We start from the raw sequence: 72,089 nt of genomic DNA, 5'->3' as shown, positions 1-72,089 counted from the left end.
CTGAACAATCTACACTCACACAGGTGTTCACTAAATCCAATTACCAACAGACAAGAAGAGGTTTTTCTTCTTAACAATCACATTGGTGAACCTCTATTTTATAAAAAGAAATTATAACGTAAATGCAATTTTCCAAGCAGGACATTTACATTTCAGACTTTTATCATGTACACACTTTAGTTGATGTTTTGTAGAATAAGGTCAAAGGCTACACCTACATATAGGTTATAAATAAGAATGAATGATACTATGGTGGACTCTCTCTGTGTATGTGTACAAAAACGAGAGAGCATAATATATACATTATATTTCAAAGGGTGTGCATTTATGTTGGGAGAGCTTTTTCTCTTAGAAATGGTAATTGAGCTTTGGCTCAGATCACAGCTAATTACCTTTGTAAGACGGTCTCTGCTGCGTCTTTTGTGTTCCTGTGTGTGTCGTTTCAATATGTAAGTCCAGATATTGTGTACAGTAGATCCAGAGTGTGTCACTGTGGTATTTTGCAGACCTGATCCTCTGATCCTCTGTATGGTTTAGCACACCACAGAGCTCTGACGAGGCTTTTTTGCAGCTTATTCAAATCAGTGCATGCACTATTACATGCAAGCTCATGTTAGTTTAGCATCTACTGGCTTGTAACAGAAGATCCGTTCAGATACGAGACGAGGATCAAAGGTGGTCGCTCCGTGCTTGTGTTCACCTGAAGTGAAAACACGTGGCCTTAAAGGTGCATTAAGTAAGGAATTTGCTGCAGGAAGAGGAGATGAATGACCATGACGTGTCGTCGGAGATTAAGGAAACATGTTAAACTGGAATACTGGCTTCAGTGACAAACAGTTATTCTCATCTACACCCCACAACACTGTTGATGTTTTGATTTGGTGTTTTTCTGTTTTGTTCTTGCGCCACCCACCCAAAAATGCAGCAGGAGAGTCAAACACATGCAAACTGCAGCTGTGAGTTAGAAATGCTTTAAGAAAAACATCTCAGTGGAGAATTAAACAACAAATAACAAATAAACGTTCAATGCAGTACAATTTACAATCTGGTTAAGGTTAAGAGGTAGAAATGACAAAAGTTATCTGAAATACAGAAAACGTGAATACAGCACACACACAATTCCACATTGCTGCTATATTGGATATTGGATATTGAACATATTGAACATTGTGCATTTGATCCATTTTATCCGTATTTTATTGCATCTTACTGCTTTTATTTTTTATTCTTGTGTATTGTAAATATTTTTGTATTTATCTGGAAATTATTCTAAATTTAAATTGTATTTTATTTTTATTTTATTTTATTTTATTTTATTTTATTTTATTTTATTTTATTTTATTTTATTTTATTTTGTTTTATTTTATTTTTATTATATTTTTACTCTACTTTACTTTATCTTATTTGATTTTATTTTATTAGTGCTTCACAGTTGCACAGAGGGGCTTGTTTTGCAATGTCATTTCACTGGGGTGTACTTGTACATCCACATGTGACAAATAAAAAATCTTGAATCTTGAATCTTGAATCTTGAAATGATTGTGTTGAACGCAAGTGTTGTCTTAGTTATGCTGATTAGTCACAACATAACTAAGAAACTGAGGATGGCACGATACCCCTCCACTTATTTGTGTCTGATAAAAACTCTAAAATTCTGATACCAATCTGTGTCTGCTGATATCAGTCCGATATAATATTTCAAGCAATTTCAACGACATAATTCTCTGTGTAACAAATATTCTTCTCCCATAAAGAAGAAATGAACAGTCCAGAACATGACTCCGCTAAAATGCTGTTACAGATTTTTATTTACATTTTTACACGCATAGTGATGTATGAAATGTATATAGAGTTTTTGAAAAAACTCAGAATAAACTTTTGAACAACGATCTGCTTCAGTATTAAACCTGATGCAGAAGAACACTCTTCCTTTACTGAGTTCTCCCTCTAAAGATGTATTACCTCATATTCTAATTGACAGGAATTTGCTTTGTATCCATGTCTCTAAATGTGTTGTGGGTGCTACAGAGGACATGCACACCATTTAAACTGAAGGAAAACAACTGCAACTTTCATGCATCTGTTAAACTGTTCAAACTTTGGATAATAAAAAAAAACTAGGATTAAAAATAAACTTGACAACGACTACGATTTCAGTGTTTTATAAAAGTTGGATCAAAGTGTGGTGTTGGGGAAAAAAAACTGTTTGTGGGTTTTGTATTTTTATCATTCTGATTCTGGAACTGCATGTTACAACATCACTGAGATACTTGGGGCATATTACACACTGTTCCAAAGTTAATAGGCTTTTGCAGAGGATGGAGGAGCAGAGGGAAGGTGAAGGGAGACACCCTGAAGTGGGTAAAAAAAGAGGAGAGAAGTGGAAGAAGAAGAAGAAGACTCAGAAACTCTTGCTTCATTCCCTCACAAACTTGTAATGTGAGGTTTGATTTGCAAGCATGTAATGTACTTTACCCCCACGGCTGGAGACAGAGGGGGAGGAAGAGGAGGCGGTTGGTTGAAAAGAGGCGAGGGATGGAGGGAGAGGTATAGCAGGAAGGAGTAGGCTGCCCTCTCAGCAGGTCTCCTCATCTCCCCTCCTCCCTCCACCTCCTTCAGAGCAGGACACATGCCCCCCCCCCCCCAACTCTAAAAACTTCACCTCCTCTGCCGACACACTGACTCTCACTAAAGCTTAACGCCATCTCCTCAGCACCACCTCCCCCCTATATAGCTGCACCATGCTGTGCATGCGGTGGGTGTGGGTGGGATAAACTGGGGTTGGAGGTCAAAAGCAGGAAGAGTTTCAGTTTTTTTTTTTTTTTTTTTTCTTTTTTGTTTGCCTACCCCCGGTTAACAAGCTGAATGTCTGCATTGCAGGAAGTTGTTTGTGCACAGACACAATGCACGTTTATTTGGATCCAACAGGGAAATGTCGACGGCTGGTTTTTAGGGTTAAAAGCTAAAGAAAGTGTTGAAGTTTGCATCCGTCACTGTGTTGCTTTCACCGGCGTAAAAAAAGTCAACAGAAATGGCTCGGTGACAGGAACGTCTGTATGCCATAATTCACCTTTTATAAAAATCTCCTTCTCTCGAGAAATGTTGTTTTTAAGAAGAATATGTCTTCTTATGTGTGAGAGCTTAAATTACCTTTTAAATGTCACTCATAACCTCCTTTATTTAAAGTATTTTTTGCCTAAATCTCATTAAAACAAATAAATAAACTTAATTTCTAAAAAAAATCAAAAATAAAAACAGAAGTTATCTTCATATGCTGCACACCCTGCATGATCAGCGTTTTTCTCTCCCCCTCTGCCTCACTGTGCTGTCAGCTCAGGGCGCGAGCAGAAAAACGTTAATGTGCGGCGACACCTGACAAGCGTGCTGGCCTTTAGGGCACAGCCTAATCTCTCTGGACCCAAACCCGTCGGGAATTAAACCTGCAAAACCAAACAGTCACTGTGGGAGACGGCTGGCATCTGCTGGAGCCACTTGAGTGGCTGCTGAGGAGGAGAACATTACGGATGGTGTGTCAGGAAAAAAGAGTGTGGTGCTGCTGTTGTTTTGTTTTTTTTAAGGAGATCAAGCTCCAAATCACAGATATGTGGTAGTTGTTGTATTTATATTGTACTATTAAATCGATTGTCTGAAAGTTTAACTGAAGGAAAATGAAGAATGTATTTTACTCAGGGGCGGCCCAAGTCTTTATGGGGCCTAAATCTGTTGGAGTTGTTGTGCTGGACAGTTTTTTAATATAAATGTACCACTATGAATTATATTACAGCCGTATTATTTACTCCAAACCAGTGTCACTTTTTTTTTTTTAACATTAGAGGCTAAAAAACATACAATATACAGCAGACACTGTATTTGCTGTAAACTAGCTAATCCGTTTAATAGCCTTGGCTTTTAAAACTTTAAACAGATAAGTGCACAATATTTGATGACAACATTTAACATAAATAACTTACAAATAACACTATTTAGATACATAAATGTACCTAAAGATATCTACATTTCTTTATGGTGAAATTGTTTTCCTCCCTCACACTATTGGGGCCCCCCTGGTGATCCGGGGGCTCCAAGCAGCCAAATAGTTTGCTTATGCCTCAGGTCGGCTTTGATTCTACCTGTCTTTTGTCTTTGTTTTACAAAAGATGTTTGTAATGTATCTGCTTTGTATCCATAGAAGGAGCATTTCAGTCATAGTTATCTTATCGTCGTTATTCTTGTATTTGTATTTGTATCTTGTGCAACTTTATCTCTTTAAACTTTATCTCTGTTATATTGTATTCACTTGTTTGAATAAAGCTTTATGCACATCCTCTACATGTGCTCTTCCAGCACATACCGCATACAGGCCTGGCATTGAGGGGATATATGTGTGTATGAAGATGATTTTACGATACAAACAAAACAGATTGTATGGGGGGAAACGTTCTGTTTGCATGTGGATAAGGCCTCTACAGATCACTCAATACAGGACATTTATCATTTATTGTGCACACCTTTATGAATATATTCACACGTGTTTAAAAAATGTCCAGTAAATCCATGTTCTGCAGGACCAGACAGAGGTTGATTATCGCCGGCATTTGACAACGACAGGGCCAAGAGTCACTGTAGCGTGTTTGAACATCGTAACAGTAAAGCTCTTTCCCACCAGTCAGAGTCAGTGAGTTAACTTTAAAATTAATGGGGATTTTTTCCAGTGTTTAAAGTACAGTAGCTTGTTAACTCTGGTATCTGTTAAGCCACGCCGGGCGACTCTTCACTCTGCCCGTCTCTCTCCAGATGCCCTCATTAATTTTAGATTGGCTCCAAATGAGTCTCCTTCATCGAGCGCTGAGGTTTTCTAAATTAGATTCATTTATATTTAAATTGTGAAACAGGCGTGGTTAATGAGAGAATACTTTATTTTTTGGGGTTACTTTAGATGAGCTGATAGTTGAGCTGCTCAGCACTGTGTGTGTGCGTGTCACACAATATTATTAAAAATAACAACTTTATGAGGGATTTTCTCAGCGCGGGCATTTCTAATGGAACCCGAGCGGTTGTCAAAAAGACAGCCTTGCAGAGCAAAGAAAATGTGTTGTGATGATTTGAAATCATTCAGGTTCAAATGTTAAAATGTGATCCCTTAAACATGCTTCTTTATTTTTCAACGATTAAATTCAAATTGTTTTTTTTTTTCAATCTTTCATTTGAAGGAGGAGCACGACTGTCGAATACTCATTCTTGTTCAGCGCCTAATTTGAGACTCTTTTAACTAATGTGCCACTTTCGACACATCTGTGTTGCTCTGTGCGCCACAGGTGTCGAAAAACAAGTTAAGCCCAATTTATACTCCTGCGTAAAGTGCTCTGCGTAGCTACGCAGAGTCCTCTGCGTCGACGCAGAACCTGTCGAAGAGCCTCTGCGTCGTCTCCGGGTGCACGGAATATTTTTTAAGTGTCCGTCACTCCGTCAAGGGACTACGGAGACGGCAAGAGCTGCGATTGGTCCTCAGGACAGGCCGAGCTAAGCTGCTCTGTGCCGGCTCTCAGTGCGCTCCGGGCGTCCTGACAGAGGCGGAGCTGATCCCCGCCGATAACGCCGCTGCCGAACTATAAATACGTCATATCTTAACACACACAGCACATGTTTAGACTCTAAATGGCCAATTTCTCGCCTCAAATTATCTTAAAACTGCGTTCCGTGACACAGAAAAGTGAGAAACGGCCACTTTTTCAACAACAACAGTCTTTCTCTCTCTTTCTTTCTCAGACGCCATTGCTCACTGTAGCCAGAAGCACAACAACCTTGCGCAGCGACCCCCACTGATCGGGCGGGAAATTGCAGCGAGTGTCCGTCACCACGACGCAGAAGTATAAATGCTCGAGGCGTCTCCGTGGTGACGCAGACGGATAACGCATACGCAGTCGGAGAAGTATAATGTGGCCTTAATTTGAGACTCTTTTAACTAATGTGCCACTTTCGACACATCTGTGTTGCTCCGTGCGCCACAGGTGTCGAAAAACAAGTTACGAGACACACACATGTTGACTTAACAGGTGCCTCCGTCGGGACGCCACTCGACCTACACTGTTAAAGCTGAAGTGCCGAAAATGTCACATGTGAGGAAACAGAACGTGAGGTGGAACAACAGAACTTCACCCCCCCCCCCCCACACACACCCCCCGCACCCATCCCTATGAACCCATCCTACTCATAAAAAAAAAAGAAAAAAGACAAATCACACAGAGCTTTACAGCTGTACGTCTCCTTACACAGCGTCTTACAGCTCTCAGCGTCCTATAGCAACCCCCAGTTTCTTCCCTGGCTGGAATTTGACTGTTAGGAATCTAAGTACCAGGCGTTTAAAAACCTGAGGAATGCTATTGTTCTGGTCACAGCTGCACCAGCACTGGCCTGGCTACTGCTGCCACAGTGTGAGCGTGTGTGTGTGTGTGTCTGTGTCTGTGTGTGTGTGTGTGGAAGAGGGGGGAGGGAGGAGGAGGAGGAGGAGGAGAAGGAAGGAGGGCAGGAGGAGTCGAAAGGTGTGAAAAAGGCAACTTTATGTGTTTCAAGTGCTCTGCGGTTTCATGACAAAGCAGCACATAGCTGACAGTAAGTTGACACATTCCTCAGGACTGGGAGGTTGCTAAAAGTGTTCCACCTCCCACTCTTTTTCTTCTTCTTCTGCTATCGTCTTCCAGTATCATTAAAAAAAAAAAAATAAGATACACTAAATGTACACAACATACATGTTCCGCAGAACACACTGAGGTATATATGCAGAGATGAAGGGGATGATAAAAACACACCCGACAGTTCACTTTGTGCATGGGGGGCATAAAACTGTCTTATCTACATTAAAAAAAAATTGCTTTACATTTGTTTTTCTCTCTCCACCATTTATATACTATGCACAGCACATTTTCTGACATTGTGTCAACCACAGACAGACTGTAACTCCATTTTCTGCTCATTTACTGTAAATTGTCAGACTCTTGACAAGACACACTATAGATCACATGTTCTCATCTCCTGTTGCTTCTCTTATCTGTTTATTAAATGAGAACCTCTGAGGCATTAGCAACATGGAAACAGAACTTTACCTATAGGATCTTTTTATTTGTCGGAAAAAGTTTTTCACAAGCACAGTATCATTTACAGACATAAAAAAGTCTCTAAACGCTGCAGTTACTATGCCAGGCATCTATGTGGCGCTGGAGGAGACTGGACAAACTTTGTTTCTTCTTCATCTTCTTTTGTTTTCTTCAATAAAGCTTGATTTAAATGAAATTGCGATACAAACAATCACAGAGAAAGAACGAACCAAGCCAGGGCAAAATAAAAGTGATCATAAAACGAACAGGACGTCAGCGGCATCATGGTTTTCCCAAAGTCGCATATCGGTTGTAAACATGACAACGCCCGTTTACAAACTGCTCTTAAGCTTTCTCGTACATTTCCTCATTTTTAGAAACTTTCCTCTCAGCTCACGAAACAAACAAGAGGCCGTGGTGTGGGAGCAGCAGGTGCCGTGACTCATCAGTGAATCACTGAAAAAGCCTGAGGGTTTTTATATCATTACATTACGTTTTGTTACAGTGTTTGATAAAAGTGTGAAAAAGGTTAAATCTTTCAACCAGAGCTCACAGTCATTGTCCACTTAAAAAATTCCGTCTTCACTTTTAGGCCATTAAAGAAAATAACCATATTTGATTGCGAGTGCTGTAAATAAGATTCATATCAACTATTCAGGAGAGAGTAGTAAATGAGTCTTGTAGTATGATAGTTTTCTTATATGTCTGTGATCTTTATGCCATTTTAAAGCTCACATAGAGTGGTCCTGTTGCACATATATGTTAGTTATGGAGGTCTACTTACATATATTAACTTGTTTTTATGGTCAAAAACCTCCTAGTTGCTGTAAACTAGCCGATAGAAATCCTCTTTTCTGACGCTGTTGCCCAGCCGCGATATTTCAGACTCAACTCTCACCCCGGCTTCCCAACTGTCTTGTGATTGGCCAGTCCCCGGAAGTGACACATTCAGCACACCCGCTCTCAGAAGCGCAGCTCCCCCCTCTGGAACGGTGGATGCACTGCTACTCATTATCAAAACATTGTTTTAACAATGTTTAAAAATAGCTTCTTCACGACTCCCCGCCACAGTCCCTTTTATGACTTTAAAACGGAGTCAGAAGACACTGTTGCTCGTGAAACACCTCCACAACGGACGTTATTCTTCTTCTGCGGTTCAATGTACGCAACCAGATGTGCCCGGACTATAGTGCCCAGACCAGGAGGATCTGCTGTTCTGGAGAACCGGTGTTTACGTAACCGGACCAGGGTTTTTTCAGAGATCTCGCTGAGCCCGAGATTACAATAAAACACAGCGTTCTCAGCAATGGCTGAACTGTTTGTTTAGAACCTTCAGGGCTTTGTAAACAAGGTAATGACGCAGATACACACTAAAAAACAGCGTTAATTGGAACTTCCGGTCTTGGTCCTCTTTAAACAAAATGGAAAAACCTTCAGTCAGTGTCCCTTTGAATGAGAAATGAAACCTCTGACGTCATCTCCTCATGATGCACGACTGTGATGATTTTCCTCTGTCTTTTTTTTTTTGTTAACATATAAATCAGTTTTCTATATTATACATGCAGAGGGAGAGGAAGTAGAAGCAACAGTAGTGGGGTGGCAGAAACCACCACCGCCACCCTTGCCCCTCGCCCCCCACCTCTTCTTTCAAGTAATTACCGTCCAGCTGCTTGGAGGAACAATGCTTGGCTCTCTTCCAGACGGCTGACTTCATACACTCTGTGCCACGCTCAATTTGGAGCGCAGTGGAAGCTGGGCATGACTGGCACCCTCCAGGGCATTGCTGTCGCTCTCTATGGGACTGTGTGTGTGTGTGTGTGTGTGTGTGTGTGTGTGTGTGTGTGTGTGTGTGTGTGTGTGTGAGTGTGCTTGTAAGTGTCTCCTCTTTAGGACCTTTTCTGGAACCAAACCCTGTTCGTGATGAGAATCGATTTTGGGGCGGTGATTTGAATTGTGGTTATGTTAAAGCGGAACTAGACCGGAAGTTCCTATTATCGCTGTTTTTTTTGGTGTGTATCTGCGTCATTACCTTGTTTATGAAGCCCTGACGGTTCGAAACAAACAGTTCAGCCATTGCTGAGAACGCTGTGTTTTATTGTAATCTCGGGGCTCAACGAGATCACTGAAAATCCCAAAATAGTTACGTAAGCAGCGGTTCTCCTGAACAGCCGATCGTCCTCCTCCAGGCGGTAGTCCGGGCACATCAGGTTGCGTACATTGAACCGCAGAAGAAGAATAACGTCCGTTGTGGAGGTGTTTCACGAGCAACAGTGTCTTCTGACTCTGGGTCTGACTCCGGTTTAAAGTCATAAAGGGACTGCGGCGGGGAGTCGTGAAGAAGCTATTTTTAAACACTGTTAAAACAATGTTTTGATAATGAGGAGCAGTGCATCCACCGTTCCAGAGGGGGGCGCTGCGCTTCTGAGAACGGATGTGCTGGATAGTACTGGCCAATCACAAGACTCTGTCTTCTGGGGGTGAAAGTTCACTCTGAAACATCGCGGCTGAAAAACACTGTCAGAAAAGAGGATTTCTATCGGCTAGTTTACAGAAACTAGGAGGTTTTTGACCATAAAAACAAGTTAATATATGTAAGTAGACCTCCATAACTCACATATATGTGCAACAGGACCACTCTATGTGACCTTTAAGGTTAAAATATGTGTGTATATGTTGCCTAAACCTACCCTTCTTTTGCAGAGATGTCTCGGGTGACCTTCATTAGATCTTTATGTCATCAGTTACATCACTGAGAGAAGAAACAGAAAAACAGAAAAAGGATCAGTGATATAATGTGATGGTCGCCCAGAGAAAAGAATAACTGTCATTGATGATACAAAGGCTTCTTGGATAAAATGATCCATTAAATGTCATTTAATAGAACTGCTGCGGCTGAATTCATATACTACAGAAGACGATTAATGAAACACACAGCCTTGGGGAAAAGCTGTTGAGAGTAAACAAAAAAAAAGCACAATTCCCAGTTGCTGCCAGATGCTCAGTAGTGTTGCCAACAAGTAGCTGCCGTTGAGGCAGAGTAAGTTTCCCTGTGATGCACCGCAGTGAAGTTTAGTCACAGAAAGTCTGAAGCTATAGATTCTTGAAGTGACTAAAACTAATGTGGCAGCAATGGTGTAGCAGCCATCTGAATATGAGGAGCTCAAGGTCAAGGAAAGCTATTGTTGGATGACACACACACACACACACACATTCTTGTACTTGCTGCATACTGAGGACTGGGTTGCTGGCAAAGTAAGGACCAGTATTTCCACTTTATAAATCAACACAATTACAAATATCTACTTCATGAATGACATCTACAAATAACTACTGGTTGCAGTACCATAAAATGTCTGCAGGTGAAATTTTTTTTGAAATGTTGGGTCAATTTTTTTTTTTTTTTTTTGTCCAAATTTTTACAAAAACATCATGCATCAACAAAAATGTTTAGTCCAAAATTTGACAAAAACGTCATACTATACTATGTCGTCCAAAAATTAAAAAAAATTTTTTTGCCAAAATAAAAAAAAATTGACCCAAAATGTGAAAAAAAAATTTACCCAAGATTTGAAAAAAATTTTTTACCCAACATTTGAAAAAAAAAAATTGACCCAAAATTTGAAAAAAATATTTGACCCAAAATTCGAAAAAATATTTGACTCAAAATTTTTGGCCAAAAATTTGACAAAAACGTCCTATGTCGTCCAAAATATGTTGTTTTTTTTTTTTGACAAATTGAGTATAGCATGTTTACGACCTAAGGAAGTGATTTCAATGAAAACAAAGTGAGGACTGGACAAAATGTCCTCACTCCGTAAAAATGACCTCACTTTGTTGGTTAAAATCCCTCACTGATCCTCAGTATGCCGCAAGTACAAGAACACACACACACACACACACACAGAGCGAGCGAGCGAGAGTGATGAGGGTAGACCGAAGATTAAATACATCATGCATAGTATACTACTGTATAAACACACACAAAAGCATACAAACAAACTGGCATAGTGAACCCCCTGCCCCCCCCCCCCCCCTCCTCCGACCCAAACTTGGCTCAATGGGGTGCAGTACGACTCTGCTCCCACTTCTCCAGCACAATGAGGACCTGTTTGGGTAAAGTATGCACAGTTACCCTGATTTCACTGCCCCTAAATAGCAACACAAACACATACACACACATACACGCACACACACACACACACTGGTTTGGCTCTCACTCTTCTGAACAGAGGGGCATTTAAAGAGCAGAGAAAAACAGCAACAGTTGCTAATTGTTGTGAGACAGGAGAAGTCACATGACCCTGATATTAGACAGTGTGTGATTTCAGTGGGGCTGAAACTAACAAGTAATTCCATTATCGATTGATTTGTTGATGATTGTTGGCCGTGTTTGTCTGTGAACAGCATAACTCAAAATGCAAAAAAAAAAAAAAGAATTTGATTACATTATTAGGGGATGCAGAAATAAATAATTACATTTGTTTTTTTGTTTTTTTTAAATGCAACTATTATGAGATGAGGAAGTGTTCTGACAGTCGGGACGTTTACATGACAATAAAAGCAACCACAGTGTTAACTGGACTTTTAAAATGCACGTACAGCAAGGCATAATCGGACTAAGCAGGTGCTCAGGGGGCCCCCGGTGATCAGACCCCCCAGTAGTGATCTAGATTAATGAAATCTAGATAGCTTTATTTTGGAGTTGAAGATTGCTCATTTATCATCTTCAGTTTGGATTTGAAAGTGCAAAATATTAGGCCAATTTTGTGATTCGCTAAGGTAAAAATATTTTCATAATGTATTTGGATACTCTTGTAAAGCACTTTGAGTTGCCCTGTGTCTGAATAGTGCTTTACAAATAAATGTGTGTGTGTGTAGTAAAATGACAATCATACTTCGACTTAACTGTGCATGGAAACACACTGACTGTGTGCAAACTGAGCGACATTGGCAAAACTTTGTGTTCTTTGTGCATTGATGAGTTGATTTGGTCCACAATTATTCAGAAAACGGTGAACACTGTTGTTTTCTGAGTTTCTAAACTCCTCAATATGTCTTATTTTTCCAAAGATATTGTGTTTGCTGACTAATAGGAGGAAAGAAAAACTGAAAATATTCAAATTGATGATTAAGGATTCATTGCTGCAGCTCTGAGGACATGCCTTGCACACGCTGCAGCAGCACAGTCTACTATTATAAGTATGTTGTTTATTTTTTTCTCTTTGCTGCTGATTTTTTGTTTTTGCTTTCAGCGTCTCTGTCGTGAGCCGTCACCAGGCCCTTGAGATAACAGCCAGTGTTATGTCATCTGAACACATTGTGTCTATTACTGTCTTCTGTGGGACAGTCACAGTATTTTCCTCTGAACTCCACAATAACAGAAATGACATTCCCCATTTACAAGGCAGCGTGGCACAGAGCCAGACCAAAACAAACAGAGGTGTGTTTCTCATTTCACTCTCACAGAGTCCGGCGTCAAGGGAATGTCGTTTTTTTTGTAACACCTAAGGACGTCTCTGACTTATTATAAAGTCTGTGTGAGCTCTTTTGCTCTTTTATAAAGTTGAGTTGACTTTTAACCCTGAGCCTCAGTAGTCCATCTGGACTTTTTGGCTTATTTTAACGATAAAAGGGCCAGAAAATGTCTTGCAAGTAAGTGCTTTTGCCCAGTTATTTAAAATTTACTGCATGCTAATATAGTGTATTAAACGTTTAAAATGCATGAACACCAGAACAGTATAATATACATATTTAAAGTAACGTTTGTTTGAGTTTTTGTCTCAATGTCCACATGTCGGCTTTGAAGTGCAACTTCTCAGCTTTCAGAAACCGGTGCAATTTTTTTTTCCGATAGCCAACGTGTCGTCTGCGATGCACTCTGTATTAAAGGGTTCATACTATATTTTACGGCAGATATATATTTAAGTTAGTGTACTAAAAGTACTTTGCAGGTTCATGTAATGTTCCCAAAATGCACTTAACCGTACAGATGGCTTCGCTCTCTGCATTGGATCACATGCGTGAGCCAAATAATCCTGGTTTAATCCAGTGTAAATGGCAATGAGGGAAGATTTATGCATATTCACATGGTGGCTGGAGAGGTCGCGCTACCTCCTGGATGCGAATGCATGATTGAGCACAAGTATGTCTGTACAAGAGAGTCTGAGTGTACACCACCTTCATTACCAGTGTGTGTGTGTGTGTGTGTGTGTGTTCTTGTACTTGTGGCATACTGAGGACCAGTGAGAGGTTTTAACCAACAAAGTGAGGACTTTTTGGTCGGTCCTCACTTTGTTTTCATTGAAATCACTTCCTTAGGTTGCTATAACATGCTATACTCAATTTGTCAAAAAAAAAAAAATTCAAATTTTGGACGACATAGTATATAGTGTGACTTTTTTTGTCAAATTTTGGACCAAACATTTTGAGTCAAATTTTTTTCAAATTTTGGACCAAACATTTTGGGTCCAATTTTTTGTTTTCTAATTTTGGACCAAAAATTTTGCGTCAATTTTTTTTTCAAATTTTGGACCAAACATTTTGGCTCCATTTTTTTTTCAAATTTTGGACCAAAAATTTTGCATCAATTTTTTTTTCAAATTTTGGACCAAAAATTTTGGGTCCAATTTTTTTTTCAGATTTTGGATGACAGTATTGTATGACGTTTTTGTCAAATTTGGGTCAATTCTTTTTTTTCAAATTTTGGACCAAACATTTTGGGTCAAATTTTATATATAAGTAGATATTTGTAATTGTGTTGATTTATAAAGTGGAAATGCTGGTCCTCACTTTGTTAGCTCTTTTACCCGGTCCTCAGTATGCAGCAAGTACAAGAATGTGTGTGTGTGTGTGTGTGTGTGTGTGTCTGTGTGTGTTTACCGACCTTGCTAAATAAAATGAATGTGTGTTAATTTGTGTGGGTGTTAAAGAGACACAGCTTGTGTTAACATGGATATATATATATATATATATGTGTGTGTGTGTGTGTTCCCCCCACCCCTGACCCACAGTGTCCAGAGGAATTGTGGGTAGCTGGGAGTTAGGTTTTGGATTCTGGCTTTGTTTTGTCTCTGTGTGCTGACATCACTGTGCTGATGGCACCAAATCCTCTGTTCTACTGCACACAGCACTTTCTATACAAATCACCAACACACACATGCACACAATTTAACACACATACACACACATGCACACACACAGGGTAAGTTATGCCAACATGGCCAAAAAAAAAAATGCACTTTCTCTTTTTTAATGCACATGCAGATTTCCCTGTTTGCGCGTGTGAAGGTTCACACACATTTATTCTATCAGTGATGAATTGTTTACATCAACTGCATACAGCATTATATATCACTTCGTACGCACAGATTTCAGTGCAGAGCTTCGGATGACAGCCATTGTCCCACACACACATGAATTTGTTTGCTAATAAGCTCAGCTATCTGATGGTGTCTTTACATAGGCTGGTTAAACATTGACTGGCAGCTTTTCTCTCCCCTCCAGCGCCGTCTTTGGTATGTACGGAGCTCACGCAAGGACGAGGTAATCAAGACACCATCGCTTAAGGAGACATGTGTGAAATGTGTGAAATGCTTATTGATTGCATTAGTTTGTTAAGTACAGATACACAAGGCCTCAGTCATTCTTGCTGAATTATTCCATGTTATGTGTGTGCGAGCAGCAAGTTTTCAGGATTTTTACTCTCAGTAAAAAGCATCTTCAAGATACTATGCTATGACATTTAATACCAGTTATTGCAAAATAATGTTGTCTTGTAATGTCTTTAAAACATTTAGTTTAAAAGCACATTTAACTAATTTCTAGAACTTTTCTTTTGTTTTATTTATTATAATAATGTTTCTGTTCTGGGGTGGGAATCACAGGTATACCTCATAATACAATTCACAATAAAGTGCTTGAAGTGTATGTGTTGAACGTGGATGGAGCATCTCTTAATGTAGCTTTCTCCACCGTTATCCCGCTGTGAGCTCCCTCTTCTTCAGCCAGGTAACTTCCACCCCCAAGTTTCTCTCATTCAGTAGTGACGCCTGGTGAATGAAACTGGCAGGGACTGTTTACTTTAGAGCGCCTTCATTTGTTAAGTAAAATGTCAATATTTGCCCTGGCGTATCGATTATTGTATTACATGTGGACGGACGACGATATGTCACCAAATCGATAGTTTGACCCACCCCTATTTTATAGTTTCTTATCATCCAGCCCATGTTTCTTGCTTGTAAGGCAAGAACACATCAAATGCACAAAGTATAATATGTTTTCCGTAGAAAGTATTTGATTCTCAGCCAAACACACTTTGAGAGAGAACATGACAACATTATGAGTTTGAATGAGAAACTTCAGCGTGTGAATTAACTGGTTTCTTCGACTTTCACTAAGGCGCAAAAGTCATTCTTTGATCGTCTGACATTTCTCCTGATAGTCTTCAATATCTATGATATGATGTTTGTGGCCACATTGCCCAGCCCTGTGGACGCTTATGTGGACGCTTATGTCACCAATTCACACACTGCAACATGGGGTTTGTGTGTGTCGGTGATAGTGGATGGATGTTCTGAATGGTGATCAATACCACTTCGGTTCCCTGATGTCCTAACATAGGAGTTAAAATCGTCATAGAGACAAATCTGCACACTTGCAACATACTGAGACACACACACACAAAGAAACACACACACACACACAGTGCCCCTAAGGCCCGAGGAAAGCAGGTGGGATGGACGAGGCACTCAGAGCCACTCACAGCCAATCAAAGCTGATGATCACTCAGACATTGACATATTCCAGCCACTGCCTCTCTCTCTCTCTCTCTCTCTCTCTCTATCTCTCTCTCTCTCACACACACACACACACACACACACACACACACACACACACACACACTTTCACATGCACACAAACATTGTTGTTTAAAATGTCTTCAGGTCTTTTTCGCCATTATCGCCACCGTGTCACTCAGATGACGTGAGAAAGAAAGTAAAAAGGGAGCAAATGTAGACTGAAAAACGTTTGAAAAGAATGGAGAGGAGAAAAAAACTGTACTTTAAAAAGTGTTTTCACAAACATCCTGTTCGCATAATACACACAAAGCAAAGAACAGCTTGCAATCCTTGGACTTCAGCCCCACAGCACAGCGCCAAAGTGACTTTTTCTATACATATTCCATATGACGAGTGAGTAAAGGTGTGTCTGTATTAGTATGCCTTTTACAGTGTCATTAATCAACGTCACTCAATTTTTTTTTTTTTCCTGTCGCCCAATAAATTCAGCTATATAGTTGTTTTGAATAAATTGTTATAAACTTGTTTTGATTCAAGGTCAGTGTTCATAAACTGTGTCAAATGAACACATAAGATTGTGGTGTTTGATGTGTCTATAGAAACTGGACCTGTTTATTTGTAAATCTGAGTTAAACTGTGATCTACAGTCTACAGCTACTTCTACATTAATGTTTTAGTTTTTATTTTATTTTATTAGCTGTAGAAAATACTCCTGAGAGGAAAAGAGGGGAGAAAGTGACGTTATTGTTATTGATGCTTTGCATGAAAACATTCGCATATATTACATCTTTCTTCACAACTTGAACCACAAGCCTGACATTTCAAAACATCCACACTAATGTCAAGTAAAATGAATAAAGAGCCACATGTACATCTGTACCAACTCATTCATCATTCATCATCATCATCATCATTATTTTATCAACATTTTTATATTACATGACGTTGTGATAAGTAAGTGTTTGTAAGAAAGTGAGTATTTTTGTCATGACACACCTGCTTTCCCTGCATCAACTCTCCTGCACTCACTTCATTCTACATGCTTCTCCATAAAGTATCACAGTAAGATTCTATTTTTACAAAAATATTATTCTGCCCATTTTTCTGAGGGAAACTGCCAACCGTTGAAAAGTTTTAATAAAGTTTTAATAACCACTCCAAGAAAACAGCCTCTGAGTACAGATGTTCAAATATGCCTCTGTGTCTCTGTTACACACGCACGCACGCACACACACACACACACACACACACACACACACACACATTCTTGTACTTGCTGCATACTGAGGACCAGCATTTCCACTTTATAAATCAACACAATTACAAATATCTACTTCATGAATGACATCTATAAAGAACTACTGGTTGCAGCACCATAAAATGTCTGCAGGTGGAGCCCACTATACTATGTCGTCCAAAATTTGAAAAAAAAATTGACCCAAAATTTTTGGTCCAAAATATGACTTAAACGTCATGTCGTCCAAAATTTGAAAAAAAAAATTGACCCAAAATGTTTGGTCCAACATTTGACAAAAATGTCATACTATACTGTCGTCCAAAATTAGGAAAAAAAATTTGACCCAAATTTTTTTGTCCAAAATTTGACAAAAACGTCAAACGATACTGCGTCGTCCAAAATTAGAAAAAAAAATTACCCAAAATTTTTTGTCCAAAATTTGACAAAAACGTCAAACTATACTGTCGTCCAAAATTTGAAGAAAAAAATTTCACCCAAAATGTTTTGTCCAAAATTTCACAAAAACGTCATACTATACTGTCGTCCAAAATTAGAAAAAAAATTTCACCCAAAATTTTTTGTCCAAAATTGGACAAAAACGTCATACTATACTGTCATCCAAAATTAGAAAAAAAAAATCACCCAACATTTTTTGTCCAAAATTTCACAAAAACGTCATACTATACTATGTCGTCCAAAATTAGAAAAAAAAATTTCACCCAAATTTTTTTGTCCAAAATTTGACAAAAACATCATACTATACTATGTTGTCCAAAATTTGAAAAAAAAATTTGACCCAAAATGTTTTGTCCAAAATTTCACAAAAACGTCAAACTATACTGTCGTCCAAAATTTGAAGAAAGAAATTTCACCCCAAAAAAAAAAAATTGACCCAAAATCTTTTGTCCAAAATTTGACAAAAACGTCAAACTATACTATGTCGTCCAAAATTTGAAGAAAAAAATTTCACCCAAAATTTTTTGTCCAAAATTTGACAAAAACGTCAAACTATACTATGTCGTCCAAAATTTGAAGAAAAAAATTTCACCCAAAATTTTTTGTCCAAAATTTCACAAAAACGTCAAACATACTATGACGTCTATTTTCTTTTTGACATATTGAGTATAGCATGTTATAGCAACCTAAGGAAGTGATTTCAATGAAAACAAAGTGAGGACCGGCCAAAAATGTCCTCACTCCGTAAAAGTGACCTCACTTTGTTGGTTAAAAACCCTCACTGGTCCTCAGTATGCCGCAAGTACAAGCACACACACACACACACACACACACACACACACACACACACACACACACACAGAGGGTCCTATCAGGGCTGACTAAGCAGGCCAGGTTTACATTGGCTGGACAGGGGTTGCCGGGGGTTACGGTAAATTTGGTGGACCACCTGCTGAGACTCAGCCGCCAACTGACTAAAAATGCTTCCATCAGAAACCACCAAAGACAGACAGATATATATACTAGATAGACTTTTTGGATTTTGTTATGTCCGTAGAGTGTAGGACTATATTCCAGAAAGTCTGTTGTTGTTTCACAGACTTCAGTTTCTGCTGCTCACGCGTTGTGAGGAGGTTGCACCTGTGGTGGCGCTGGAGTTCCTCCAGTGTTTGCTCGTGGCACAGCAGCAGTTGTCTAACAGTGATGAGCTGAAAACTATTTCCCCAAAACCTGGCGAGTGTTGTTCAAGGTGTCAATGTGCTTCGACACACACAGTCGGAGCTGCGTGCACAGCCAAAGCAACAACAATTTATTGACAGCAATAGAAACAGGTTTGACCATTGGCTGGTCCAGAATTAATGTTTTTGTTTTGTTGGTCCTGGTCCTCTGTGTCCTTCCAAAAACTTGGATGGTTTGAATTATCAGCTCATTTCCACATATATATAAACAGATTCATATTCTAATATTTGATTATTTTGGCAATTAAGTGACTTATTCACCTACTCCACTGGCCAAAAAAGCCATGTATATAATTGGCATTCAATCCAGGATGAAATGACTCAGCAACGAACATGTGTTTTGGTTTTTATTTACACAATAATGCACATTCATCCTTTGGCTGCTATCACAGCCATTAGCGTGATTGTGTAGCGATGTGCAGCGATCCTTGCGCTCAAAATAATTTATTTCATCAATCGGATCATCGAAACGACTTATTCAAAGAGAGACCATAGTAAAAGAGGAAAAAAATATTGACAGCCCGAACATTATCAAGGAGAGCTTTAGATCTGTCGAACCAGACGACGTGACCATATAACTCCTGTTGTCCTGGCTTCTCTTCACTGGCTCCCAGTGAAAAGTAGAATCGATTTTAAAATACTTCTACTTACATACAAGGCCCTGAATAATCAGGCACCTTCTTACATTTGTGACTTAATCACTTTATATCAGCCGAATAGACCGCTGCGCTCCTTGAACTCAGGTCTACTGGTTATTCCTAAAATAACTAGAAGTAGAATCGGTGGTAGAACATTTAGCTACCAGGCTCCTCTCCTGTGGAACCAACTTCCGCTTTCAGTCAGACAGTCTGACTTGGTCTCTGCCTTTAAGGTGAGACTGAAAACCTACCTTTTTAACATAGCCTATAGTCGAAGCTAGATCAGGTATGTCCTGATTAGAATAGTCTATCTTATGCTGCCATAGGCTTAGACTGCTGGGGGAATTTCCCATCATGCACTTAGAATGAGCACACAGACTTAGCACGAGCCGCACTTTCTCTACCCCGTCCTCGATTTTTCATCCCTCACCACTTACCCGATGTCCCCCCATGAGATGTAGCACATAAATCTACATATAGCACATCTCTAACTGATTTTAATCTCTTACAGTTCTGCTGACACCAGTGAACGACATGAGGTCAGGACAGGAAAGAAGACTCCGTCATCCTCAAGTCTCTGACCACAACAGTCTTCACTACAGGCTGTGATAAACCCAGTGATCCAGATGATCCTGGCATTTAAAGACTTTTTTTTTTTTTTTTTTTTTCCTTTTTTCTTGTCATTGTGTATTGTATGTTTTTGGGTAACATCTACTGCACGTCTGTCCGTCCAGGGAGTGGATCCCTCACCTGTGGTTCTCCCTAAGGTTTCTACCCTTTTTCCCTTTTACAAGGGTTTTTTTTTTCCCCTGGTAGTTTTTCCTTACCCTGGTCGAAGGTCTAAGGACAGAGGATGTTACCAACCCTGTGAAGTCCCGTGAGACAAACTATGTTTTGTAAACTGTGGGCTATATAAATAAAGATTGATTGATTGATTGATTGATTGATGTTTTCTGATTCATTTTGTTTTTCGGGGTGCGCTCATGACTTCACACACAAGCTGACACAAGGGTGAAAAAACACCACAGGCAGTGGTGTTAATGGTGTTAATGACCATGGCTTTACAAGTGGTGAGCAGGTTAAAAATCACAGGTTTATCCACAAAATGCTAGTGTGAAAGAAGTTTTACTGTACTTTTATAGACATTGCATGATTTTTGTCTCAAATCTTGTCAAATCTAATCAAAATCAAATATATTTCGCTGATCTTGTGCTTCGGAGCTGTGAGCAGCAACTGTGAGAAAGCAAAATCAAGTGAGAAGTGAAGAAACTCTCTCTCTGGAAATCTGTCAAAAAAGTATCAAGAGAGTATCAATAGCAACAGTTTTCCTCCATGTTACCATGCAACAGTATGAACATGAGCACTAGAGTGACAATGTCCTGCTCTTCAGTTTGCCGATCATCATCATACCAAATTAATGGAAATGAACACCCGAGTCAGTGAAGTGAGAAAAAAATCGAATTATGATTATTTATTAAGTAAATCCAAGTCAGATATCGCTCATAATCAGCTTAATTTCAGAGACTTGGAGATCGAAAAAAGTTCTGGAACTACGACTGCTTTAGACCCCTCCACCCTGTATGAGGGCCCAGCCCTATGTGGGGGTCCCTACTACACCCCTGTGCTGTGTGTGTGTGTGTGTGTGTGCGTGTGTGTGTGTGTGTGTGTGTCAGAGGGTGGTGGGTTTACTCTGACCCGCAAACTGACCTCCTCAAACTTCAAACTGAATACTTCTGGCAGTTACCACGACGACAGAGCTCTCCAAGCCTTATCCTACTTACTGAGACGAGAAGAGGGGCAAGGAGTAGGAGGATGAGGAGGAGGAGGAGGAGGAGGTGGAGGAGGAGAGCAGGGACGAGAGAGGAACGGTATGGACACAGAGAGAGAGAGAGAGGGGGGGGGGGGGGGGGGGGGGGGGAGCAGCCAGGCAGAAAGAGAGAGAGTTGCTGCTGCTGCATCTCTGTGTTTTCATGAGTAGACAGTTTACTGGGAGATTATTCACAGTCTGGTATTTAGCCTTATTAGGCCACTGCTCCCGATACATACATTTCTCCTCCCGGGCCACAATTGATCATTTTATGTTTTTAAGTGTTTATTTGTAGTATAAGATATATACTGTCCTTTATACTGTCGCTTTACAATCAAACTGCAAAGTGGGGTGGCGTCCGGTGACCTGAGAAAATAAAGCCTGTTTAATCGAATGTTAAGCACGTTCAAACTGAAAATGGATGGACACACAGTTGCTCTGAAACTTGAGCTGTTGCGTATATAAAAATAGCTAAGCTTTGTGTACATAAAATACAGATGATTCCACGAGCAGGGGATGGTTTCAGTGGAAAATCACCAATTACAGATGCAATATTGTTATTAATTTACATTTTGAATGCGTTTGGAAGACAGATTCAGACGCATTGTGAATAGAAAAACCCAATCAGGAAGTAACAGTGTATGGTTCACTCAGTTACATTTGAGGTATTTGTACGTGGTTAAGGGTATTGTTTGAATGATGCGCCATAAGTGGAGCAGAAGAAGAAAAAAAAACCTGGTTGGAACAAGGGCCTTTCCTTCCAACATGGACTTTGCATGTTCTCCATGTGTGAGCATAGGTTTCCTCCCACAGTCCAAAAACATGCAGAGGTCAATTGGACACAGTAAATAGCCGGTGAACGTGAGAGTGGATGGTTGTTTGACGTGATGGTAGTGAAGAACCAACCATGTCTCCGAGAAATAATATCATTAAAAATATTCATGCTGTTGTGTTGAGGTAGTTCAGAAGTTCCATGATTTTAAGTCAATGACGACCTGTATGTTAAACAGCTAACCTGTCTGGACGACAAATGTAAAAAATCGAAAGCCTGATTCCCATTTATTCTTTTTGGTTAAAGGTGAAGTAAGTAGTTTATAGTGACATCTAGAGGAGAGGCTGAAATTTACAACAACTAACTGCTCCTCTGCTCACCCCCTCCCTTCCCTGAGCGCTACGGTATCCTCAGCCGGTCAGATGTCGTCCTCGTCGTCTTTCTCCGTGTCAGCAGATGAGGTTCTAGTATTTATTCAGACAACGAGAGGGAGGGGGGGAGGGCGAGGACGAGGGACAGCTCTTCGTGGCAGCGGTAGAGCTGTCAGAAGCCGGCGAGGGAGAGGGCGCCAGCTACCACGGCCGTAGCAGACTAAGCGGAGCGAGTGGAGGCGGGACTTCCGCTACAAGTAAAGCGACGCTTGATTTGTTCTCTCGCGTTTGTCCTTACAGGCTCCCGTAGAAACATGGCGTCTCGCTGCTAACAGTGGCTATGCAACCGCGGCCCGCGACCATGTTATTTTTTACATGACTTTTTGAAACACTACGAAAATGAAACAAAAACTATTATACAGCGACTAGACAATGCAGGAGCACATAATATGTCTAAAAAAGTGGATTTTGGGTCATATAAACCCATAAATACTACGCAGTGTCCCTTTAAATATAAATAAAAACACAAGGTCTGTTGACTTTTTCTGTAACAAACAAAAACAAGATATAACTCTGATCTCACTCAAATGCTAAACTCAAAAGTGGCTAAAAAAAACAAACATGAGACAGATTTCTCATCTAAAAAAAACACCTTTGCTGTAGAATATATATATGATTTTTTTCTAGGTGACAAGGTTGATAAAAACACAGCCTCCTTCTTTGCTCTCACTGTACAAAACTCACGACTGATACATTCACTCAAGGTCTTCATCGTTTCTATACAAACGTCATGTTGTAATTAGGTCATTATGCAATCATTTTTTTTATTCTTTAATTTTCATATTGGCACCTATGAGTGACTTCTCCACAGCAACTGCAGCGAAGGTGAACGGCTGTGATAGCATTTATGGATAAAGAGGAGAAGAACACTGTGAATATTGTGATTTTCCTTAATTCCAGCTTGTATTGAAACCTTTCACATCAGACTTGTCAAACATGCGGCTCGCGGACCACATGCAATCGATTGCATGTGACATGACCCTTGACCTGCTCTTCATTGTCAACACAGCAGTCACCAAATCTCATATAAGCCTTTTTAGTGTTTAAAGTGCTTTGATTACAGTTGCCCATATGTTGTTATTTACTTAATATGATCATTTTTGTTATTTATAATTTAGCATCACGTATGTTTTTTTTTTTTATTGTGAACTACACATCATTACATATCAAAAACTTGATGAAAATTGTTATCATTTTATTTTTTCCTCTCCCATTTGATTCAGACTAGATTGACAGAGAGACTTTGAGTTTGAGATCCCTGGTTTATATCATGGTTTCTTGTTTTTATGTGAACCCAAAATGTTTATGTGTTGTTGTTTTTTTTTTTGTTTTTTTTTTGGTGAGGCTGCATTTCTTCACAAGCTGTAAACCCCTCTGTGTGTGACATTTTATGGTTCACAGCTTCCTTTAAGTGCCATAGAAACCTGCCTCCTTGCTGTTAAATATCCTGTAGGCCTGTTAATAACCACGGCCAGAGGGCCCAGTCCTGCAAAGATTCACACACACACACACACACACACACACACACACACACACACTGCAAGAGTCTCCCGTCAACGATGCTACTAATAAGTGAGTAAGACACGGACGGACTTGAGACAGACAGAGCTGAAGACGCAGGGTTTATCGTCACAGCGCGTGCAAAATGCACTCGTGAATGTTTGACGGTCTTGACTCGAGAAGAGCAAGCAGTTCACAGAAGATCTGATAGAAGGCGACTCACAATCAATAGTCTCTGTGTTTGTGTCCCGAGGCGAGCTGTCCTTCACCGGCCCCGAAGACTCAAGTGATTGATCAATCTCTGCTTTAATCTGTGCTCAACAGCTTCACCTGGCTCGTTCCCAAGGCCACGCTCTCTACAAACACAGACGGAGACAAAACTCTCAGCGCTATGGGACAGGAGACAGAAGTTCATGCCGTCTTCTGTCCCTTTGTGTCTCATCCTACTCTTGGCCACTTATATCATGTCCTGCTCTTGTCCCCTTGTGTCTTTTTTTAATGTCCTTTTTGACCCATACTCTGGTTGTTGTTGTTGTTGTTGTTGTTGTTGTTCTTTGTTTTAGCTGTATGCACTTTCAAGGTGAAGTCAAGTAAATCTCGTTGTACAACTTGTACAAATTGTATAATGACAATAAAGGCATTCTATTCTATTCTATTCTATTCTATTCTATTACCTTGTCCTGCTTTTGTCCAGTTACGTCTCTTCGTGTCTTGTGCTGCTCTTGTCCCATCACGTCCCCTCCCGTATTGTTTTATCTTCTTCCGACAGGACATTTATTGTCATGTCCTGACTCGTCCAGCTTGTCCACTCTAATCTCCGTCTTCCAGTCCAGATTATTATTATTGTGTGTTTATTCCTGTACCCTCTGATTAGTCTAACAATGTGATGTACAGTAGCAACCACTTTACTTTTTAATCAAACACAGTTGAGCTTTAAAATGTCAAATGTTAAAAGATTTTTTCGTAAATATTCACCTCCAAATCGGGATCTTTAAAAACTCTGTCAAACTTTGTCACCTCATCTGAAATTTGGTGAGTATATATCATTTTTAATGTGTCGCTCCACATTCTTTAACATGTTGTTTCCGACATTTTTCATCACTATTTCCTATGGTGACTTTGCTGAATAAAATTCTTCACACGAGACAGAGTCGCTGACGTCTCGTTTATTCTTAAATGTAATGTTTTTATTTCCTTCTTTCTGTGATATTTTTGTATGTTCAGTTGTTTTATAAGCAAAGGAATTATCGTCAAAAATAACAGGTAGTGTTTAATTTCCCATTAATTTGGCATAAACGCTGACTCTGATCAAGCTTTCGTTCATGTTATGTTTATTACTACTATCGTGATGACCTCGTCTGCACTCAGACCCCTGATATGAATCCTGACCAGAGTAATCTAATGTGCGTGCTGCGTGGGGCTCACAGTGGGACAGAGATGATGTTCACATTAAAGTGGCGGCTGTGGTGAACATAAGCCGCGGGCTCTCTCTCTCCACGTCTAACAGTCCAAAACCCTCCCTCAGGGCGGCCTGGCATGTTCCAGCTCCGTCGCTCGGTAAATCTGTAAGTGATCCAGGCTGGCAGTTAATCAATATGAACAGGCAGCAGCTGTCACACATCATCGTCTCCCTGGGGGGGGGGTCATTGTCAAGATGGAGAAAACAAATAGATGTGCTTATGTGTGTGTCTGTGTGTGTGAGAGAGAGACACACGTGCATGTGTGTGTGTGTGTGCGCTTCCTTTAATATTCTATTTGATCTACATTTCATAGGCCTTTGACACCAGGTTTGACTATCAACATACAACAGCATCTATAAAGTGTTCAGGTCAGAATAAAGATGATGTTTCTCCATCAGATAGTTTTGTCTTGTGTATTTTAAAGTGGAACAACTTTATTTAGTGTTAAAGGTGCCATATGTAAGAATGTGGCCAAAAACGGTTACTACATTCAAATTCAAAATACCGAGGTTTTTTAAGGTTTATTTTTTGGATGTAACTGGCAACCCGTGGTTGCTCTGCAGCATTGTCAAGATGGAGAAAACAAATAGATGTGCGTATGTGTGTGTGTGTGTGTGTGTGAGAGAGAGAGTCACACGTGCATGTGTGTGTGTGTGTGTGTGTGTGTGTGTGCTTCCTCTAATATTCTATTTGATCTACATTTCATAGGCCTTTGACACCAGATTTGACTATCAACATACAACAGCATCTATAAAGTGTTCAGGTCAGAATAAAGATGATATTTCTTCATCAGATAATTTTGTATTGTGTATTTTAAAGTGGAACAACTTTATTTATTAGCGTTAAAGGCGCCATATGTAAGAATGTGGCCAAAAACGGTTACTACATTCAAAAAATCAAAATACCGAGGTTTTTTAAGGTTTATTTTTTGGATGTAACTGGCAACCCGTGGTTGCTCTGCAGCATTGTCAAGATGGAGAAAACAAATAGATGTGCTTATGTGTGTGTGTGTGTGTGAGAGAGAGAGACACACACGTGCATGTGTGTGTGTGTGTGTGTGCTTCCTTTAATATTCTATTTGATCTACATTTCATAGGCCTCCTTTGACACCAGGTTTGACTATCAACAAACAACAGCATCTATAAAGTGTTCAGGTCAGAATAAAGATGATATTTCTTCATCAGATAATTTTGTATTGTGTATTTTAAAGTGGAACAACTTTATTTATTAGCGTTAAAGGCGCCATATGTAAGAATGTGGCCAAAAACGGTTACTACATTCAAATTCAAAATACCGAGGTTTTTTAAGGTTTATTTTTTGGATGTAACTGGCAACCCGTGGTTGCTCTGCAGCATTGTCAAGATGGAGAAAACAAATAGATGTGCTTATGTGTGTGTCTGTGTGTGTGAGAGAGAGACACACGTGCATGTGTGTGTGTGTGTGCGCTTCCTTTAATATTCTATTTGATCTACATTTCATAGGCCTTTGACACCAGGTTTGACTATCAACATACAACAGCATCTATAAAGTGTTCAGGTCAGAATAAAGATGATATTTCTTCATCAGATAATTTTGTATTGCGTATTTTAAAGTGGAACAACTTTATTTAGCGTTAAAGGCGCCATATGTAAGAATGTGGCCAAAAACGGTTACTACATTCAAATTCAAAATACCGAGGTTTTTTAAGGTTTATTTTTTGGATGTAACTGGCAACCCGTGGTTGCTCTGCAGCATTGTCAAGATGGAGAAAACAAATAGATGTGCTTATGTGTGTGTGTGTGTGTGTGTGTGTGAGAGAGAGACACACACGTGCATGTGTGTGTGTGTGTGCTTCCTCTAATATTCTATTTGATCTACATTTCATAGGCCTTTGACACCAGGTTTGACTATCAACAAACAACAGCATCTATAAAGTGTTCAGGTCAGAATAAAGATGATATTTCTTCATCAGATAATTTTGTATTGTGTATTTTAAAGTGGAACAACTTTATTTATTAGTGTTAAAGGTGCCATATGTAAGAATGTGGCCAAAAACGGTTACTACAGTCAAATTCAAAATACCGAGGTTTTTTAAGGTTTATTTTTTGGATGTAACTGGCAACCCGTGGTTGCTCTGCAGCATTGTCAAGATGGAGAAAACAAATAGATGTGCTTATGTGTGTGTGTGTGTGTGAGAGAGAGACACACACGTGCATGTGTGTGTGTGTGTGCTTCCTTTAATATTCTATTTGATCTACATTTCATAGGCCTTTGACACCAGGTTTGACTATCAACAAACAACAGCATCTATAAAGTGTTCAGGTCAGAATAAAGATGATGTTTCTTCATCAGATAATTTTGTATTGCATATTTTAAAGTGGAACAACTTTATTTAGCATTAAAGGCGCCATATGTAAGAATGTGGCCAAAAACGGTTACTACATTCAAAAAATCAAAATACCGAGGTTTTTTAAGGTTTATTTTTTGGATGTAACTGGCAGCCCGTGGTTGCTCTGCAGCATTGTCAAGATGGAGAAAACAAATAGATGTGCTTATGTGTGTGTGTGTGTGTGTGAGAGAGAGAGTCACACGTGCATGTGTGTGTGTGTGTGTGTGTGTGCTTCCTCTAATATTCTATTTGATCTACATTTCATAGGCCTTTGACACCAGGTTTGACTATCAACAAACAACGGCATCTATAAAGTGTTCAGGTCAGAATAAAGATGATATTTCTTCATCAGATAATTTTGTATTGTGTATTTTAAAGTGGAACAACTTTATTTATTAGTGTTAAAGGTGCCATATGTAAGAATGTGGCCAAAAACGGTTACTACAGTCAAATTCAAAATACCAAGGTTTTTTAAGGTTTATTTTTTGGATGTAACTGGCAACCCGTGGTTGCTCTGCAGCTGAGACTCAACTGTCTGCAAAGATTGGTAGCCGGTGGTAGGTGGCGCCGCATGCCAAAACATGATTTCAAAACATAAACATGATTTGCAGTCTGCAAAATATTTGTTTTTAATGCAGGTATTTTGTCTGTACTGTTGTTGTTGGTGAGTTCAGTTTGTTATATGAACATTATTCCTGAGTCTCTGTGACATATTAGGAGGATTTTATGGCCAGTTGCTTAAGATTTATTACATAATGCACCTTTAAGATGATTTCTTTCATGATGATGTCACAAACCAGAACAGCACAACATACTGTAAGACATTTGATATCAGTGTAAATGTAACATACATGTTTGTGGAGTTCACTGTCATGCTGATTTGACACAGCTTTCTATGTATTGTCTGTATTTCTACATATTGACGGTGATGGGCGAGTTCCTCAGAGAGTGTTAAGGCGGATTTCCACTGGGCGTGTTACAGCCGCGGCACGTGATCGGCGCGGTTCCGCTTCGACCTCTGCCGCGTTACGGCAGTGGTGCCTTGGGAGCCAGAGGTATTCACGGAAAAGATCGCGTGATAATCCGGAAACGGACGCGAGTTCGCAAGATCCCGCAATAGACTGTGTGTACAAAGGAAACGACAACACAGCCTATTACATTCTCCGATGTGGAAGAACAGTTGATCTGGTGTCATCAATGATTTTATGTTTCTCCACTTCAACAATCAGTCTCTCTTCGTACATTATTTACTTCTGTGTCTGTGTCGGACTTCCTGTCTGGTGCGATCTGCTCTGTTGAAATTTACGTGGTTCAGCAGCGGAAACAGCAAAAACAGAACTGCTACCTATCGAAGGCGATTCGGCGCGGCGAGCCGCTTCCGGGACGCTGCTGAGACGTTCCGCAGCGCGGCCAGTGGAAATGCTCTCATTGATTAGAATGGAAGCGATTTGACGTGCCGCCGCTGTAACGCGCCCAGTGGAAATCCGTATTACGTATTACTTGTCAAAAGAATAATACATATGTTACTTCTGTGTAGAAGTGCAGCAGTTAATCGATTAATAATCGATCGCAAAATGAATCGACAACCATTTCGATTCAATTGGATTCAGTGTTTTCTCTGCGTTTTCAGCTCCCTAAATAGTGAATATTTCATGATTTCTTTTTGCCATAAATAAAAAAGAATTAAAACTGAATAGATTCAGTCATTTCATTGTTTCGGAAACATTTGTGCAACATTTTCTGATGTTGTGGACCGAACAAACACTGGATTAATCGATTATGAAAATTACAGAGTGGTTGTTATATTTAGTTTGTAAATAAATAAATCAACTTCTCCCAACTTTTTACTGTTTTTAAGTATTTTTCGATGACCTGCTTCCGTGACCTGCTGCTCATCCTAACACCGCCTTTAAAAGAAGAAAAAAAAAAAACTAATGTAGAAAGTACTGCAGTACTGATTATCAACCACTTTGCTGACTTAACTGTAATACCGGTACATTTCTGTTACTCTTAAAGTATCATAGAACTGCCCAAACATTTTAAAGAATACCTTAATAGTGAAGTTGACAGTGATGGTATAATTCCGGGCCCTTTGTCCTTTCTCCCTCGTCCCTCTACTCACTTTCTTTCCTTACCTTCCACTCCTCTCCTAACGTGAGACAGTGAAATCTCATCCAGTCACTCTGTCCTGCCCTTATAGCCAGCAGGGAGTGGACATGTCATTTCACTTGCATGTCTGTATGTGTGTGTATGTGCGTGTGTGTTTCCTATCGCTGCACAACGCACAATGACGAGAGCACGGGGTGGGGTGGGGGCCGGTCGTGCTGGTGTGTGTGTGTGTGTGTGGGGGGGGGGTGACAGGGCTCTGATCTCTCAGATAGGGAGATAGCCACCTGATTCAAATGGCTCGCTTGTTCCCGGCAGTCACTCGATCGGCGTGTGAACTGACTCCTCTCTTATTTACAATCAAATTCTACTGCACTGACCTGCCCAACCCAGACCAGACCTGTCGCCTTACTCTCCTCTCCCTCCCTCGCAGTGTTCGTGAAACACAAGACAGAAACAGAGATGGTCTAGTTTTTTATAAAATCCCCATTACGCTACTCAACATTTGATTTGACGACATGACGTGAATTCATTATATATGTGTGTGTGTGTGTGTGTGTGTGTTTGAAAAAAAAGTTTGAATGGAAACAGGAGCACTCAGAAAGTTCAGACCTCCGCCTGCATGTTACATACAGGAAACACCTGAGATTATGTTTTGATCCACCCGATCCAGAAGACTTCAGAAGACATCTGTACAGAACTGTATCTGCATATACAGAAACTAATACCAATTTACATCAGCATAACAAAATGAATCCTGATCTGTTAAGATGTGGCTGAGATGTACACATATGAATGTGTTAAAGGGCACTTAAGCCCAATTTATACTCCTGCGTAAAGTGCTCTGCGTAGGCTACGCAGAGTCCTCTGCGTCGGCGCTGAACCTGTCGAAGAGCCTCTGCGTCGTCTCCGGGTGCACGGAATATTTTTTAAGTGTCCGTCACTCCGTCAAGGGACAACGGAGACGGCATGAGCCGCGATTGGTCCTCAGGACAGGCCGAGCGAAGCTGCTCTGTGCCGGCTCACAGTGAGCAGCGATCTTTCACAGAGGGCGGAGCTGAACACCGCCAACTTCGCCGCTGCCGAACTATAAATACGTCATATCTTAACACACACAGCACATGTTTAGACTCTAAATGGCCAATTTCTCGCCTCAAATGATCTTAAAACTGCGTTCCGGGACACAGAAAAGTGACAAACGGCCACTGTTTCAACAACAACAGTCTTTCTCCCTCGGACGCCATTGCTCACTGTAGCCAAAAGCACAACAACCTTGCGCAGCGACCCCTAGTGATCGGGCGGGAAATTGCAGCGCTTATCCGTCACCACGATGCAGAAGTATAAAGGCTCGAGTGGTCTACGTGGTGACGCAGACGGATAACGCATTACGCAGTCGGAGAAGTATAATGTGGCCTTTAGACCTGATTCAAACTGTCAGTGTCTCATATACACACACAAATCTGATGAGTTTTGGCAGATTATGATGACTATTCTTACATTTTTGAGAGACGGGGATTAATTGTTAAGTTCACCGTTTCCTTGTGGCATCATCAGGTGATACGTAACTGAATAAAATGTTATGGGAAAACACACTTGGGTATCACAGAGGGACAGACACATTGACAGATAATCCCAATCCAATGAAAACATAATCTCCTTGCTCTATGACTCTCACGGTGGCAACACACTCAAATGAAATGGTGACAGAAGAAAAAAACAAATAATCTCAGATAAATTACTGAAAAGATATTGTGACAGTTAAGCCAAATCAAAGTCCATATCTGCAGTTACACTCAGTAACTCAGTTTTATAAATCATTGTAGGCCTTAATAATAATAAAAAAAAAACTATAACTAATTAGAATCAAATCAAATCTTATACCAAAGTTGTTTTAGTGGTTGAGATTTTGTGACGACTGACTGACTCTTTATGCTGAGCTGCAAACGAAGAAGAAGAAGAAGATGAAGAGGAAGAAGAAGAAGAAGAAGAACTGAGATATTTGTCGGAAAAAATCGCTCGTGCGCCCGTCGAAAATGTGACCACATTTGCCTTCATCTGAGTCACAGAGTAACAACTCGCATCTGTCTGTGTGTCTGTCTGTAACTGTCCTCTCTGATTATCTCTCTCAGTTGGCCCCGAGGGGACACCCACACTGAAAGAGGCCACTCTTCCATTCAACAACAGCTTCTGTCAGAGGGACAAGAGAGAGCGAGAGAGAGAGCGAGAGAGAGAGCGAGAGAGAGAGGGAGAGGGAGAGAGAGGGAGAGAGAGAGAGAGAGAGAGAGAGAGAGACCTCAGAGTCACCAGCTCCAGAATCGCCTGGTAGCAAATGATGCAATCAATCGAAATCTTTACGACGTTCGACGTGATTGGCCCGGGAACAAGGTTTCACACTTAATAAAGAAAATTGCTCTTCGTACAGTAGGAGCTGAACAAATGCAGGGGTGGTGTACGGTCCACACACACACACACACACACACACACACACACACACACACACATTTTCTCAAGAATACAGATAATATTTGAAGTGAATGTGCAGCTCAGCAGTGAACAAGAACAACCTGTAACTGCGTCTCAGTCAAAGAAGCTGTGAGGTCGTACATCAAGTGTACGTCTGCAAGGATTATTCCATTTACTGAGCATTAATCGATGACTGGATTCATCTGCAACTATTTTCTAAGATTGCTGAGTTTTCAGCTTCATAAACGTGGATATGTTAACTGGTTTCTTTGGTCCATGTAAATAAAAAAATATATTAAAACTGAACAAATGAAAAATAAAACTTGACTAGTGTCACCGTGACCTGGATATAACGCCTGAGGTCACAGCAACAGCACGTGACACTCGTGAGGAAGATTGCAGGAAGTGCAGTTAAAAGGTAAAACAAGGTAAACAAACAAAGGTACACTATCGCCAAAGAAAGAGAATGTAGTATTAAATGGACACATCAACAAACAAATACATCAGATTTACAGCTCACATGAAAACAAACTGTCAAAATGAGCCTCAGATTACAGCTGTGTGATATTGGCGTTATTTTGCCTTAGCTAATCCCATTATGGTGTTAATGATGACACACGATTATTATCTCAAAGATTAATTAGCGCAGTGAAAACTGTTTATGTGACAGCTTTTTACGAGCCGCACCGCTCAACGGTTAATATTTAATTTGGAATTCCTTTCCTCGATCACAATCTCCACAACTGTCAGCTCGCCACACAACTGGAGGCGCGGCCTTGTTGAAGCAAAGTCAGAGGAGAAAACAAACACTAAGGCTCGTACACAAAGTGCTGCAGCCTTCGCACATCGAACACGTGATGACTTCAGAGCACGATGGTCCACGCGGTCACAAGCGGAGAAAGTGAGAGAACGGCGAGTCGTTTAGTCGACTACTTTGTAAGTAAAGCAGCAGAGGCTCATGGGTCAGATGAATAATTCACAGGCTGAAAGAGATATGGCATTTCCACATGGAGAAATGTAATCTGGGGTGATGTCCTGTACGTGTGTGTGTGTGTGTGTGTGTGTGTGTGTGTGTGTGTGTGTGTGTGTGTGTGTGTGTGTGTGTGTGTGTGTGTGTGTGTGTGTCAACATGATTTGTAAGGACAGGGTCTAAATGCAGCAGCAGCAGCAGCAGCATGTGTCTGCCACCGAGGCCGCAGACAAACAAACATTTGGTAAATGACATTTATAGAGGATGCTTTTATCCAGCGAGCACAGATACACTTATCTGATGTGCTGCTTCTTGAGGACAAGAGAGAGTGGGAGGAGTAAACACAGTGTGTGTGTCTGTGTGTGTGTGTGTGTGTGTGTGTGTGTGTGTGTGTGTGTGTGTGTGTGTGTGTGTGTGTGTGTGTGTGTGTGTGTGTGTGTGTGTGTGTGTGTGTGTGTGTGTGTGTGTGTGGACAAGGTTAGGTAACGTTTCAGGATGTGAGTGAATATCTATCTATGTAATGTCTCCGAATGTGACAACGTGTGTTGTGGGGACATATACATCCCATACGTATACATACATCTGTTGATTCATGTTATTCATGTTAAATCTGCGTCGATGACAACGGTGGGAGTCGTCTTAACCTCACTCAGTTTTGACCCACTTCTTTTTTTTTCCCCTCGACATTCATTTCTGTGTCACATTCTAAATTAGAACAACAACAGCCTGCCCCCCCCCTCCTCCTCCTCCTCCTCCATGTCTCTCACCCCGTTTAATGTGCAAGTGGAGTTGTTGGTCAACAGTTGGGTCGGGGGGCCAGGCAGAGAGAGGGAGGGCCACGAACAATGGACAGTGCTGTTGTGAGCTGGAGGAAGAGAGAGAGAGAGAGAGAGAGAGAGAGAGAGAGGGAGAGAGAGAGAGAGAGAGAGAGAGAGAGAGAGAGTCTCACTGATGACAGAGTGAAAGAGGTTAGTGTCTATGCTGGGAAATGAGACCACAGGAGGAAGACTTTGGTGTGTGTGTGTGTGTGTGTGTGTGTGTGTGTGTGTGTGTGTGTGTGTGTGTGTGTGTGTGTGTGTGTGTGTGTGTGTGTGTGTGTGTGTGTGTGTTTGGGGGTGGGTGGGGGGGCAGGGGGGCGGCGTTTTGGGGGTATGTTGGCTTGTTAATGATGATCCAGTCCCATCAGCTCACAGCCTTCACTATCAAGAATCTCTGAATGCCTACAAAGTGTCTGTGCTGCGCTGACACACACTGTAACAGGAAAAGGGATCGTTCCAGCACGAGAGTTCACTCTGACATGACAGCGTGCACACATTGTAGGAATAAAGGCTGAATTTTTCATCTGACAGGCCTATATATACATATATATATATATATATGTATATATATATCATGGGTGTCAAAAATGAAAATGAATAGATCCATTTACAAAAATAGTGGACAAAGTTCACTCTCCACGTGTCAGTTATCAGGCCCTGTTCTGTTGTGCAACAGAAACTGGTATTTATCTGTTTTAATCATAAATAAATGGAGAGCTTCGTCTCAAAATCACACTCATTCAACAAGTGACACACACACACACACACACACACACACACACACACACACACACACACACACACACACACACACACACACACACACACACACACACATGCACGTCCCCCTCCCTCCCTCCCTCCCTCCCTTCACCCTGGGTTTTGCCAGACTCGTTGATCCAGCCATGAGTGACAGTGAGCCGGTGAAACTTGCTGACACTGTTCCAACAGAGCCTCAAAGAAATAACAATAATATTTTTTTATATGTGTTACATTTGCTTTCATTTTACCCCATATTTAACACTTGATGTCGTTTTGTTGCTTCTAATGTTGCCCGAAAATTCTAAAACGTTTGGAACATAAAGGCCCTGCCTCTCGTCCACCTCCTCAGGCCTGGACAGGCTCACCAGTAAACACACTCTCCACATTTCCAGACAACAAAAGAAGCGCTGGAACAAACAGCAGCAGCACTTTCTCTTTTTTTCTGCAGTCACCTGATGATTCACGCATGCCTTTAATGAGCTAAACTTGCCCAAATATCACAACAACGATAATATTAATAACAGTGCGATTGGATTGTTTGATTTTATGTTTATTCTAATTAAATTGTTCTTCATGTGAAACACAGAAAAAAAAAACGCTGGGCCTTAGTTTCCTCAAGGCCTGTGGCTCTCATCCCTGACCGCAGGCCTACAGCTCATGCTCCTGAACTGGAGCCACATGTTCCTCCTCCTCCTCCTCCTCCTCCTCCTCCTCCTCCTCCCAACAGCAGCCAGCACAGGCAGCCAAGCATTTGACGTTATTAAATAATAAAGAGATATCAGCATCTCTTTATTATTTAATAACGTCAAATGCTTGGCTGCCTGTGTCTGCCTGGTCGCATTGTTGTGAAGGAAAAAAAAGGCCAATTAGCGCGTCTTTATACTGTCATTATGGCTGCATTCACTCAAATTAGTTATAAGACAATGTGCATATTGACACTCAAGCATGTTCCCTTTTTTTTCTTCTTACTATAGGAGGAAACTTAACACCACGTGGTGGCGACGGCATCCGTAATGGCTCTAATGGCTTTAACTCTCGTCGTTTGAGATGATGAATTAAAGAAAAAAAACAAAATGCTGAGGTTTAACAGCAAAGTTAAAGTTGAAGCAATATTGTGAGTCTGAGGAGAAAATGGTGTTCATTAAAAATCAGTGTAAAAAAAACAACCATTCTGGAGAAATGAGATCATCTCATTAGCACGAGGATTTCCCCGACTGCTGCTTCAGAATAAAAGACCTCATATTGTTGTTTTGTCTGCTCTTGTCAGAGGAACACCCCCTTCTTCCTCCTCCTCTTCCTCCTCCATCCCCCTGCACTTTCTCCTGACCTGAGCTATCAACTCTTCAAGCAGAATAGACACATGATCAGAGGAGTGAAAATGTCCTCCCTATAATCAATAACTCGATGAAGCTGCCATGCTGCACACTTATCACTTGTAGTAAACTTCAGTTGTTAATTGTCAAGCTTGTGCTTCATTTTTAATCAGCAGAGACAAACAAAACAACATTATTATCAATGTAGAATAAATTGTATTAAATGTAAGAATTCGGGGCTAAATTACTTTCATTTAAAGATAAAATAATTGCACTTATTTAATTGCAATAATGTACAATCAATTGTTGTTTTTCATGAAAACAAGAATGTGCCTTTTGGATCTCCATGCTTCTACAGTAATTAAAGGATTATTCGATTATCAAACTTTTACTAAATTAATCATCAGCTATTTTGACAATCTATTGATCTTTTTTTTTTTTTTTTTTCATTAATAAAAACATTTTTTTTTCATATTGTTTAGAAGAGGTGGGGTGGAGTAGCTGAGTGATTAAGACCAGTTCGCCCATATGCACAGACATCATGGTCACAAGTTCAACTCCAGCCCTGGCTGGTTGTACTCAATTGTAAATTGCTTTGGATGAAATTGTCTGCTAATAATAATGTAATGTAACATCTTCTGGTTTATTTGCTCCATTTTAACATTTTTGTTTACATTTTTTTACAGAACAAAACATTTGAGAAACATCATCATTTCCCAGGCTTGAGATACACTGACATTTTCTGGACCAAACCAAGTACTTGATTAACCGAGGAAAAAATCGACAAATTAATCGATGATGAAAATAATCCGAAGGTTTCTCCAAACTTCAGATTATACATCCAACTTTCACCAATAAATACACATTGTGCCTTCAACTATAATGGATTTAATTGTGTTCTGATACTGATCACATTATCGGTGCATGTGTTAGTAGTGATGTGACAGTGAAACACAAATAAATCCAAGTTTAAATGTTACATGAAAACATGGAATAAAATCTGCAAAGACTGTGTTGACCTAACTCATATAGGCCTCATGTATTTAATGGCAGCTCATTTTACATAGAGCACTCTGACCCCGTTTAAAAACAACTTACAGACATTTGAAATGACAAATCAAATGTGTATCATATGTGTATATTTTTTTCTACGTTCTACTGCGGCGATGGCCTGCATTCCTTTAATGATAGAGCTCTATAAAGCTGTCAGCATCAATGAGCACAAATGATAAACGGAGGCCGAGCCACTGGGGGTGGATGGGGGGGGGGGTTGGGAGAGGGGAGGAGGAGGAGGAGGAGGAGAGGGGGTCGCAGAGGCCTCGAGCCTCTGAGAATTCAGGCAAAAAAACAGCGCGAGGCCGATGGCATGCTGGTCTGTGTCAGTGTGTGGTCCTATTCAATGGATGAGAGAGAGAGGGAGAGAGAGAGAGAGAGAGAGAGGGAGAGAGAGGGAGAGCACGCACACACACACACACACACACACACACACCACCCGCTTCCCTCCTCTGCACCTGCGTACATCAGCAGGCTACTGGCTGCCATTCAGTCCCTACACACACACACACACACACACACACACACACACACACACACACACACAGAGACAGACAGTTTTGCTATTCACTCATTCTCAGTTTGTATCTGTGGTGATTATGGAGGAAGGAAAAGAAAAGAAAAGAAAAAAAAAAAAAACCTCCAAAAGAGGCTGACTTTATTTTACGTTTTTAATTCATAAATAGAGATTCAGTTGTGTGTGCGATGTTTTTAAGACAAACATTAAATAAACGTGTTACACCTTAATCAAATCAATCAGATTAATTAATAAAAAGCACTGCCATTAATAATTGTTTATTTAACTACTTTATTTAACTTTTTTTTTGTTTGTTTTTTAAAGGAAAACCACGTGCCTCTGTGTTTTCGCTTTGTATCGCGCTCGTCTAATAAAGGTGTAGTCCGCCGATTTTCTCTTTTACAGGAAACGATATTAAGGGGAAGAGAAAAGGAAACCGCTTCATCTACAGTGACGTCATGTCTCCTCCTCCTTATTATCCACAATGTGGCGAAAAGGGAAAGTGGCTCTCGTAGGATTACATGGCCACTAAGCTCGTGTGTGTGTGTGTGTGTGTGTGTGTGTGTGTGTGTGTGTGTGTGTGTGTGTGTGTGTGTGTGTGTGTGTGTGTGTGTGTGTGTGTGTGTGTGTGTGTGTGTGTGTGTGTGTGTGAGTGTGTGTGTGTGTGCGTGTGTGATATTTTTTTTATTTTTTTTTAACCGGGGGCAAAGGAAAAAACAAACAAAAAAAAAGGCAGAGGAGCGCGCTTACCACCTGTTGCAGTCCAAATATCCTCGAGCTGCGACAGACTCTGCACGCGAGCGACAGGGGGGGGGGGACATGAATGGATGGATGGATGGTTGGATGGATGGATGGATGGGAACACTGTTAAGCTTGTACCTATGTGTCACACACAAACACACCTGGTCCTCGCGGCCAACAGACTCTGTGCCTCCAACGATCACAAACAATCAGCTGTTCGCCATGTATGCGCACACACACACACACATACAAACACACCACATCATAGCTTCTTTTTGAAGAGGAAAAAAAAAAACATCCCTGATGTAACATTTTGAACATGTGTGTGTGTGTGTGTGTGTACGCGCGCGCGGTCGTGCACTGCGCCTTCATGTTCATGTTTGAACAGGAGCGCCAGTTTAAAGCGGACCCGAGATTAAATCACATTTTGGAAAAGCACGGGGGCCAAAATGTGGGCTAATATTTTTGTACCGAGATAATGCGATGTCAGTGTTTTCAGTGGGAAAATGGAGTTTTGGCCACATACACACACACACACACACGCGCGCGCGCGCGCACACACACACGCCCACAGACTATCTTATAAAGGGCGTATTTTTAAAACCTCTAAGTCAATGTATCACGTTGAGTTTTAACAGTTTCTAACTCTTCTATTTTTAGCTTTTAAAAAACATTTGGCCTTCATATGCATCACAGTTATTATTAGTACTATTATTGTTATTACTATTATTTTGATGACGCTATGAATAGAAGTTAAATGATGATATTTTAATGCACAGATCATTCTGTACATTCATTTCACCCGTCACATCAAAGCTGCCGATAGAGGCTATGAGAGGGAATCATGTGTCGGGGCCTCGGGGCCTGCAGGCGGGGCCCCCTGGTGTGCGTCCACAAAAACACATGAAGAATGAGTGGACGTTAATGCGTCTATACACGTCCGACCTTTTCAAAACAATTATTTATTACCGGTGTTCTCGGCTATTACAACCTATGGTGATCAGATCAATAATTAATGAGGCGACCGGTGATCCCCTCGACCTCTTCAGAGAGAGGGAGAGAGGGAGGGAGCGGGAGAGAGAGAGAGAGAGAGAGAGAGAGAGAGGTCTGACAAATACCAAGGGGCCTCTTCAAATATTCATCCACCGGTTAATGTGAGCTCCGATCCCCCGAGACCCAGCCTGCAAGACACAACGGTCCTAATCTATGTGCGCGTAGACACACACACACACACACACACACACACACACACACACACACACACACACACACACACACACACACATAAACGCTCCCCCCAGATTTGAAACCGTTAGTTCAATTTAGATCGGACTGTTAGTTCATCATAAGCATAATTATTATTATCATTATTGTTTTTATTATTATAACTATAACTATTGTTATTGTTATTATTATTATTATTATTATTATTATTATTATAGGAGAGGGCAAACCGACCGCAGACCGTCAAGCGACAACTTCAACCATAAGAACCACGATTAACGAAAAAATAATAAATAACAATAATACAAATTAAAACCCTAAATTAAATGAAATAGCCGCTTGAGTTATTCCATGTCAGGAGAAACACCAGCACCTTTCACCTGCCCACCTTCCATTTATACCATGACCTAATTATTTTTATTAAAATAACTAACTAAATAATAATATCAATAATAACAATAAAACGTAATAAAAGCAACACATCTTATCGTGACATCAAGAAGATGTAATGTCCCGTCAAGAGAGCCAAAGCCCGAGTTATTATAACAAGACACATGAACAAGCCACAAGAGAACGGCAATACAATAAATTATAAATCATAAATAACACACACTGTCCCTGTAGATTACTCACACACGAATAATCTGATGTATGTCTGCTAATATTTATGATATTTGCGCGCTCAGATTATTCTTCCCTCTGATCCATTCAAAAGCAGGATAATATTTTGAATTAAACTAGATATTTAGGAAAATTACTTATTCATGTGTTGTTTATACCTGAGGATGTTTGATGTTATAAAAAGTGTGTAATTTGTTTAGGAAACAGGAAACAAACGTTCCTGATGTAACAACTATGTAGAAAAAAGATCCGTGTTTAATTAACTAAATGTAATTTGTGTTATTTAATAAACTAACTATGAATAACTGTCAGCGTTGAACAGAAAGACAGAATGACAAAAATCAAATCAAAACTCAACAGTTACGAGTATCCAAATTTCCAAAATTTATTCATTTCAAACTGCATATTGAAAAAAAAAAAAATAATAATAATATATTCAGTTGAAACTGTAACTGTTATGAGGATGGTATTAGTTCCGGTAAATATTTACATGGAGTGGTTTGGCTTCTGCGTACAGGCCACAATTTTTAAAATACAACTACGGGAAATGATTTTTTTTTTTTTGCTGTTTACTTGAAATAAAAAACTTAAAATATCACAGTAAATATACAGAAATTGTACAAATCAATTAGAAAATAAGAAGCATCATACCTCTAAACAGATTGAAAAGTGGGAGACGGGAATATAAATTAACAACCTATATTTTAAGCTGTAGGGGAAAAAAAACAGTCCTGTGTTTTTGAAATAAAATAAAATAATACAATGTTTAGTAACATCGACTTTAAATTGAAAAAAAACAGTATTACCTGCTTCATCCCTTTTCATTCCAGTGTTTTCAGTAATTCAGTGAAAATTCAAGTGTCATTATTCCTGTTCTGACTCTTTTTTTTCTCCCCACACGTTTAATATTTTCTGCAGAACTGGCGTTAAGTTTTATACGAAAATAACAAAATAAAACATAAAAGAAAATGGCAAAAAAAAAAGAAAGGAAGTAACCTCTTGCAGTTAAACAAACAATTTCATCTGATTGTAATGTTTCTTTGATAAATACTGTACAAAAGGTGATTGCAATAATAAAACATTTTGATTGCGACTCCCACTTTTTAATAGTCTTCCAAACTTCATCCACCAGTGAAGAGGGAGGGGGGATGAGGAGGAGGAGGAGGGAGGGGGTTTTCTCCTACCGTTTCCTCTAGAGCTTCCTTTGAATAAAATAAAAGAAGAAAAAAAAAGTTGAGTCGTGTGTCCTTTGCTTTTTTTTTTTTTTTTTTACCCCCGAGAGAGACTTCTATACAACTTTTTCCCACCCCAAAATGTTTCTGTACAAAAATAGTCCAACGTTAAGTAGTCCACAGTTTCTCTTATAAAAGTTCATTTCTTTCCCCCCCCCCACACACCCACACACACACACACACACACGCACACACACACACCCCCCCCCCCCCACACACACACACACACTTTCTTTCTGTCGCTTCTCTGCTGTGTCTTACATGTGTGTTAGCGGCAGTGTGCCGTTGAGCGTCGTCCCGGGCACGGGGCTCTGGTAGTGGCCGGACATGTGTAGCCGGGTCTGGGCGCTCTGCTCGCTGACCTCCGCCCCGGGCAGGTACATGCTGATCATGTCCCTCAGGTCCCCGCTTTGGCAGCCCGGAGCTGCGCGGTGGGACGACGAGGTGACGACGGGCGGGCTGGAGCTACTGGACTCGGACTTCACCACGGAGGAGGGCCCCATGGAGCCCAGCGCGGTCATGCCCGGCGTGCTCTGCTGCGAGTAGGACATGGAGTAAGTGGGCGAACCGTTCATGTAGCTCTGGGAGCTGGCCATGGTGTTGTACTGCAGCGCGCTCATGTCGTAGCGGTGCATGGACTGCATCTGGCCCGGGTTGTGCGCGTTGAGCCCCGGGTGCTGGTAGCTCAGCTGCTCCTGCATCATGCCGTAGCCGCCGTTGGTCCAGCCGTTCATGTGCGCCGCGTAGCTGTCCATGCGCTGGTTCACGCCGCCGCCCAGGCCCGCGCCCACTCCGACACCGACCCCGCTCCCCATCCCGTTCCCTCCCGGAGCCAGCAGCCCACCGGGCAAGGTGTACTTGTCCTTCTTCATAAGGGTCTTGGTTTTCCGCCGGGGCCGGTATTTGTAATCCGGATGCTCCTTCATGTGCAGGGCCCGCAGTCTTTTGGCTTCGTCGATGAAAGGTCTCTTCTCACTCTCGGACAGAAGTTTCCACTCGGCGCCCAGTCTCTTACTAATCTCCGAGTTGTGCATTTTGGGGTTTTCTTGTGCCATCTTCCTCCTCTGACCCCGGGACCACACCATGAACGCGTTCATGGGTCTCTTGACCCGCTCGGCATTGTTTTTCTGGTTGGCGCCAGTGCCGGAAGAGTTGGTGTTGCCCGTGACCCCCGTGTTGGTCTGGGGAGCAGGAGGCTTCAGTTCAGTCTCCATCATGTTATACATTAGGAACAGCTTTGAGTTGGAGCTCCGACGCAGAGAAGAAAAAAAATATAGAAACAAACGAAAAAAAAGAAGAGATAAACTCCACAAACCAGAGGCAGGACAGGGAGGAAGAAGAAGGAGCGCAGGGTCACTGCTGCTGCTGCTGCTGCTGCTGACACAAAGTTACCTGTCGATCTCTCTCTGCAACTTTTCTCTGGACGAAAAAAAAAAATGCCAAGCGGTGTCTCCACACACTCTCACTCTCTCTCCGTCTCACCGAGTGTGTGCGTGTCAGTGTCAGCGTGTGTGTGTGTGTGTGTGTGAGAGAGAGAGAGACAGAGAATGTTCTCTCAGTAAAGTCCCTGTGTCCCCAAAACTTCTCCGGAAAAGCATCAACACGCCACTGTACTTTTTTTCGCCTGAGTCCGCCTGAGCCTTGACAACTCCAGATAGTTTTTGAACAAGTTAATAGACAACCATTCATATGACGGGGGCCGTCAGTGAATAAATGGCTTGCAGCTGGCCAATCGCAGTGCGCCTGCTCCCCTGACACACCAATGGGAGGGCCCAATTAGCATAAAGGGGCGGAGTCTTCCCCGCCCCGATAACACAAAAACCCCTCTACAAGCACATGAACCAATGTAGAGCGAGTATATATGCACACATTTACTATTTCCAGCTGCTTATGGAGACGTTTCTGCGGGATTTTCTTTTTCTGGGGCTCATTATGGATATTTTTAAACATTAAACACAAGAGGAGAGACACGCAGAAGCTTTCTAGATGTTCGATTAAAATAGTTTGTGTTGCCTTTAGAACTTCATGACAAAAATAGGATGGAAATGTTTTATTTTTTTAAATTCATTTAAATATACACATCATTTTTCATGTGAATATTTTAGTGCGTGCATGTTTACGTGTAGCCTAAATTATAACAATAATTGAATACGCCACGTGCTCATAATAGATTAAATTGACGTTTTTAAATTTAAATCGATGTTACAAAAAAACAACAAAAGTGACAACTCCAACATTAAGAGTGTGAGTGGCATCACACAGGATCAAGTCACGGCCTCGCGACACGTCTGCTGCTGCTGCTGCTGCTGTTGTTATTATTGTGAATGAAAAAGCCACTAATTCCCCCACTCACAGCAACAACAATATAACAACACTTAAATAAACTTTGTTAGTTAAGTCAAAGAATAGGAGTGTGTGTGTGTGTGTGTGTGGGGGGGGGGGGGGGGTTAGCGTTGAAAAGAGGAAAAAGGTAATCCAAGATGTTTCCCCCATCCCTGCTCCTTTAGTCCTTTTGTTTAGTGAAGTTGAATGCCAACACACAGAAGGCTGACGAGCTCATCTCAGCACAAATAAGCGGGTTTTGTTTGGGATGTTGTCGCTACATCTGTCCGGACAAAGACCCAACTCCACTCCACTTCCACCGCCACAGCACTGCTGCTGCTGCTGCTGCTGAACTCTGTGTGTGTGTGTGTGTGTTTGTGTGTGTGCGTGTCTGACCAGAATTACTGTTATATTGCTACGAACATCATCATCATCATCATCATCATCATCAGTGTGAAATGATATGAAATCTATCATATTATTGATTTAATGTCCAAAAAACCAACTCAACTTTGTTTGTTGTCCTTACAATGAGTCTGGGAGAGTTGTTCGTGCCACTTGTTATTAATGCTTTTTTTTTTTTTACCCCGAAATCTCCGTCTGAGGGCAAAAGTGTGCTCCTGCGTGACACCAGCACCGCCTACTGGAGGAAAAGAGAACTACACGTGACTGCAGAAACCTCAATTGACAGGTTTGGAGAGAGGAGGCATGGGATGGCTGTTTTTAGAAGTCCAGCCGAAGATGACAGTAATGCCAGAAATATACCGAAATATACCGAAATATTTATATATAAATATATATATATAAATTCATTCATTTATTCATTAATTATTATTATTTATTCCCTAATAACGACACAAAAAATGAGGCTCTCAGTAATGCATGCCCTGCATGGAACTGCAAGCCAGACAGTCCCGATAATTAAAGCTAGATCAAGTACATACACCTGGAATAATTTAATTTCATTTAAATGCGTGTCTCGAGATTAAATCGTAATTGAAAGTGAATGGATCAAGCCTTATTATTTTTGTTTTAGTCATTTGATAATAAATGGAGGAGCGGAGCCCCGGTGCTCTCATTATGCCGGCCCCGGCAACCTTACATAAGATTCATCTTGTGCGTAATAGGCTGCGAGAGGCGACACATGCAGCTCGGTCCATTATAATGCAAGGTTGAAATGGGCCGCTCGGCTGTTATCTGCATCTGAGTGTGTTCCCCGCTACCTCTAATCTGCTTATGATAATAAAGGAACAGCGGGGGCCCCCGCAGCTCTCTGAAAGCGGGCCCCAGCCAGCCGGGAATGACCCTGCATCCACAATCATCCTGAATTAAAAACCGCTGCTTGACAAAAAAACAGGGGGGAAACTAGCGGGGCGGTTCCCCCGGACCACTTGTAAGCCCCCGCTGCACCAGGTTGGGATGGATACAGCTAAATATATGGAGTGCAGCACGCTGTGATATCAAAATACTGTTTTGTGGTCACACAATTTCAGGTAACAGGATCTGCGCAAAAACACAAGCGTCAAAGAAAGAGCAGCGATAAAAAAAAATAAAAAAAGTCAGGTGTTCTTTCCAATAGCAGCTGCTGAGACGCTGGAGTCCAAATGTACTATGATAATAATAATAATAATAATAATAACAATAATAATAATAAAAAGTTGAATGAGGTGATAAAGGTGACTGAAATTTTGATTTACATTTACGCATATATATATATGTATATATATATACATATATATATATATCGTGAAAAAACATAATTGTGATGAACGGTAATGAGATACATGTTTTTCAGGTGAAATGGGAATAAACGTGTCCGTTGTTGCCACTAGGGGCCGTTCCAGGGAATGAGGACGCAGCCAAGAAAATCATCCATCAAGTACATTAATAAGAAGTCCGAGAATTATTGATATTATTAATACTCTTTTAAGGGAAAAATAAAGAAATGTTCTTAATTACTGAAGACAATGTTTTATATGCTTAACTCGTGCTTTTTAAAAAGAAAGGGAAAAGACAATATATATGTTTTATCTTTTTATAAATACAATTAAACAATATTTATTTGCTTTAGTTTATAAAATAATATAATTTAAAAGAAATAAATAAAAAATCACTATATGACCGGATTTATAATAATGAAATAAAATAAATCCGTTATTGGAAAAATATGAACTTCGATTGCGCAGATAATCGCACAGGTTTTTTTTCTACAGGTCTAATAACGTCGCATCGCTCTATTCGGGTTTGTCAGTTTTGATTTGTTACTAATTCAAATGTATACATTTTTAAAATAAAATGCGCGCGCGCGTGAGTGTGTGTGTGTATGTGTGTGTGCGTGTTTGTTGAAGAAGAAAAAATAAGCTGGCAGCAACAGCTCAGGCAGTCAGTCAAGCTCATGATGACATGCGGTGTCATTCCACAACACTGCGTGTTTCTCTCTCTCTCTCTCACTCTCTCACACACACACACACACACACACACACACACAGCGGCTTCGCTCAGTCAAAACTCAAACTTACTGCCAGTTGTGGAAGTTTGTCCTCCTCAAGTCGAAATAAAACAAGTTGCTCATTCTCTCCCCATCCTCTTCCTCCTCCTCCTCCTCCTCCGTCTCGTCCTCCTTCTCCTCCACATCCTCCTCTCGCTTCAGTCTCAGTCTTCCCGGCCGCGGAGCTCCATGTGCCGCCATGTGAAACTGTCCAACCGGCGGCACCGCTCCGCACGTTCGTTCCCCCCCCCCCCCCCCCGCGGTATTCCACGCATTTTCGATCCGGCAGCCGGTGCGCTCTGGCCGGCGCGCAGCCCCTGCAGTGGCCCCGCGCTGTCTGTCTGGAGCTCCGCTGTCTTCTCTCCGCGAGTCCTGCAACAAGAAAAGCCGTTTATGGCGACACACAATGTGAAAAGGGGGCCTATTTAAAAAGGAGAAGAATGCAGGCAAGAACAACAAAAGTCAGTTATAGCAAAGTCTATGCCTCTCCTCTACTATCTTCCAACCCCCTAGCTTAGCCCACATAATGAGCAGGAAAAAAAGCTTTATATTTTTGTTCACTGGGTATTCACAGATAATTTGAAGCCATTGTTTCTGCCACAGATGGTTCCTTTTAATACAATAACGGTGCTCTTTGTGAATAGCGAGCCCACAATAAAAATCTAAAGCGTCCTCCTGAATAACCATTTTGTTCTCTCTTGTATAGGCCGAACAAAAGCGCCTGTGAGGTAATGGCCTGCCTTATTGAAAGCCTCAGAATGGGGATTTGATAAAGATTTTTTCTTTTTCACTAGTTTTTTTTTTTTTTTTTTTTTTGCTTTTGCACAAAGTACACGGCAATGTCAAAAAAGAAACTGACACAGCATGAAAAGGGAAAAACAGTACTTGCAAATCTGATCGTTATTATCAATATTATTATTATTAACATCAGCTTCATATAACTTTGTGTAAAAGTCAGAGGTGAGGGGTTGTTTTCGGGGGGCTGCAGCAGAGCAGGTCAGATGCAGGCGTGTTATGGCTTTTTACAATGGAGCTTAAATCCAGAATACATTAGCCTCCAAAGGTCTGCTGTGGATTTGGCACAGTCTCATAATTTTGCATATGGGCTGAGTCAAGTTGTTCTTCGTACAAAATTAAGCATGCAGGGCATTTCCTTGCAGAAACCTCCTGTTTCTAATGCTACCCTTTTCACTACAATCGCCCAGAAAATACTGCGTGGCCCCCGGAGCGTTGATAAGGCACTGTGAAATGTCATAAATGCATGGGTGTTAATAGTGAAGGAGCAGGGTGAGGAATCCGTCGGGGCTAATGTAACCTGCTGAGGTTGAGACACACACACACACACACACGCACGCACACACACAGGGGGCAGGTGTGTGTAGTCAACACGTATCAGCTCCTCCTGAATGGATCCTGCAGCCCTGTGTCGCAAGCCACCTTTGGTCTGCGCCACGGTTGATGTAATTTGTAATTAACTCATGGCTAATCAATAAAGCATTTAACAGAAAGCACAATGGACACAGGGGGATGATCCCAAGCCAAACATATTGGATGTCAGTGATCGTTACAAGGCGAGGAGGACACCCTGTCTGTCACAGCGGTGGAGGTGACATGCAGGGGTGAGGCGGCAGAAGATTGGGGCGCGAGATGAGGGGACGATGGGTGAGGAGGAGGAGGAGGAGGAGGAGGAGAGAGGGATGAATGCAGGGAGTATAGAGGGAAGGGCAAAGAGGAGAGAGGGGATAATGCAGGGCAGGAAAGATGAGGGGAGAGAGCGGCAGTATGAGTTTGCCTTATAGCTATTATCTCTGCAGCTTCAGCTCTGTATCAAACTATTGAACACACATCAACACATGCACAGTGTTACATACACTGGTGTTATGAACGAGGGCCTCACATCTTACAACGGGAAAAACCAAAAAGGTTTTGATGATCAGAAGACATTTTTGAAGCCCCCCCTCAGAGACTTAGTTTCCTTCCGTTACCACTTCCTGAAAGGTCTAAAGCACTTCCCCATGTGCTTGTGTGTCCTGACCTTGCAAAAATAAAACTGTATCGATCTTTTGCGAGAGTTACTCAGCTTTCACACTCCACCAACTTTTGGACAACGTTCTGAAGTGACGTGACTTGACATTTCAGGGCAATTCTGATTTTCAATTCAGGTCCGTGTCACATCAGCATGTGCTCCTAGATTAAATATATATCCTGTTCACTGTGACATGAATGAGATCCACGCAGCATTGTTTTGCCTTTAAGCGCTCAATGAGTATTGACATCCTCAATCTGCACCACAGAAGCCAGGCAAAATCTAACAACAGTTACTGAGACGAGTGCTCTAATGTAATCTAATCTAGATAAATCTCACTCACACATTTGCTGCAGTAGTTTCTAAATCTGCCACTTTACTACAGAGCGGTCTCACAAAGACATTTTCTGCACTCTTAAACCCAATTTTTTACTCCTGCGCAAAGTGCTCTCCGTAGGTTACGGAGACCCCTCGAAGTTGCCGGAGAGGCTGTCGGAGAGCCTCTGCGTCGTCTCCGGCTGCACAAAGTATTTTTTAAGTGTCCGTCGCTCCGTGACGGAGTGACAACGGAGACGGCAAGGGCTGCGATTGGTCCTCAGGACAGGCCGAGCTAACGCTGCTCTGTGCCGGCCACAGTGCGCACCGAGCGTCCACAGAGGCGGAGCTGATCACCGCCGACAACGTCGCTGCCAAACTATAAATACGTCTTATCTTAATACACACACCTCTTAAAACCCTTTATTTAGGAAAGGGTTTTTTAAAGGGTTACCAAAAACCCTTGAAAACTCTTTTATTCAGGAAAGGGTTTTTCAGAAGCAAATGGTTCCAGGTAGAACCTTAACCTTAGCCCTTTATCCCTCGAAGGACCCTTTTAGAACCCTTATTTCTAAGAGTGTGTTGATGACAAAAATTGTATTTGTTTAAGACCGTGAAGTGTCAAATCTGATCTGGATATAGCCAATATGTATTATCTTTGTTTTGCCTATACTTTGTAAGCGCCGCCTACAGACAAGGCCGCAACAGAGAGTTCAGGAGTTAAAACTGCGCGTACAAACTGCAGAGACTGCAGTGAAGACGCACAACATCGCAAGCAAGAAAAAAGCAAAAATACGAGAGAGCTCATGGAGCAGATTTAACGTCTCTGAGACAAGAAGGACATAGGGGAGAAAGAGAGAGAGGGGATCAGTGCTCTCATAGTGAATAGGCTTAGCAGTAAAGAAATATGACTGGCTCTTTATCTGATCAATCTGTGCCATGTATTCTACACCACAGTCATAGCACTCATATTAGAGAGCTGGAGCACTTTTAATTATAAACTCATCCGAAGAGGCCGGGGAATATGATGATAGCAGAGAAAGGGGGGGGTGGGGGGGGGGGGTCCAAAGGCACCATAGCAAGAGCCTTTAAAGACCAGCACCATCGTCATCATCATCTAATGCTAATGCATTCTACATTGTGGCTGTCCATTCAAACGCACACACACGCACGCACACACGCACACACACACACCCACATATTAGTACACACCTAGCATTTCCATATTCATGAGAGTGGACGCATTTGCTGCATCTGTTCTGTGTGTTTTTTCTTGCAGCTCTGGCTGATGATGATGATGATGGCCATACAGCAATCAGTAAAAGGGAGGGGGGGGGGGGGGCACCTGTCAATCACACCCAAACATGCACGTTTGCATTAAATAGAAAAGGTGGTTTTCTCATTAATAACAGATCTTTTGGGCTATTATACATATATTATACAATCATTTGCAGAAATGTGGTTTCACATTGCCCTCTGACGGACTGGCGATGAGTGTACCCCACCAAGATTGCTTCAAGCACCACCAAGACCCTCATGCGGAGAATACAGTGTTAGAGAATGAGTGGATGAGGAGCTTGTGTCTAAATTATAATCAAATTCCCATACAGAAGAGTAAAGCCCAATTTATACTCCTGCGTAAAGTGCTCTGCGTAGGCTACGCAGAGTCCTCTGCGTCGACGCAGAACCTGTCGTAGAGCCTCTGCTCCGGCTGCACGGAATATTTTTTAAGCGTCCGTCACTCCGTCAAGGGACAACGGAGACGGCAAGAGCTGCGATTGGTCCTCAGGACAGGCCGAGCGAATCTGCTCTGTGCCGGCTCACAGTGAGCACCGAGCGTCCACAGAGGGCGGAGCTGAACACCGCCGACGTCGTCGCTGCCGAACTATAAATACGTCATATCTTAACACACACAGCACATGTTTAGACTCTCAATGGCCAATTTCTCGCCTCAAATTATCTTAAAACTGCGTTCCGGGACACAGAAAAGTGACAAACGGCCACTGTTTCAACAACAACAGTCTTTCTCTCTCTTTCTTTCTCGGACGCCATTGCTCACTGTAGCCTGAAGCAGAACAACCTTGCGCAGCGACCCCTACTGATCAGGTGGGAAATTACAGCGCCTATCCGTCACCACGACGCAGAAGTATAAAGGCTCGAGTGGTCTACGTGGTGACGCAGACGGATAACGCATTACGCAGTCGGAGAAGTATAATGTGGCCTTAAGTGAAAGCAAAGTGACCAGTGACTGTCTTTTCCAACCAGGTGATGAAATGCACTGCTTTGGTGCTGCATAAGTTTCGGTGTTGTTGTAACTTTACAATAAAAGACTTGAAAATGCAAGTGTGGACACAAATTCCCAAATGCAATCAGCATTTTTCCAATTTATCCGCCGTAGTATGGACACGGTCAGATTGTGAAAAGTGCAGGCCACTCACTGTAAAAGTGGAGGATTAGAGCTTTACAGATACTAAAATGCTGACCACCTCCGCCACCGGACGCGACGGCAGCTGGTCAGTCCTGCAGCCGTTTCTCCGGGAAGCAGGCAGGAAGAAAGCCGCTCAGACACAGCAGTCAGATATTTACACAACAACGCTCCTTCAATGGCATCTCATTACTGAAGAATGCAACATCAACGGTTTGAAGTAAGCAAATACGCAAAGTTCTACAGCCACCGTGCTCACGGTTGACTGTGTTTAACAAGTCTGGAGTCATACAGTGAATGTTGAGTGAGAGAATTTCTGTAAAAAATAGATTGAACTGAAAAATGTCCCCAAAGGACAAACCCCTAAGATTTTACACCCGTTTTTCAGCTTCTTAAATGTTTTATTTGCTCTATATCACAAAGAAATCATTAAACATGTATCATTTTGGTTTTGCGAATGAAACAAGACATTTAAGGTTCATCAACTCCACATTTTTCAAAATTTCTAAACTGCTAAAATCTACTTTTTTTTCTAAACCAAACAAATTAATCGATTATGAAAATAATTATTAGTTGCAGTGCTTAAATAATCCAATATTCATGCTCATTAGTCAAGGTAATATCTCACAAAATCAACATAATGTTTTTTCAAAAGTAAAAAAAAAAAAATGTATGATTATAGAAGTTAAAGAAAGTTTTGTTTGCAGCTCTATTCAGAGTTCCAATTCCTTTGTGTCGACGTATCTGAATTAACATACTTTTCTGTGTCTGTTTGTCAGAAAAGTAATTCCATGCAGTGCTCTGGACAAACTGCAAACGATACATCAGTGATTGATCTATACCAAAATAAAAAGAAGTTACAGTAATCTAGCCGCGAAGTTATAAAAACATGGATTCGTCTTTCCAATTTTTTAAGCTTCCAGAAATAGGTTGATTTGGTGACATACAAAGACCATAAACTGTAGCACAAAGTGTACAAACTGCATACCCTTGAACACAGAACACATTCTGTAGTGCTGAGAAAAACCCTGTGTATTACCCTATAGCATTTTACCTAATAGGACTGATATGTACAGTATGTAATATACCATCAAATACCACAATTGTTGTCATAATCATGTACAATGTGGTTCTTTGTTGATCTGCTTCATACACTCTCTACGTCCTGGAGGAAGGATCCCTCCGCTGTGGCTCTATAGCTTAGGTTACTCCCATTTGTTTCCATGATAAAAGTTTTTTCTGGACAGAGGATGTCACTCCATGTACAGATTGTAAAACCAACTCAGGAAACTGTGAGTTTGGGGCTATAAAAATGCAATTGATTTGGTTCTATCTCTATGCGGGGGCCTCACAAAGCTGCTAACGTGGCTGAATACGTTGTTTGTCCGTGTTGATCCCATTTAGTGTCCACAAAAAGCCTCATTATCACCATTCCAAAACAAAACCTGCAACATCTCCACTGTCGCAAAAGTGGATAATTATGACAATCCGACGACAAGTTTGTTGAAGGAACAGACAAACAGAGACACAAAGACTGCGAGAAATCACAAGGCGCTCGTCACAGCTGTTCCCTTCAACAGCTGCGACTCAACATTAATCAATATGTGATCAGACTCATCTGTTGATAATCCAACTGTAGTTTTAACATTCTTATTTTTAAAGATGCATCTATTGCATTTTGACAAATGAGCTTTCACGAGATTTATTTTATGTCAGGTGTGTGTGTTCTTGTATATATTCCCATGAGGTCCAAAAAAAACCATAAAAACCTATCTTCGCCCGGTGGTCGTCACACCACGGGCCATCTGGCACAGCCTGACACCCAGCCTACAAAATAATAAGACTGACACAAACCGTACTGTACTGTACTAAACGCAGACTCTCCAATACTTAGACTTAAGGCCACATTATACTTCTCCGACTGCATAATGCGTTATCCGTCTGCGTCACCACGTAGACCACTCGAGCCTTTATACTTCTGCGTCGTGGTGACGGATAGGCGTTGCAATTTCCCGCCCGATCAGTAGGGGTCGCTGCGCAAGGTTGTTGTGCTTTTGGCTGCAGTGAGCAATGGCGTCCGAGGGAGAAAGACTGTTGTTGTTGAAACAGCGGCCGTTTGTCACTTTTCTGTGTCCCGGAACGCAGTTTTAAGATAATTTGAGGCGAGAAATTGGCCATTTAGAGTCTAAACATGTGCTGTTAGGTTAAGATATGACGTATTTATAATTCGGCAGCGACGAAGTCGGCGGTCTTCAGCTCCGCCCTCTGTGGACGCTCGGTGCTCACTGTGAGCCGGCACAGAGCAGCTTCGCTCGGCCTGTCCTGAGGACCAATCGCAGCTCTTGCCGTCTCCGTTGTCCCTTGACGGAGTGACGGACACTTAAAAAATATTCCGTGCACCCGGAGACGACGCAGATGCTCTTCGACGGGTTCTGCGTCGACGCAGAGGACTCTGCGTAGCCTACGCAGAGCACTTTACGCAGGAGTATAAATTGGGCTTTACTTTAGATGCACTGCAGAGATGGAACCAAAACACCAAATTCTTAAACATCATCATGAGCACTAATCCCCCAAAAATATAAGGAAAAGTTTAGATTTAGGGTTAGACAGGACAGGATAAGTGAGGGGATGACAAGCGGAGGATGATGAAATGTAATTTTCTGTCGATGTAGAACCAATTATAGTTCTTAAAACATATAAATACTCCATTACAGACAGTTGTGCCACTAAAAGCCACTTTGTGACATTCAAACCATTATCTTTGACTGATTTTACAAAGAGTAAGTCAGATAATTTGACACAACGACATGACAAACACTTAAACCAGCAAATCACCACCACTGATCCCAAATCATCCAAATACCCAACTGTCATCATGAAGGTTTGCATGAATATTTAACTCAGTGCACGTGATTGACAACTAATAATGATTGAAACCACTCGCAACTGATCCCGTAGACCGACGAGCATCGGAGACCGCGAATGACGGCTCACGTGCCAGAAATCCAACCGAAAAATCTGAACCTCAGATCGGCCAGTCGGAGAACAAGAAATACAGTATAAATAATTCATTCATAGAGACTGATGGTTGTTAATGATGGAGTCAGATTAGCGAATGGACTTCAAGGACAACACTGCGTCTGAGTGACGGGAAAAATGTCACGCTCAAAAAGATAAGGAAACATTTGGTCTGTCAAATAAAATTTGAAAAACTTATATAAATTACTTTTGTTACTTGTTTCTATGAAATAAACCCAGAAGAAGAAGAGTTGGCAACGGTCTGCATTTATATAGAGCTTTTCTACACTACAGTTTCCCCAACCTACCCTAGTTGAAGGAGCGCTTTCCCTACCACTGAGCCACCGTGACTCATGCCTTAAGCTTCACTATTTTTAAATACAGAAATAATATCAGAACATTAGTTTTAATTATGGCTGTCAAAATTAATTATTATTAATTAATAAATTTTTTAACGCACTTTCTCACTTTCATTGTGCTACGGATAGACGTTTAGACAGTTTATGAACAGGCAAGGCAGGCAACTGCTTGGGGCCCCGAGCCGACAGGGGGGCTCCCGACACTCGGAGCCTGAGGGCTGTTGCCTAAATGCATCAGCGAGCAGCCGCATCGCCGTCCCCCTTAAACAACAATGACATCTCAGTAGGAAACCTCCCTAACGGGGCTCCACGTCACCTCACGTTAACCTGTGTGAAGTTATCGTTCTGCAAGTTGTGAATGAAGCTGAAGGAAAATGAAGAGGAGTCATCAATCAGGTCGTTAGAAGAGGAAGAAAAAAGAAATTAAGACACACAGTTGTAAGTGGCGCTCCTGGTGCAGATAACGATATAATCATAACATTAACAGTAAATGGCTGCTGTTACTGAACAGTTACTTTGTCTAACTAACAGGGACACAGACTTAAACAGCAGCTAACATTAGAGTCAGAATGCTAGCTGACGCTAACGCTAACTAGAAGCAGCGCTTCAAAGGTGCTGATGAGGAAATTCCTGCTGTGGGTTAAGTTCCCCCAAGAAAACTATTTAACGTCTATACTTTATATTTTATTTATAATGTGAGTTATTTACAGTGCAATGTATATATATTTTTTTTAGTTATTTACAGTATTTTATTGTTCTTTACATTTATATTTTCACATACTTTATTTATCTCTCCGTTCCTACAACAATATGAAGAGAAACAATTGGAATTTTTCTGGTATATTTACGAATGGTAATTAATCGTGATTAAAAATTTAAATTTTTGACAGCCCTAGTTTTAATACTTAAGTCCAGTAAATGTTATATACTTTGACGAGTAATATTATAAAAAGTGACTTCAACAATACTCAAGTACCCCATAGGTCCATAGGTATAAAAGACCACACCCAAGTTTTTGTGGGTGAGGAAAAAAGTTTTTTTTTTACCTTTTATTTCTCTGAACTGTGCCTTCACCTCAGAACAAGGGGAATTTCATCAGTGAGAAAAAAAAAGGCAATCAGCCCATTTACAGAAACCAAGTGGTTTCCAAACCAGTGAAAGAGAGAGAGACACTGACAACACTGATTTGTCGGTAATGTCGCTATTAAGTGTCACCTTGTGTTGCAGTGGATCATCAGATTATCAGCTTTGATGACGGAAATCTCTTCAAATCGACTACATTTTGAAAAGGCTAAAATATTCCCTCTAAATATTTATTCATTTGCATGAAAAAGCTTCTGGAAAATCCACACATCTCACTGCTTTTAACTGAAATGCTTCATCAAATTAAATACATATTTTAAGTGTAGAGCGACAAACATGCCGCCTGCTGCCAAATTACAAAATGTATGATCGTGAAAGGGAAAAACGTTGAATTCCTGCACAGTGCACTCTGTGCCCAAATAGTTTTATTAGAGTTGCACAATGTCATTCGTGGACCTTCAGGAATCACAGTAAATGACGGCAGAGCATCTTTAGACTATAATAGAAGAGGAATTTCAATTTATAACGACAATTGCCACTTCAGAGTTTAAAAAAAGTTGAAAGTCCATTGACCTCAACTGTATTGGGTTGGAGCCACAAGTTTGATAAAAAAAATCAGAAGCTTTTATCCAAAGCGACTTACAGTTTAGTACAACCAGCTTGATTATTTTATCTTCAATTTCTGCCAAATAAAAAGAAATCCAGATCAAAGTAGTAGACACAACCTATGATTCTGAAACATGAACCCTAAAGAGAAAATCATATCTCATATCTTAGTGAGGACTTATCATAGACACAAGGCATTCCTTAGACAACTTATAGCCTAACTTTAACCAGTGCTTAACCCAAATCCTTAACCCCTACACTAACCTTAAAACTGGTACTAAACCATGAAAAAGCCCATTAAAGTTGTGGGGCCCAGACAATGTCCTCACAAAGATAGATTTGTATGTTTTTTTTGGACCTCACAAAGATACAAATAAAAGGTTACAAACACACACAAACTTGATTATATATCTTAGTGAGGACTATACATAATGCTTTCCCTAGCCCCTAAGCCTCACTAACCATCACAACTATAAGTGCCTAAAGGCCACATTATACTTCTCCGACTGCGTAATGCGTTATCCGTCTGCGTCACCACGTAGGCCACTCGAGCCTTTATACTTCTGCGTCGTGGTGACGGATAGGCGCTGCAATTTCCCGCCCGATCAGTAGGGGTCGATGCGCAAGGTTGTTGTGCTTTTGGCTACAGTGAGCAATGGCGTCCGAGGGAGAAAGACTGTTGTTGTTGAAACAGTGGCCGTTTGTCACTTTTCTGTGTCCCGGAACGCAGTTTTAAGATAATTTGAGGCGAGAAATTGGCCATTTAAAGTCTTAACATGTGCTGTGTGTGTTAAGATATGACGTATTTATAGTTCGGCAGCGACGAAGTCGGCGGTCTTCAGCTCCGCCCTCTGTGGACGCTCGCTGCTCACTGTGAGCCGGCACAGAGCAGCTTCGCTCGGCCTGTCCTGAGGACCAATCGCAGCTCTTGCCGTCTCCGTTGTCCCTTGACGGAGTGACCGACACTTAAAAAATATTCCGTGCACCCGAAGACGACGCAGAGGCTCTTCGACAGGTTCTGCGTCGACGCAGAGGACTCTGCGTAGCCTACGCAGAGCACTTGACGCAGGAGTATAAATTGGGCTTAACCCTTTGCAGCAAGAAGACCCGGGTTCCTGGGTTCAAGCCCCGTTTGGAACAACTTCGGAACTAGGGCCTTTCTGCAAGGAGTTTGCATGTTCTCGTGGGTTTTCTCCGGCTTCCTCCCACAGTCCAAAAACATGCTATATGGGGATTAGGTGAATTGGTCACTCTAAATTGACCGTAGGTGTTAGAGTGTGAGGGAATTGGTTGTTTATCTCTTTATGTGGCCCTGTGATGGACTGGCAAACTGTACCCCGCCTATCGCCCAATGTCAGCTGAGATAGGCACAGCACCCCCCGCGACCCTCTGCTGGAGTATAAAGCGGTAGATAATGGATGGATGGATTAATCATTACATTTCTAGAGCGCTTTTCTAGACACCCAAAGCACTTTACAAATTGGCTATTATTAATTAACACATTCTCACTGGTGCTCACAGCGGCTCTGGAGCAGACTGACGGAAGTGCGGCTGCCAATGTGCGCCAAACGGCCCCTCCGACCATCACAATCATTCATACATACATTCATCGCATGTTTTTTCGTCTAATCCTAACCAAAACCCAATTATCACCCTAAAACCAGGCCTTAACCCCCCGAAAAAGCACTTTAATGTAGCGGGGGCCAAGACAAAATGTCCCCACAAAGATAGATTTTTGGATCTCGCAAAGGTATACATACAAGTACACAGCTGCAGCTACATTACACATGTCGACATATAAGATGTGTCACACTCACTCCACCGTACACCGATCTCTTCTCTGTCTTTCTCTCTGCTCGCTCTCTCCATGGCCAACGCTGGTTTTGTTTACAGGCCAATTTGAATGAGAATGAATCTCTGGGATGTTTCTAGAAAGCAGTCTAATCCGCACTGGCTGCTATGAGGCCCCGGCTCTTTGTTTGGGATTACTGCAGCTTAACGCTAGCTCACAATGAGGAGATGAGCGGCTCACCTCATCGCTGCTAATGAAGTGTGGAGAGTCATTTAGCTGCTAGCTAGCTGCTACCGAGCCGGGATGATACCTTCACACACGCCTGCACACACACACACACACACACACACACACAGATACATACACATGTGTACTCGTGCACACGTGAGGACACACTGACTGATGACATTTATTTTTAAAGGAACTCACTGCGACACAATGACCCACTTGAACCCAAGCACTGACCTGAAATATCCTCTTAAGTAGCTTCAAAGTTAGAAACGTCCAATGCTTAACCCTTAATACTGACTCAATTACAGTCAGTGTCATAAATGTGTTTAAAAACTTTTAAAAAGCTACACCATTTATTCAAATGGGGCTTTTTTATAAGTGGAGGAGCATTTGTGTCCTCCACTTATGAATTTAAGCAAACAAAAATGAACCACAAACTCAAACTACACCAATTTCATTTATTCATTAAAAAATATTGTATTTCATTTGTTTGAAAATACACTTTTTTTATTGCATTGATCGGCATTTTGTCTGCTCCGACTCGTTTGCGTTTGCGCTCCCACACTTGTTCTTTGTGGTTTTATGTTTTTGCGATTCGGACCATGGGCGGGCTTTAGGAAGCTGCCTGCTCATTGGCTACTGAGTTTTGGAGCGACAACTCAATGGACTGGCAGTTGTCACGGGCCTGGAGTCGCTGTCCGTCTGGAACTCTTTTCGCAAAGTTTTCCCTGTCGATATCCAACAAAATAGATGTAAGTATATCTAACGTTTAAAGGTCACATAGAGTGGTCCTGTTGCACATATATGTTAGTTATGGAGGTCTACTTACATATATTAACTTGTTTTTATGGTCTAAAACCTCCTAGTTGCTGTAAACTAGCCGATAGAAATCGTCTTTTCTGACTGTGTTTTTCAGCCGCGATGTTTCAGAGTGAACTTTCACTCCCAGAAGACAGAGTCTTGTGATTGGCCAGTACTATCCAGCACATCCGTTCTCAGAAGCGCAGCGCCCCCCTCTGGAACGGCGGATGCACTGCTCCTCATTATCAAAACATTGTTTTAACAGTGTTTAAAAATAGCTTCTTCACGACTCCCCGCCGCAGTCCCTTTTATGACTTTAAACCGGAGTCAGACCCAGAGTCAGAAGACACTGTTGCTCGTGAAACACCTCCACAACGGACGTTATTCTTCTTCTGCGGTTCAATGTACGCAACCGGATGTGCCCGGACTAGTGCCCGGAGCAGGACGATCGGTTGTTCAGGAGAACCGCTGCTTACTTAACTATTACGGGATTTTCAGTGATCTCGTTGAGCCCCGAGATTACAATAAAACACAACGTTCTCAGCAATGGCTGAACTGTTTGCTTCGAACCGTCAGGGCTTCATAAACAAGGTAATGACGCAGATACACACCAAAAAAACAGCGATAATAGGAACTTCCGGTCTAGTTCCGCTTTAACAAAATTCTAATTAAGACAACCCCCAATCTCCCTGCAACAAGGCATTTAACCATCACATGACGGCTAACTTACGGTAAAAATCCTGCATAGTTCTGCAAGCAAACACACTGATGTCTGTGCATGACTACATATAGTTTTTATGTGTATGGGGTTGAATATATAAGCTATGGTCACCAGGGTACGGAGCCACTGAGGCAAGAGGAGAAGCAGGAAGATTTAAGCTTGGCAGCAGCACACACACACAGCAGAGGTCCACACTGAGAGTGTGCTGGCTGCTCTTCTGACAGAGCGGCCGAGTCTGGCGTCTGATTACCGAGGAGAGGAGAGCAGAGGAGAGGATAAGTTTTGATGTTTATCCAGGTTCCGGAGATGATCATGGCAGCATCAAAACCTCTGTGATGGATTTGGATGGTTAGCAAGGGAATGGACCTACTTTGGTCACGTACCAAGACATTCCCCTGGCTTTACACCCGCATTCACACACACACACACACACATTGAATGAACTGGGTCTCTTCTGCTATGCTAGATGGCGACGTGCTCCTGTTTTAGCTTGTTTGAATGACGTGGTTTCTCTAAACAACTTTAGCTGGCGGCCTATGTCAAGTCTTCCTGCCATCCATGAGCATAAAGGCTGGATTTCACCATGTTTTTTTGAACTTTCATTCTTCTTTCCTGTACCAGCTTCCTCTACTATTTCTTATTGAAAGTTTATCTGTGAAAGTGATTATCTGAATGATTATTTGGGAAATTATGTATCTGAATTCAATATCTAAAGACTAAAATCTGATTTTGAGATCATCAAAATGTACTGAAACATTGTGTTTCCTCTCTTCTGCTCTTTTATTTACTAACACTGTTACGGTAAACATCTGGGTAATGATATGGGCTACTAATACTACTACTGAACTACAGCTACACCTCATGTTGTTTCATAATCTTCTCACTTATACTGTGGTATGCAAAAGTGTGGGCACCCCTGTAATTTTTCATGATTTTCCTTTATAAATCATTGGTTGTTTGAATAAGAAAAGTCAGTTAAATATATCATATAGGAGACAAACACAGTGATATTTGAGAAGTGAAATAAAGTTTCTATGATTTACAGAAAGTGTGCAAGAATTAGTTAAACAAAATTAGGCATGTGCATAAATGTATGCGCCACAAAAGAAAAATGTTGTGCATCCTCCTTTTGCAGAAATAACAGCCTCTAAACGCTTCCTATAGCTTCCAATTAGAGTCTGGATTCTGGCAGAAGGTATTTCGCCTCCTCCCCGGCCATTTTCAACTTTTAGAGCCCGCCTCCACCACCCTAAACGGGTCATCGTAAGGAGGCTGGAGGGGCGAACGGTGAGTGTCGTGGCGCGCAAAAACAAAACGACGCTGACGCGAGCTCGGCAGGCACGAACGACCGAGTAGAAAAGTGGTGCACGGGAACCCAAACGCATGACCCAAGCAGCAAGAAACGCACGCGCCACATCTGCGGATTCCGTGGAGGACAGAGGAACAGCGTCTGCCCACCTGGTGGTCCGATCCACCATTGTGAGCAGGTGTGTAAAACCCTGGGGAGGGAGGCAGAGGTCCCACCAGGTCCACATCCACATAGTCAAAACGCATTGCTGGAATCGAAAAAGGCTCAAGAGGCGCCCGAGTGTGTTGGTGAACTGTAGCGGGTGCAGAGAAAAGCCTTTTTCTGCATTACTCTTCCGTACAGCATCTCCTTGTGTAAAGTGCGCTGAATAGTTGAACGATGCACAGTGACACCATCTGCAGCAAGATGATGTTGTAGATCTTTGGAGCTGGTCTGTGGGTTGACTGTGACTGTTCTCACCATCCTTCGCCTCTGCTTATCTGAGATTTTCGGGCCTTAACTAGAACTGTGCCTGTGGCCTCACAATGTTCCTCACAGTTGAAACTGAGAGCTTAAATCTCTGCGATAGCTTTCTGTATCCTTCCCCTAAACCATGATGTTGAACAATCATAGTTTTCAGGTCATTTGAGAGTTGTTTTGAGGCTCCCGTGTTGCCACTCTTCAGAGAAGATGCAAAAAGGAGAAACACTTACAATTGGCCTCCTTAAATACTCTTTCTCATGATTGTAGTCACCTGTGTGTGGAGGTCAAGGGTCACTGAGGTTACCAAACCAATTTTGAGTTCCAATAATTAGTGCTAAAGGTATTGAAATCAATAAAATGATTTATGCACATGCCTAATTTTGTTTAAATAATTCTTGCTCACTTTTGGTAAATCATACAAACTTTATTTCACTTCTCAAATATCACTGTGTTTGTCTCCTATATGATATATTTAAGTGAAATTTTGTTAGCAAATCTACCAATGATTTATAAAGGAAAATCATGAAAATGTACATGGGTGCCCAAACTTTTGCATACTCTCTGGTTAAAATCTTGGTAATGGTAATCCCAGTTTCCAAGATTTCAATTTTCTCTGACCAATGCCCGAGAAAAAAGGACACAACACAACAAAACACAGAGGGGAAAAAAACCCTGGAGACTTCACCTTTGCCTGCAGTCAACTGTAGGTCTGTTTACTATCACAGTGTGGCCTCACATTTACTGCAGGACATCAGCTTGAGAAACTAACACTTCCCACATGCACGTAAATATTTGAGGTTTGCTCTGTTCCACCTTTTTCTTGTCTACTTAGCAGGTCGTGACAAGACAAGTTAAACAAGGAAACGAAATTCCTCCAAGAATTTCACCGAAGATATTTTTAACATTAGCATTCTCCCATTTAAGATTAAGAATATGTTAATGTTATACCAAGAAACCAGGTTCATTTCTTTAATATCTCTTTTTTTACTTTTTTTATGAGATAACAATCAGAAGGGGAGTAATTATTGGCCCGATGGACCAATCGGATGATACCATCTAAGAGTTCACAGAGAACGACAAACTTAAAGCATTTTGCCACGCTCAGTTCTGACTGACAATAAAAAACAACTGTGACCCAAGACCATAAAACATTGGTTTTTGAATAATAAAAACCCATAGATATGATGTGAGCAGACCTAAAATACATTTATATAGGTTGTGTTTATGTCTGTGCCAGGACAACTCTGACCAACCAACACGGCTCTGTAAAAATGCAATCGTAAGTGTGTGCTTTAAGTTTCCCAATTAACCTTAGTGCACCACGGTAAACAGAGTTGAGCGTCGACAGACTACGTAATCCAGCGTTCCTATAAATAACATCTTCATAATCAAGTGCAGCCATGACGGTGGAGGCAACAAATCTACCTTTCAGCCTGAAAAGAAAGTTAATTCTAAAATAAAAACACCAGCTTCAATTTCAGCAAGAAAACGAGTCTAAGTCGCGTAGAGCCGAGTATAGTGCTAGAACCGTATGATGGAGAAGTTCCACAACAGAGCTCATATAATGAAGGTCTCAAGGTTCTGGTCAGTCCTCAGGTGCATGGATGACATAAAGTCACATGGCTTACGGAAAAAAAAAAAAAAAATCCCAGGAGTGGCTTCACGGACGTCTGTATACAAAATTCCGACGCATAGGAATATTTGTTTTGTCTGAAACACCATCTACACACACACACGTGCACACGTGCACACACACACACTACAGTGTCTACTAGTGAGCAATACAGAAAGTCTAACAGTCACAATCACAGAGTCAACAAAGCTGTGGAGTGAAGAAGTCATAAAAGTTCAGTGTTTATCTTCAGGCTGAGAAACCTGGCACCTCACTGATAATGTGTGTGTGTGTGTGTGTGTGTTTCAGGACAGCCACAAACACTGTGGTCAGAGTACGCCGTGACTTCACACCCACACACACACACACACACACACACACACACACACACACACACACTGCTGTTTGCATCCTATTTAAACAACTCCTGTCGAATTTCACAACCAGCTCATAAAGGACACGGAAACACAGCGAGATCCATGAGAAAATAAATCAAAGATGTGACTCTGTGTGTGTGTTTAGTGTGTGCGCGCGCGCGCACAATTCACCAGTGGATACACAGCCTACAGTATTATAGTTCTGAAATATGTTCATACTTATGTTGACTTGTATTATCCCATGGCTGCATTCCACTGATTATGTATGGGCGTGAAAGTCTGTGTGTGTGTGTGTGTGTGTGTGTGTGTGTGTGTGTGTGTGTGTGTGCGTGCGCGTGTCTCCAAGCTGTCATGTTTTAGCCTCCTACGGGTAACATCTGCTGCATTTAGCGCTGCCATGCCACTCGTGATACACACGCCGTCTAATAGAATCAAATGATCACACGCTGCCATGGTTTGTCATGTAACACACACGCGCACGTGTGCGCTTACACACACACACACACACACACAAGCTTATTATTCTGTCAGCAGCACACCAACCAGTTGCTTGTTTTTGTTGTTGTTGTTTTCCTTACCAATGAAAACTGTCAAGAACAAACAGTAGACAAACGATGAAACGTTAAAGGACATCACTCTGTAATTTAACATGTTTATATATTATCTTCCCATTTGAAGGGAGACTGATATTAATGCCTCTTAAGTAGAATTACACATTGTGTGACATCTGCTGCAAGTATACAAATGTGAGTTTTTCACTTCAGTTTAGTGGCCCAGTTAAACACAGCAGTGAAGTGTGTGTGTGTGTGTGCATGCATGCATTTGTCAAGGATGTGTCCTCACTAAGATATAAAAACGAGTTTGAGCTTGTGTGTGTGTGTGTGTGTGAATACTTGAATTTACATATTCATGAAATCCAAAAAGATATGTAAAAACCTATATATTTGTGAGGACATTTCAGGCCCCACAACTTGAAAGTTCTCGGGTAAGGGTTAAGGTTAGGATCAGTCTGTCCCAAGATTTAAAAACAGGTTTATGTGTGTGTGCAAATCCACAACAAAAGCCTTACGTTCACTTCTGAAATAGCATGCTTATAGGTTATATGACTAGGTTTGGTGTAAAGATGTAGCTTATAAAGATTACATCGGTCGAGTTGTTAAATATCCTAATAATAATAATAGGCTAATAATAATAATAATAATAATAATATTAATGAAGCACCACTTGTAATGTAAATAGTTCTTTTGTTTTTTTTCTTAGCATTTATTATTTGCACATTTTGCATGCTTTTTCCATTTGATTGTTGTTTTTGTATTTAATTGTTATATTTTATTGTTGTCGTATAAAAGTTCTAGTAATTTGCACATTCTGCATTTTTGTAGCTTTGTTGTATTAGTGATTTTTGAAGGCTTGGTCGATCTTAAACTGGTTTGAAAATTTAGCTTTTTTTTGCATTGTTGGTCATTTTGGTCACAATTTTTATTTTTTATTATGTCACTGCCTATACATGGCTAAATGTTGTGTGTTTCTTTTTTCATGTGTGCCACTTTAAAATAAATGCTTGTTACTACACTGGTAGCAAAAGTCTGGGTCCATCATCATTTATTAACTCCACTTTCATCGAAGGGAAACACGACAGATAACTCTGCTGTCACAATAAAGCCGGTAACATCGCAGATTCAAAAATACCAGATCTGAAATAGTGAGTCCGCACTTTCTATGATGTTAGTGGTTAGAGACAATGGGGCAAAGACTGAGTTTTTCGTGGCGATTTAGCAAAACTGACTCACGTGACTCAAGCGACTCGCACGACCTGGATCAGTTGAGTGAGTGACACAGAATAACCCGAATCCTGAAAAAGAATCGAGTTTGCCAGGCCTACTGCAATGAATCTTTATTTTCTTTTCTAATGTTCATACACTAAACAAGGCTCCACATGAAGACATATTTTCCCTAAAACGGTCTGGAAACTCAAAGTATCTAACAATCATTCTGCTTCTCTCTCTCGCTCTCTCTCTCAAAAATCTAATCTTCATGAGCTTTACATTAGCGTTGATGTGGAAAAGTAGATCATCATCAGCACCAATACCAAATATTTCTGGGCTTCCAAACCCAAACAATGGCAGCATATGCTGCCACGCCAAACTCTCTCTCTCTCTCTCTCTATGTCCTTCACTAATGTATAAGAAAAACAGTGGGGACAGGGTGTGCTGTTAATGTGTGGACATGGACAAAAAGCCTGGGCCTCTCGCACACACACACACACACACACACACACAGTCACACCTCCTCCCTCACTCTTCTATTGATGGCTCCTCAAAATCAATAAAAAATGATCTTGGAGTCCATCCACCATTTGGCTGCATCATCTTGGAAGTGCCGTCTTTTGAATATAGCGGCAGTACTGTACAATGGACTAGCTGAGCGTGTGTAATTTGCCATTGATTTCCCCCTCCTCCTCCCGCCCCCCCCCTCTCTCTTCGCAAGCTCCTTAGCCTCTAGTCAGTGCACACACCACAAAAAAAAAAAAACTAACTTCATCACACGCCCTGTTAATGCACACACACAATAACCCTCTTTTCTCCTGCCCTCTGGTAATTTCACTTTGCTTTCTCTCTCTCCTTCTTCCGTCCTTTATCTCCATCGTCCTGCCTCTGCTCTGGCCCCATTCCTGAAATCTCTTCACAGGTCACTGTCCTTTCACTGCAGTAATGGACGACCTGTGCAATTACTGTGTGCGCGTGTGTGTGTGTGTGTGTGTGTGTGCGTTTTTCATCCGATCTCTGTGCGTCTTATTTTTCTGCCATTTCTCAACACCATGATGTATTATTTTCAGGAGTACTTCTTATTTTATTCATATATTATTATTCTTTTTCATCTCATGAAATCATTTACAGCAGCTCATCCTGTAAATATATTTTAACCCTAACACCGAGTGCATCGCAGATTTGAGCACACTTTGCGTTACCGCAATTGCCGCAAAATTCACATAAAGTTTCTGAGAGCTGAAGAGTTGCACGTCAAAGCCAACAATGTGGTTATTACGGTAATTTCACTCACACCGTTGCAGGAAACCGGGCAAATCAGCATGTTTTGTCACCAGAGAGGAAATTGTGAGAAAAAAGTGTGTACGTTTGGCCTATTTTTGGACATTGAGAGAGAAAAACTCAAACAAATGTAGTCTTAAATGTGTTTTAGACTGTTCAAATTTTAAATTCAACACGCAAAACTGGTGTTCATGTACTACAGTGTTTTCAAATTGTTCATACAATAACATGCAGGAAATTGTAAATAACTGCCAGATATTCAAAGTTATTCTGGAAAAAATGGGCACTTACTAACAGGATCGTTTCATGGCTCTTTTATGGTTAACATAAGCAAAAAAAAAAAAAAAGTCCAGACGGACATTTCGAGGCTTAGTTTGTTAAAGGGTTAAACTGCATTTTATTTCATTTGCATCATTTCTTACAACAGGAAACAAAATAATAAACTTGGTTATTGGCTCCGGTTTGAAAAAGCAGAGGTGGTGGCATTCACAATTCGGAAAATCGGTTTTGCACCCCAAAGGTTTTTGATCGTGCCACCCGGGCTTAACATTTTTTTTTTTGTTCCCACGTTCTCGTCGCAGCAATGATGCCTCTCGCTTACGGCGATGACCTTTTTGAGTGATGAAACATCTATTTACAGCCAGTAAAGGCACGTCGCCTTCACTCGGAGACGGCGTAAACTAATCCCTCTCTATGAGATTATAACACTGTTTTTTTTTTTGTTTTTTTTTCTCCATACTCGATGATGACATTGGCGAAGGAAGCTAACTTTTGATTTTGTTGGGAGAAAGATCCAGATCTTATTGGAACCGTAGATGTTGCACATTGATACAGCGATTCACAGCTTTAACCCCGAATCTGAAGCGATATTCACGTTCACACACATGCATCCCACACAGTCAGTGAGTCTTTGAGTGTTGTTTGTTTGTTGAGTCTGATACTCAGCTGCTCTAAAGCCTATTACTGTATTCTTTCTCTGCTGTTCACACACACACATGCAAACATTGGTCCTATCTGTAAGTCCTTATTCAATAAGACAAGCACATATCCTCCAGCCATATCTCACATCAGTCTCCCTTTAAACACACTGTCTGCGCACGCACACACACACACACACACACACAAAATATCTCAGTCCTTTTTCCTGAGTGGTGTTGTCGTGCCTGTTTGTTAAGAGTATCATTTACAGCCGAGGTGTTTGAAGAAAGACACCTCTCCTATGGTGTGTGTGTGTGTGTGTGTGTGTGTGTGTGTCTTTAGAGCGGGGCTTTGCTGCTCCTGACACACCGTTATCAGCTCTAGTCGAATGTATTTCTTATCGAGGTGGAGGTGTGGAGGGAGCCGGGGAGCGGCGGGAGGGTTACCGACGACCGACAATACAAGCTTATCAAACGTCCTCAGCCGCGATTCGGCCTGTCACTCAAGACCGCGCATGCACGCGCACACATGCAGGCAGCAGACACTTTTTGATTGATAGATGGCTTTCCCCAACAAAACCGGAAAAGCTCGGATCAACATCCTCGTGGCCCCCCCGCGCTACCTTACACACACTGCCATATGTTGTGGGCATATCCTATGGATGGATGGATGTGTGTGTTGACTTGAGTGTGTGTGTGTATGTGTAAGAGAGCGAGAGACAGAACATTCCGTAGTAACAAAGGCGGGATTAGGGATGCATTAGTTGGCTGTAGAGCGAGAGGACCTGTCAATAACAGCAGCCAGAATAAACCCTGAAATCTCGATAAGAGGACAAAGGCCAAGCCCAGATAGCAGCAAGCCAGGGAGAGAGAGAGAGAGGAAGAGAGAGAGAGCAATCAATAGAGGAAGAGAGGAAGGGTGAGGGAAGAGAAGTGGATGGACAGAGAAAGGAGAGAGGATCATTATCAAGAGAGACAGGTGAGGGAAAGTTTTCATAGGGTCGGATGAGGATGTGAGGAGGTTGGACGTGGTAGAAAGGTTCAGGTAAGAACAGGCGGGTGTATTCCATCAATTTAAGTCTCTTTCACGCACAAATAAGTGAGTATACATGTTTTAGACACCGTTCCCACAGCCACAGTAGTTGTTCCGAGATGCCCTGTGGGGTTTTTTTTTTCACCCCCACGTTAACTGTGTCAGAACTTTGACGTCACCAGTGTGTCAGAAGTTTGAGGAAGAAGTTAAGGCCACATTATACTTCTCCGACTGCGTAATGCGTTATCCGTCTGCGTCACCGCGTAGACCACTCGAGCCTTTATACTTCTGCCTCGTGGTGACGGATAGGCGCTGCAATTTCCCGCCCGATCGGTAGGGGTCGCTGCGCAAGGTTGTTGTGCTTTTGGCTACAGTGAGCAATGGCGTCCGAGGGAGAAAGACTGTTGTTGTTGAAACAGTGGCCGTTTGTCACTTTTCTGTGTCCCGGAACGCGGTTTTAAGATAATTTGAGGCGAGAAATTGGCCATTTAGAGTCTAAACATGTGCTGTGTGTGTTAAGATATGACGTATTTATAGTTCGGCAGCGCCGAAGTCGGCGGTGTTCAGCTCCGCCCTCTGTGGACGCTCGGTGCTCACTGTGAGCCGGCACAGAGCAGCTTCGCTCGGCCTGTCCTGAGGACCAATCGCAGCTCTTGCCGTCTCCGTTGTCCCTTGACAGAGTGACGGACACTTAAAAAATATTCCGTGCAGCCGGAGACGACGCAGAGACTCTACAACAGGCTCTGCGTCGACGCAGAGGACTCTGCGTAGCCTACGCAGAGCACTTTACGCAGGAGTATAAATTGGGCTTTACAGTAACAACAATAACAACATCATGGTGATTTTTAACAATGTTATCATTTTGTCGGGCTGAACAATTCGGGTTAAATAACTCACATTGTGATTTTTGTGACAGATAATGCAATTGTGCAGTGTTTTTAAGTAATAGTAGTAATGTAGTGGTTAGCGCTTGCCTTTGCAACAAGAAGGCCCGCATGTTCCAACTGGCGCTCGAGCCTTCTTTCTGCATAGAGTTTGCATGTTCTCCCTGTGTGTGTGTGTGTGTGTGGGTTTTCTCTGGCTTCCTCCAAAAACATGCAATATCGGTATCGGAGTTAGTTTGGTCACTCTAAACTGGCCGTAGGTGTGAGAGTGGGAGTGAGTGGTTGTTTGTCTCTATATGTGGCCCTGCGATGGACTGGCGAACTGTCCAGGGTGTACCCCGCCTATTACCCTATGTCAGCTGAGATGGGCACAGCACCCCCCCCCCCCACGCAACCCTAATAAAGCGGTAGAAAATGGATGTCAACTCATAATTTATCTCATAAATAATCTGTGGTTTAAACCAAACTAGGGGCTGTTACATTGTCTGTACGAGTATGTACGTGTCATGACAAGAGTCTGTTCTCTGACTGTACTTAATGTGTCTGCACTTCACTATAAAACAGATGGATCCATAGATTGATAGAATGATCGATAGACTACTGTCCTGTCCTCTTTTCTGCCATGGTCACCATAGAGTCCAGCTTCATGCTGACCACAGAGCCGGCCGGCTGGATCAGTGTGTCCATGTCAGTATCTCCAGTCTGGAGGAGTCATCCTGGAGTTTCCTGCAGATGTTGAATGACTGCAGCCTCGTGAGGGAATGGTTGGTTTTAATTGGACCAGTCCAGCTTCTTAAGGCCACATTATACTTCTCCGACTGCGTAATGCGTTATCCGTCTGCGTCACCACGTAGACCACTCGAGCCTTTATACTTCTGCGTCGTGGTGACGGATAGGCGCTGCAATTTCCCGCCCGATCAGTAGGGGTCGCTGCGCAAGGTTGTTGTGCTTTTGGCTACAGTGAGCGATGGCGTCCGAGGGAGAAAGACTGTTGTTGTTGAAACAGTGGCCGTTTGTCACTTTTCTGTGTCCCGGAACGCAGTTTTAAGATAATTTGAGGCGAGAAATTGGCCATTTAGAGTCTAAACATGTGCTGTGTGTGTGTTAAGATATGACGTATTTATAGTTTGGCAGCGACGAAGTCGGCGGCCTTCAGCTCCGCCCACTTTTGGACGCTCGCTGCTCACTGTGAGCCGGCACAGAGCAGCTTCGCTCGGCCTGTCCTGAGGACCAATCGCAGCTCTTGCCGTCTCCGTTGTCCCTTGACGGAGTGACGGACACTTATATTATACAAAATACAAAATATTCCGTGCACCCGGAGACGACGCAGAGGCTCTTCGACAGGTTCTGCGTCGACGCAGAGGACTCTGCGTAGCCTACGCAGAGCACTTACGCAGGAGTATAAATTGGGCTTTACTCAGCATCAGGCCAACATACTTGAAACTACTGACAACCTCAGCCTGCTCAATCTGGACTGGTCGAGGGAGAAGTCTTCTCTTTGCAAAGTCCATACCATGCTGACCTGTAGTTACCTTGCTTCATGCTAAAATAGACAAAAACGCCAGAAAGGAGCTGAATGTGGTGAAATAGCAGACGGGGAAATTTCTGCAAGAGCCTCCGCTCTCCACTAACAGACGTTGTCCAAGGACAGTGCAGATAAAACAGCCTTCACTGTCTCACACATACAAAGTATTTATTGTTTGCGGCTCAGACTCAGTGAAACTAAAGATGAGCGAAGAGTTTCAAACATTAACTGTAGGTACTGCTGTCAGAAAATCTTCACAATAATCATATTTCCCCATAAAAATATGCTGTTGGGTAAAATGAGATTTCCAATCACACAATCAATGATGATGAGATTAGGGTTAATATTAAAAAAAGCTGTATATTAATCAATATTTATTTAAAACATGATGATGATTGGAATATACCACCGTATGTTGTACTGTATGCATAAAGTTGAGTGCAGTTTGTAACATTGATGGGAGCAGGTTTGTTGAGGAGCAACACAAAGAAAGGAGCAGTTGCTGTGATAAAGGATTTAGTTTCTGGAAGAGATAAGGAAAACAAATGCACTGTACAAATCTCCACTACAGTACGACAATTATTGTTATTTTGATTTTTTTTAAGTAATAAAATTCACATATCACATCATATAGAATAACGCTATCATGGATTTTTTCACAATGTCCCATGCCTACTGTACTGTACAGTTTATTAAACATCAATTGTTTTCTGGTGCTCTTACATTTAATTTCACACAAAAAAGTCACAATCATATATATTTTTCCAGAAAGTCAATGTAATAAATGTAAACATATGCTTTAAAATCTATTTTATTCTTGCCTGTGCTCTAACTCTAACTCATTTGGATGTTATTATCCGTAGTTGGTGTGCACATCTTAAAAAAAAAAAAAAAAAAACCTTCATGAACTCATGTTTTTGATGGTAAAAACATTACTTGTGTTCCTTAAAAAATGTTGCAAAAACATGTTGCTAAGGATGTTTTGTGTGTGTGTGAGAGAGAGAGAGAGAGAGAGAGAGAGAGAGAGAGAGAGAGAGAGAGAGAGAGAGAGAGAGAGAGAGAGAGAGAGAGAGAGAGTATTTTAAAGTGGAGTTCCTGGAATAAGTGGAAAGATGCAGGC

At 41.6% G+C, this 72,089-nt stretch overlaps 1 protein-coding gene across 1 annotated transcript; it reads right to left on the bottom strand.

Annotated features, from left to right (window-relative positions):
• Nucleotides 1–41,873: 41,873 nt before the first annotated feature.
• On the bottom strand, nucleotides 41,874–42,842 carry sox2 (SRY-box transcription factor 2; the record flags this gene model as incomplete). The annotated part of the gene is made up of 1 exon (XM_083887657.1): nucleotides 41,874–42,842. One exon carries the CDS (start codon nucleotides 42,840–42,842, stop codon nucleotides 41,874–41,876), a length of 969 nt encoding a protein of 322 aa, XP_083743783.1.
• Nucleotides 42,843–72,089: the final 29,247 nt, after the last annotated feature.

This window comes from Microchirus variegatus, assembly GCF_963457635.1.
Source record: "Microchirus variegatus genome assembly, chromosome: 4".
Taxonomy (NCBI): domain Eukaryota; kingdom Metazoa; phylum Chordata; class Actinopteri; order Pleuronectiformes; family Soleidae; genus Microchirus; species Microchirus variegatus.
The sequence above is the reverse complement of the archived record's forward strand: the minus strand, read 5'-3'. Positions and strand labels throughout refer to the sequence as shown.